At 43.4% G+C, this 72,089-nt stretch overlaps 2 protein-coding genes across 2 annotated transcripts in view; both read right to left on the reverse strand.

Moving 5' to 3' along the window:
• Positions 1 to 31,993: 31,993 nt before the first annotated feature.
• Positions 31,994 to 39,470, reverse strand: LOC308286104 (P2X purinoceptor 5-like; the record flags this gene model as incomplete). The annotated part of the gene is made up of 8 exons (XM_080727061.1): positions 31,994 to 32,137; positions 32,893 to 33,025; positions 33,254 to 33,331; positions 33,571 to 33,667; positions 33,973 to 34,048; positions 37,972 to 38,043; positions 38,486 to 38,636; positions 39,364 to 39,470. 8 exons carry the CDS (start codon positions 39,468 to 39,470, stop codon positions 31,994 to 31,996), a joined length of 858 nt encoding a protein of 285 aa, XP_080583187.1.
• Positions 39,471 to 69,170: 29,700 nt separating this feature from the next.
• LOC308285157 (P2X purinoceptor 5-like) overlaps positions 69,171 to 72,089 on the reverse strand; it is a gene marked incomplete at both ends in the record, with an annotated part of 13,892 nt that continues 10,973 nt past the window's right edge. Inside the window, one exon of the mRNA XM_080725874.1 lies at positions 69,171 to 69,613. Coding sequence (XP_080582000.1) covers positions 69,171 to 69,613 — 443 coding nt within the window. The remainder of the gene's footprint in view (positions 69,614 to 72,089) is intronic.

A 72,089-nucleotide genomic window follows, 5' to 3' on the forward strand; every position in this document is an offset into this window, starting at 1 on the left:
ATATATATATATATATATATATATTTTTTTTTTTTCTTCTTTTTTTAATTATTATTATATTTATATTGATAATATACATATCCTTGTATTTGTTAGAGTTTGGGTGAGTTTGTCAGGGTGGGATCTATCCCTCCATGCTCAGTACACCAGTTAATAGTAGTTTTGGCTCTGTGGGCAGGTGCCAAGTGCTTCTGGCTAAAGGAAATAAGCATCTCTATAAAGCTTGTCAACCTCAGCACCAAGTGCTTTAAAGTCCTGGCTTGATAAAACACAGTGGACCAACATGATATTTTTTGTTTTTTGTCGCATTCCTAAGATATTTGATTACATTACATGTATGGTCCCCATCCGGAATCAATGGGGGTACATTTACTATAATATTTTTTTGGTCTTAGGAATGCAACAAATACAAAACACTAGCCTTTACCTATTCAAAGATATGAGCTCTGAAATTATGTGCAGTGTGTGGGTGTGGGTTATGGGGTGTGCACTGTGCACACAGTATATGAGGGATGGAAAGTAACTTTAACTGGTGCTTACATGATAATATGTAGGAGCATCAATGTAAGAAATACCCGTTTCGTTTAATGGCTACAGAGATACTGTGTACCGATCTGCATGATTTTTGGACAACATCTGTAACAGGGCCAGACTCCCAGCCCCCACCCCACCCCCCCGTCTGCGCGCACACGCACGCACGCACGCACGCACGGACGCACACACGCACACACACACACACACACACAGCTGGTTAAACATGTTGCCTCATGCTAGATGCAGAATAGATAAGCCTCATACTAGATGCAGAATAGATAGTAGATACACCATAAAAATGCTAATATACAGCATACGATTTGTGAAAGTGACAAACAGGCTTCACAGTTATGTTAGGTGTGTTCATATGCTAATGGTGATGCGATTTCAGATCAATTGCTCCAGCCACTGAGGAGAAACGCTGTGACTGACACACTCAGACAGACAGACATTCGGAAAATTATATGTTTGATATTATTAAACTCAAGTCTCCATGGCATGAGTAATCAATAGGAAAACAAAATATTTTATTTTGGGGGTGAACTGCTTTAGTTTAAGTGCACATGCCGGGAGGGAGTTACAGTAGTGGAGTTTTGATATGTCTGGATGAGGAGCTGGGCTGACTCCAGGGTGAGGAAGGGTCTGATTCTACGGATGTTATAGAGTGTGAACCTACAGGATCGAGAAACTAACGGCTGCAGCCTGCGGGAAGTCTGCAGACCCGGGTCTGCAGACCCCATACTACTTGACTTTACTGCCCCCTAGTGATTCGGGGCTTTCTTCTTCATTCAATCAATCAATACACTGTGCAGACATTGTAGTCACATGGACAAGGCGTTTATCGTGGGCTTGCCCAGGCCTTACGGCCTGGGCATAAATATAACGATTGCATTCACCACGGCTTCGTAACTCGCACGGCGCTCCGCCGGCCGCGCGGCCCTGGCCCGCTCTTCGCGGGCACTCGCGCCTGCGGCGCTCGGGCGCGAAGAGCAGGACCAAGGTCCGCTGGCCTTCGTGCCGCTTGCAATGTCGTGGACAATCGAGCGGCTCCGCCTGGAGCTAAGGCTGCCACTGGGAGCAGTAGAGAGGTTGACCTGGGTCTGCAGACCTGTTTGCAGACCCAGGTCTCGCAGACGCCTTCCCGCAGGCTGCAGCCGTTACTACTTGACAGGATCGGGTGACTGATGCAATGTGTGCCTTGAATGATAGCTGGCTGTCCAGGACCACACCAAGGTTCTTTGCTGTTGGAACTGAAATCACCATGGTGTTTGTGTTGTCTATGGAGATAGTGAGATCCTTCATGGGGCAGGACCAGCGGCATAGTTGTGCCGATTTAAAATGAATCCAATACGGAACTAAAACTTCCTATGATTGGCCGCTAGTTGCGCTGTTCCCCCCCCCCCCCCCCCCCCCCCGGCCGGTCGCAAAAAGAATTGTTCTCCATTGGACCCCATTCATTTTCCCCTTTCATTTTCTAACCTTAATTAACATTTTCATAAATACTTTATGGTTCCTATCGCTAGTTAAAAATCACCATGATGTGCGTTTTGTGAAAATACGGTCCCATTTATGTTAAAATTGATGATAAAGTTACGGGGGCCATGGCCAACTTCTGATGAAACTGATATGCGGCCAGCCTGCACACTACAACTAGTTGCCCAGAGCAGATCTACAAGCTAACAACTCGTCGTAATGCGACGCACTGTTAGCTTGTAGATCGGTTTTCTTTGTACAACGGCGTATAAACATTTTTACAATATAAAACTATTATACAAACCCAGGTTACAATGTACAATATAGGCATTTAGCAGACGCTCTTAATCCAGAACTATTAAAATGAGTGAGGACATAAATAAACACACATATATTCTCTATAATTATATAAACTAGTCCTTACCCGTTCAAAGATATGAGCTCTGAAATGATGTGCAGTGTGTGGGTTATGGGATGTGCACTGTGCACACAGTATATGAGGGATGGAAAGTAACTTTAACTGGTGCTTGCATGATAATATGTAGGAGCATCAATGTAAGAAATACCCGTTTCGTTTAATGGCTACAGAGATACTGTGTACCGATCTGCATGATTTTGGAAAAAATCTGTAACAGGGCCAGACAACCCCCCCCCCCCCCAGGAGAAATGCCTCAAGCTAGATGCAGAATAGATATAGATACACCATAAAAATGCTAATATACAGCATATGATTTGTGAAAGTGACAAACGGGCTTCACAGTTATGTCAGGTGTGTTCATATGCTTATGGTGATGCGATTTCAGATGAATTGCTCCAGCCACTGAGGAGAAACGCTGTGACAGACAGACACTCAGACACTCACTCAGACATTCGCAAAATTATAGTATAGATAGGCCTATACTTTATTAACTCTTATAGGCCTATCAGCCAGGAAAAGCCTCATAGAAATACACAACTTGGTATTTATGTATTATGAAGGCTATATGCCTGAATGTGTAACAACTTATGAGAATAGCCTAATGCCACCAGAAAAATGCGTCATTATTATTATTTTTTATCATGATTTGTGCACCAAGTATGGCATGCCATTAAGCTACATAAACACATCGACACCAGTCTACAGGTTATTATCACTGGCCACTCACAGCCCAAATAGCCTATATTCTTATAAGCCAAGGGAAGCCTATATTCTTTTATGAACTCGTCTTTGTTTAACATTGGATAGACTTTCATATGGCATTATTGATAATTTGTCATATGCCTACCTACCACAGGCTTACTTTACATTACTTCAGACCATTTATCAAATATTTCATTTAACATTTTGGACAATTTTGAATCCGTTGGCATACCTCAGACCTGTTGGAGCCAGGAGTCCAGGAGTATGGGAGAGAAGCATCCTTGATGGTCTTTGGAATTTGAAGTTGGCTGTGAGGCAACGTGATGTAATGGCAATTATCTGGCTTTTTCATAATGTATTTACATTGAAGAATCTATTTCCAAGTAACCACTAGTATATAAAGTGGTATATAATAGAATATAAAACTAAACAAAATAAACACTCAACATTTAGCCTCGACTAATGGTATTAACACATTTCAAAATAACACTGAGGCTACAGTATAATTGTCAATAGAATAGTCTGCACATCAAACTAAGTTAAAACTTACATTCACACATACAAATGTCAAAGTGGCCTAAATAAATCGCACACAAATAGGCATAGAGTTGATCTCATATTTTATTTCCAAAATATAAATCATCTGCGAGTTACCCTCACCTCTGATCAATGTCAGTACCCTCACCTCTGATCAATATTACTGTAGGTGCCCTCACCTCTGATCAATGTCAGGTACCTTTGCATCAAACTGTTGTTTGATTGTGACATCAAAATCCTGGCATGCCTTCATTAATCAATGTACTTTTTTGTCTCAAGTTTCATTGTACCAGCTAGTGTTTTCTACTTGACGTTTCCTTGAGAAGGATTATTACAACATTTGCATGCCTCAGACTTTCTCACCAACAGAGAATACCTGATTTAATTAAAGGAAACTTTTTCAGCTACCTTGCCAAACCAAACAAACAGGTCTACAAGCTCACAACAGCAATATGGCGCTGGAGCGATTTGTCAAGGCGGCAAGACACAAAGCCCACAACCATTGGCCAAAGGGTAGAGCATAGAAAGGTAGACGCCTCCTCTGGCTCTGGGGCGGAATTCAGAAGCAGCTTCCGCGTGTGTCACAGAAACAGAAGTTTGAAAGGCGTTAGGCATGTGGATCTGACCGCTGTTACTATCAAAACCTCCACCTGCTTTCAGTCTGTCTGTCACACGCCGCGTCACACTTTTTCGTTACTCATATCTCCGCCACCGTTTCCCCTATCCATGCCAAACTTTGCACACAGCGGTCTGGAGATACACGCACATCCCCACAACTGTGACGAGTGCTGGATCAAAAAAGTAGACTGAAGAAGAGGAGAATGAATCCGCACACTGTCTCACAGCTCCCAATTAATTTGATTACACAGCAGGAAAAAAACTACAAAACAATGTTTCGGGCGGCGGGCCTATCCGGCCTTCGATCATCCTGTGTATACTGAACAGTGACAAAAAGTGCAGGTCTATATAGCCTATATGGAATGCTGGGTAATAGTTCTGCATAACAGAGACCAGATAGGGGACTCCACCCCAGACAGATCAATTTTACGAGGGGATAGCTTTCATCCCACACATTTAATAAGCAGCCTGCCCATTAGTCAATTCCACAGGGCTAGGAGGGTTTGCAGCTCAGATTCTGCCTATGACGCACAGGCTACTGATTTGACCAATCGTTTCATTGAAAGAGGGTATAAACGGGAGTGGGTTGATGGTGCGGCTATCCGTTTTAAGTCTCTAGCACAAGAAGAATGCCTTATACCCAAAATCAGACCTAAAAAAGATAATGCGCCCTTTTGTGTGCTTAGATACTCACCCATGGGTTTTGATTAAAAATAAATAAATAAATAAACAAGAAAAGAACATGTCTACGGAATTTTGAGTGTGGCCTGCAGCTCGCTAAGTGTGTGCATTGTGTAGCATTAGCATTTTTAGCATTAGCATTTATAGCATTTTTAGCATTAGCATTTGCATTTTTTAACATTAGCATTTTATCATTAGCATTAGCATTTATATATATATACATATGCGGTATATATTATATATATATATATATATATATATAATTTTTTTATGTGCTAATACCCCCCCGGCTCAAAGTCCACAGCATGCGAGGGACGGTTACACATCTCCACATTGCCATTCAGAAGGTTGACTTCCATTATTTTAAATGGAGGCGTCACCTAAACCTAACCTTAACCCTCCTCACCCTAACCTCAGTCATTTATGAATGGGGATGTTTCTCCATTACTGAATGGAGGAAAAAAAGGAGAAAAAAAGTATTTCATCTGTTCAGAAGGAGCTGTTTTCTAGAGATAAGAGAGACAAGATAAAAGAGGGCAGAACTGTAAGTAAACATGATTGTCATTAGTTGAGAGAAGTGTTTCAAAGTGTCAAATAATATCAATAACAACAACTATAATAAAACTCTACAATGACCATGTTGGAAACCATCCATCCACAGCCTTGGACCTACTCCAACCTAACAGTAAGGCTCCCTAATCGGGAGATAAGCGACCGTAGGTCACTTATCTCCACAAATAGGGCCAAAATGTGTTTTGCCAAAATCTTCCTGATCCATGTTGATGACATGAGTGTAGACATACTGTGTAGTGATTTTTGTGATTTTAGGGCAAAATCTGTAGGAGCAGTGTCCAAAAATGTGTTTTTAAAAATCGGCCTGGAGGTGGCGCTATATGGGACAGATTCATGTTGATGGGATGAGTGTAGACATACTGTGTACCGATTTGCGTGATTTTAGGGCGAAAATTGTAGGAGCAGTGTCCAAAAATGTGTTTTGCAAGAATCAGCCTCATGGTGGCGCTAGAAGAGGGCCATGTGAGAAATGAGGGGTGGGGTCTCCGCGCCGGCAAGGCGGACGAATAGGTACCGGCCCCGGCTGTCCCGGTCGCTCCTAGCCGGAGTTACGGCATTTTATGTGAGCTGCAGTGTAGGGGGTCCACCACTGGGGGCGCCACCACTTTTGCATCCGTTCTGGAGCACCAGGAGTCGGTGGTCCCCGGGAATTTCCCGTGAGCAGCCCCGTTGGGGTGGTCATTTGGTCATGTTTGCGCATTTGGTCATTTTTTACATCTGGGGGTCCCCCAGGGACCTGGGGGTCCCTGGAGCTCCGGGGGTCCTTGGAGGTTGTAGTTTGGCAGCCAAGGAACGTGTGTGCAAAATTTGGCATGGATCGGGGCAACGGTTGCGGAGATATAAGCAGGGAAAAAGTGTGAGGTGTGACAGACAGACTGACGGACTGACGGACTCACTCACAGTTTATTGTCATACCTCCAGACAAGGTCCCCCTATGGGAAACAGCGCCATCTGGCGGTGCAACAGAGTAAAACTCATGTACTCCCGTACGAGAAATATCATTTGTCGGCAGGGCTGTCAATCACAAACGAGGGCGCCGCCCCCGAGTGTATATAAGCCCTGTGGGCTCACATAACTTCCTCTTCCGCACCTCTGCGCTACAGCAACTAGAGTGTCGCGAACTCAGCCAAAAGTTTTAATTCTGTAAAGTATAGCCTAAAGCGACGGCTAGGAAGTCGGCCACTGGCCTTTATAGATTATCTCCCGTACTTTAGAATCTACTTCTATTTTCTTCCTACAGTTCGGTGTTCTTCGCCTCGCTTTGAGTCTTTTGCTTCTTCTCTGTACCTTCTGCCACGTGTTTCCCTGCCTTAGCTTAGCTTCGCCTAGCTTCGGTTAGCTCACGATGGCGGATCGTCGGCCCACGGTTAGCAACCTGCGAGCCAGGGTACCGAAGAAGTGCGGCCTTCCCAGCTGCAGAGGCCTCATCGCCAATGAAGATACACACTCGTTCTGCATTGTCTGCATGGGGGTAGGACACGCCTTGGCCTCTCTGTCCCCTCCGGCCCCGGCCACGGGGGTGAACTGTGCTCACTGCGTGCAGTACGACGTTCCAGCCCTCGAGGCCCGCCATGAGATCGCCAGCGCTGGTTACGGCCTTCGCTCCACGGTCTCCGCCGGATCCCTCCCAGACACCTCTCCTCGTGTGCCGGACAGCGCTGTACGCCACAGCGCTGCTTCTCGCCACGTGGTCAGGCCTCCAGCGGCCTCACCCTCAGCTAGCTTCGGTAGCCCCGAGGCTAGCGGGTCTGTTGCCCCTGCTATCCCTGCTGTTTCTCCGACGGGCTCGACTGGTGCCGTGCCCAAGAAGAGAACATGCAAGACCGCCCACGTTGTTCCACCGCCAGCTACAACTTGGGCCGTCCCCCCCAAAGAATTCCACCCTCTTGTCGTCAGAGATATTCCGCTCTCCTTCTCCGTCCCCCAGCTCCGGGCTATGCGGCCACCTAGCCCCGTCTCCTGGCATGCTAGCGACGGAGACGAACCGGAGCAAGAGGACTACGACATGGACGAGGTGGATACGGAGGGTGAGTACTCGGAGGAAGACGAGTCCACGCTCCCCTCCGGCCAGGGCGGAGGCGCGGCCAGGGTGGTTCCTCATGCCGAGGCTTCCACCTCCGCCGTGTCCTCCCCAACCCCTTCTGCCTCTCTCCCCCCTTCCATGCCGGCTGGGGCGAGAGGGGCAGCGGCACAAGACCCAGACTCCATCCCCATGGACGAGCTCTCGGTGCTGGAACGTGCTACCATCCGTTGCGGAACGTGTGTGCAAAATTTGGCATGGATCGGGGCAACGGTTGCGGAGATATAAGCAGGGAAAAAGTGTGAGGTGTGACAGACAGACTGACGGACTGACGGACTCACTCACAGTTTATTGTCATACCTCCAGACAAGGTCCCCCTATGGGAAACAGCGCCATCTGGCGGTGCAACAGAGTAAAACTCATGTACTCCCGTACGAGAAATATCATTTGTCGGCAGGGCTGTCAATCACAAACGAGGGCGCCGCCCCCGAGTGTATATAAGCCCTGTGGGCTCACATAACTTCCTCTTCCGCACCTCTGCGCTACAGCAACTAGAGTGTCGCGAACTCAGCCAAAAGTTTTAATTCTGTAAAGTATAGCCTAAAGCGACGGCTAGGAAGTCGGCCACTGGCCTTTATAGATTATCTCCCGTACTTTAGAATCTACTTCTATTTTCTTCCTACAGTTCGGTGTTCTTCGCCTCGCTTTGAGTCTTTTGCTTCTTCTCTGTACCTTCTGCCACGTGTTTCCCTGCCTTAGCTTAGCTTCGCCTAGCTTCGGTTAGCTCACGATGGCGGATCGTCGGCCCACGGTTAGCAACCTGCGAGCCAGGGTACCGAAGAAGTGCGGCCTTCCCAGCTGCAGAGGCCTCATCGCCAATGAAGATACACACTCGTTCTGCATTGTCTGCATGGGGGTAGGACACGCCTTGGCCTCTCTGTCCCCTCCGGCCCCGGCCACGGGGGTGAACTGTGCTCACTGCGTGCAGTACGACGTTCCAGCCCTCGAGGCCCGCCATGAGATCGCCAGCGCTGGTTACGGCCTTCGCTCCACGGTCTCCGCCGGATCCCTCCCAGACACCTCTCCTCGTGTGCCGGACAGCGCTGTACGCCACAGCGCTGCTTCTCGCCACGTGGTCAGGCCTCCAGCGGCCTCACCCTCAGCTAGCTTCGGTAGCCCCGAGGCTAGCGGGTCTGTTGCCCCTGCTATCCCTGCTGTTTCTCCGACGGGCTCGACTGGTGCCGTGCCCAAGAAGAGAACATGCAAGACCGCCCACGTTGTTCCACCGCCAGCTACAACTTGGGCCGTCCCCCCCAAAGAATTCCACCCTCTTGTCGTCGGAGATATTCCGCTCTCCTTCTCCGTCCCCCAGCTCCGGGCTATGCGGCCACCTAGCCCCGTCTCCTGGCATGCTAGCGACGGAGACGAACCGGAGCAAGAGGACTACGACATGGACGAGGTGGATACGGAGGGTGAGTACTCGGAGGAAGACGAGTCCACGCTCCCCTCCGGCCAGGGCGGAGGCGCGGCCAGGGTGGTTCCTCATGCCGAGGCTTCCACCTCCGCCGTGTCCTCCCCAACCCCTTCTGCCTCTCTCCCCCCTTCCATGCCGGCTGGGGCGAGAGGGGCAGCGGCACAAGACCCAGACTCCATCCCCATGGACGAGCTCTCGGTGCTGGAACGTGCTACCATCCGTTGCGGCCTGGAGCTGCCGCTCGGAGACGCGCCACTCGGACCACGGGCTAGAGTTCCCCTCCTAGGCCAGGATGTGGAAGCTTCCCCCCCGCCACGAATGGAAAAGCTCCCAATGGTCCCAGGCTTTGCAGAGGCCCTGCATTCAACCTGGGCCACACACAAGGACCCCCCCAAGCTCCCCTTCTTGGTCGATTGCCACGACGCAGAGAAGGAGGGAATCCCCTTGTGCCCTCCGATGGACAAACTGATGGCTCAGTCCCTCGTCGGGAGCATCAAGCCAGGCCATGAGCGGACCGGTCCTGGAGGCCGCGGTCCCTTCAACTTGTCCGTGGGGAAGAAGCCTCCTGGGTTTGCCATCCCTTACGATGACAAGCAGTCGTCCAGGGTCAGGAACTCGTACAGATCCTTCGCGCTGGCAGCGCGGACGATGAACGCCACCCAGCTGCTGCTCTCCTCCACCAGGCACCTCCTTAGCGAGATGCGGGAGGTGCCTGACGAGACGGTGGAGGAGATGGACAAGTCACTTCGCATGCTGATGGACCTGAATGTCCACGCCATCGAGTGGCTTGGACACGGTATGGATTATTGCATCCAGGCGGAACGTGCCAGGTGGCTTGATAAGGTAAAGTGTCCTGGCACATCCGGAGAGGAGACCGAGAAGGTCCTGCAGGACCTCCCCGGCCACCCTACCTCCCTCATGGGCGGCGGACTGGATCTTCTCCGCCAGGAGGTGGCGGATAAAAAGATCACTCTGGAACTCCTGGAGGCCACAACGGACCCCCAGGCGTTCAAGAAGGATAAGAGACAGGGACGGAGCAAGGCCCCTGGTCAGGCTGACAGGGGGCGCTCTTCTTCCAAGCAGGGGAAACAAAACAATCCCCCTAGGACCCCCTCTTCTTCCTCCGCGGGACCCCCTCGCACTGCAGCGGGGGCTCAGGCCCGCTCTCAATCCCGCCACCCTCCCAGGCACGGGATACCGGCCAGCTCCCACAAAGCCCGTGGGAAGCCGCCGCGAAAGTGACACTGGACTCGGGCGGGGTCCCCCTGAAAATTCAGGGGACCCCCCCTGGCAAGCGCAGACGTTTGGACATTATAAACAAAAATTCTTATGCCAAGAAAGTATTGTTTCTGTCTCCTCTGTGCTCTCCTCCAGTGCCTGTATTAAAAAGTGTGTTGATAAAACAATGCCTGTTTATTTCAAACCCACCTGCCTTAGTACAGACGACCCCATTTTGCATGAATCTAGCCAGCGTAGAGAAGTCCAGGCTGGATTTTCTTTCTACTCAGAAAATATCGCTTTCTCCAGTCACGCAGACAGGGTACAAGCAGAATATTTCTCATTGCAAAATGTTCCCAGACAAGCTAATTCCTATTCACAGTGGTATAGTCTCACGAGTGTGCAATACCCCTCTGTCTCCACCGAGCGGCACAGTTATGCCGGCTCTAGCTCAGGACAGGAGTTTGGTCTTAGCGTCAGGGAAGAAGCCAGCACATATAAACAACACCCAGGGTCGGCCTCGTCTTCCCGTTCGGAAGCATATAAAGGCCTTAGATCAGGTTATAAGCGTAAACACAACTCCCCGAGCCGGGGATTATGTTACTTATGCGATAAACCCTGTCCCCCGGGCTCCACGCTATGTGCCGCCTGTATTATTAACAAGCGAGGCTTCTCGGAGGTCACGTGTCCTTCTCCCACCGGATACGGAAATGAGCGCACCGGAAACGGAAGCGCTCCTTCCGTCGGTGTACCCGCGCCTTCCGGCCCGGCGTCTAGCGGAGACGGATACGTGCCCGGATACGGAACCTCTCGGTCCCGTCCTTCCTCTCCCTCTCGGCCCAGTAGTCCCGCTCAGGCGGTACAACCCCAAGGCTTCTCCGTTGCTCAGCAACACGTTAGCACAGTGTGCAGAGCAATGGAAGCGTTGCAATCCGAATCACTGGGTGTTTCGGACAGTGACACGGGGCTACAGACTACAGTTCGCGGAAATACCCTCCCTATCCAGCAAGGTTATTTACACTCGAGCCCGCGGCTTGAAAGCAGATGCCTTGAGGGAGGAGATAAGCTCACTATTGCGCAAGGGCGCTATAGTGGAGTTATCACGCGACCAGAGCCGTTTAGGCTTCTGGAGCCGTTATTTTCTGGTTCAGAAAAAAGGAGGGGGGCTGCGTCCGATTATGGACTTACGTGCTCTAAACAAGCACTTGAAAAAGTTCAAATTCAGGATGCTGACGTCAGAGTCACTGATGAAATCAGTGAGACAGGGGGATTTCCACTGCTCAGTGGATCTGAGGGACGCTTATCAGCACATCCTCATTTATCCCCCACACAGGAAGTTCCTGCGGTTCGCCTTCGAGGGGCGCCTGTACGAGTACACGGTCCTCCCTTTCGGTCTTTCACTGAGCCCTCGGGTTTTCGTGAAAGTGACCGAGGCAGCCATTGCTCCACTGAGGCATCAGGGAGTCAGACTGGCGAACTACATAGACGATTGGATGATTTCCGCCGCCTCCTGCTCAGAAGCGGCGCGCCATACCAATCTGGTGTTATCACACCTGAAGGCCTTGGGTTTCAACGTCAATTTTGGCAAAAGCATGTTGTCACCCTCCCAGCAGATTTCCTTTATAGGAATATCTCTGGACTCGGCCACAATGACCGCCCGCCTCTCCCCGGAGAGGGTGGACAGGTTTCTGACTTGTCTCAGCTCCTTCCGACTGAACCAGGTGGTCAGGTACAAGGAGTGCATGAAGTTGGCTGGGCTGATGGCGTCAGCGGTACAACTTCTACGTCTGGGCAGGTTTCATATGAGACCTTTCCAGCGGTGGTCACTGGCGCTCAGGATTCCTCCCCTGCAAGGGTACAGGAAGGTGACAGTCAGCCAGGTCTGCATGGACGCTCTGGTCCCATGGAGGGACCAGGCGTTGTTGACGTGTGGGGTCTCCATGGGCGAAGTGGTGTCACGCAAGGTGATCACCACGGACGCCAGCCGCTCGGGGTGGGGCGCCACCCACGAGGGGCGTTCGGCCAGGGGTCTGTGGACCCCGGCCATGTTGGAGCGCCACATCAATTATCTGGAGTTAATGGCGATCTACTTGGCGCTCAAGCATTTCGAGCCATTTCTCCAAGGTTGTCATGTTCTGGTCAGGACGGACAACACGGCGGCCCTGTATTATATCAACAAACAGGGTGGCCTCGCCTCGCGCGTGCTGGATCAGCTGGCGCGCGAGATAACCCTCTGGTGCTTGCCTCGTCTGAGGTCCATCAGAGCCTCCCATGTCCCGGGCCTTCAGAACGGCGGCGCCGATCTGTTGTCCAGGGGGGAGCCTCGTTACGAGGATTGGTCTCTCCACCCTGCGGTGGTGAGACAGATTTTCTCCAGGTTCGGTCAACCTCGAGTCGATCTCTTTGCCTCCCAGGAGAACGCGAAGTGCCCCCTTTACTTCTCAGTGAGGGGGCCTTCTCCTCTGGGGATGGACGCGTTTGCTTACGAATGGCCACGAGGTCTTCTCTACGCGTTTCCACCCCTGGAACTGATCCTTCCCACTCTGGAGAGGATCAGATGTTCCAACCAGGAGGTTCTTCTGGTGACACCATCCAGGGGAGTGTGGAGGTCTCTGATCACCCCACTGCTCTCTCAACCCCCTTGGCGGCTCCCCGTGCACAGGGATCTGCTGCGTCAGGCAGGGGACGAGATCTTCCATCCAGACCCACGGGGCCTAGACCTGTGGGTTTGGCCCGTGAGAGGGAGAACCTGCTCGCAGCAGGCTTCTCACCGACGGTTGTAGCCACTATTCAGAGTGCTAGAGCCCCCTCTACTAGGGCTGTGTATGATGGAAGGTGGAATGCCTTTCTGGACTGGTGTGAGCTACAGGAGCCACCTGTGGTGGCTCATTTAGCTTCGGTCTGTCAGGGTCTTTTCTGTCTGTACACGCCCAGGCCCTGTGGGCCTGGGTCGGATCAGTCTGGAAAGGGGTCACGTCGGTTGACGGGACCTCCTCCCGGGTATGGTCGGTGTGCACAACAGTCTTGTCGGTTCATGGCTTCTCGGGGAGTGTATGAGTCCCATAGGGGGACCTTGTCTGGAGGTATGACAATAAACGATTAGGTTTCGAACGAAACCATGTTTATTTAATACCGGAGGACAAGGTCCCCCGAATAAAGCCCCTCGGTTCGCTAGTTGCGGGCGCAGAGGTGCGGCTTTAGAGGAAGTTATGTGAGCCCACAGGGCTTATATACACTCGGGGGCGGCGCCCTCGTTTGTGATTGACAGCCCTGCCGACAAATGATATTTCTCGTACGGGAGTACATGAGTTTTACTCTGTTGCACCGCCAGATGGCGCTGTTTCCCATAGGGGGACCTTGTCCTCCGGTATTAAATAAACATGGTTTCGTTCGAAACCTAATCGTTTGTGCAGGTTTTGATAGTAAATGCGACCTACGGTCGCAAAAAGTGATCTCACCTCAATGTCAGGTACCTTCACATCAAACTGTTTCCGGCATGCCTTAATTAACCACGCATCGTGTCTCAAGTTTCCTTCCTCCAGTGTTGCCTTCGATGTATTTTTATACTTGACATTTCCTTGAGAAGATTTATTGCATTGTGTGACATTTGCATGCCTCGGACTTTCTCACCAACAGAGAATACCTGATCAAATTAAAGTATACTTTTTCAGCTACCTTGCCAAACCAAACAAACAGCATGTCTACAAGCTCACAACACGTGAGATTGTGCATTATTACATTCCATTCACACACACATTCGTACACCGATGGTGGAGGAAACCATGCAAGGCACCAACGTGCTCACCGGGAGCAACTAGGGGTTCAGAGTCTTGCTCAAGGACTCTCGACGCTAACTCTGGGGTTAGCTTTTCAAATGGGGGTCCGTGGGCTGATAAGTGTCCTTGACATGAAAAGGTTTGAGAACCACAGCTGCTTCACTGTCGCGCAATGAAGGAGAGAGAGAATCTTATCTCTATAGTCCACCTCTCTGTAAGGCTATAGCTATAGCCTTGTAAACAACTAATGTTTACATTTAGGCTATGTTATTCAATATACATTTTAGCAACAAATATACCGTTTCCATTATGTTATGGCATTTTCTGTGAATTAATTATTCTACACAATCTGCGTTTTCTGTGAATTAATTATATTCTACACAATCTACAGTTTAACCTGCAGTGATTCCCTGCCATTTCCTTCTCAAGGACCCCCAATTTGATATAAATTAGCCTAGGTCATTTGATATGATTTTAATCTTTGGGACATCAATCTACATGGTCAAAAGCCAGTGTTAATTAATTGAATATGAGAAACAAATGGTAGGCCTACACCAAATGTTCACATTGTATGCCTGCTTACATTGGCACCGTGGCACATACAGTCTTATATTCAAAACTAGAAAATATTGTTCCTTCGAAACAATTGTGGGCTCGCTTCAAGCCAAAAAATAATGGCTATAAAAGTACAAAATGTCAAGATCGCAGGCAGTGCTATCTTTGACGTTACTGATGCAATTGGACGCTGCATGCGTGATTTGAGGCATTTTGTTCCAAAAATGTGTTATGAAAAAGTTGACCCGCTGGTGGCGCTATAGGCCAATGTGAGAAGGGTGGTATCTGTTCCTTGACCTAGTGGGAATGTGCATGCAAAATTTCAAGCACATCGCAGGCTGTGTTCATGATTTGAGACGTTTTTGGCCACTTTATCGCTGCTTGCAGCTATATTTATTATTATTCATATTATTTAAAACATTGTGCACTGTCAGATGTTTTACAAACTACTCAAAATTATATAGCGCCCCCCTTTGGCCATTAGGGGTAAGATTGGTTTCAGTGATATTTGAACTAACCCTCTACACTATTTCGTCATGAAAATGTGACTTTGCGTGTATGTTTTAGAGGCAGAAGAATAATTTGCATAAAACTGCAATATTCATTGAGTTATAAAAAAAATCAATTATCAGACAGATCTTTAGATATAGATCCAAAGTTCATGTAAAAAAAAGTTCAGTGCACGTGACGCGAAAATCCCAGGATAAAACCGTGTTTAAGCGTTTTACAAACTGCTCAAAATGGCGGAAAATCAAAAGGTGGAGCTTATTTTAATGTGTACCTGAACAAAGTATCGAGTGTTAATTGGTTAAATGTCAAAATATACTCATTAAAATGAATCCAACAAAGTCATAGAAATATAATGTGTAAACAAACAAACAAACAAATAAAAGTTTACACAACACTGATAGTGGTGTCAAACAAGTCTATGAAGCTATCTGTGAAATCTATGAACATGTTTATACAGTGTATTGTGGGGGATCCCTGCTTCATCTGTTTCTCAGCAAAGCTCACTAAAGCAGGGCCGGCGAGCTCTGGACTACTTGTCCTTTCTGCTTGTGAAAGGCCCCTGGTCAACTGGTTGTTGATGGCACATGGTAGGTCACACATTCTCAACATAGAATCAAGTTCTCCTGTAGTATGATAGAACTGTTGTATAGAGACATCTAGTGGTGACATTGTATTATGACACATGGGGACTGCATGAATATTTGTATGAGGAGTTGCTACTAAATAAACCACGTTCACTGTTTCATACATTTTGTAGCCTACTGCCTCATTTCACCACTAGATTTGTATATAAAGTCCAAGATTTGTGGTGACAAATTAATGTAATAATTTATTTACTTGAGCCCAGATAAGCATACCACAAATAATACACAATGTTGGCTACACAGTGACAGTGGTTCTATTCTTCACCTACAGTATGACATGCGCAGCGACACATAAGTTACACTTGTGTCGCGCAGCGACACAACAATAAGTTACAGATGGTGGCAGCGGTTTCTGACCTACAGCAACAATGTTAAAAACAATTGTTTCTTTTAATACCTCAACAAATCAATTAACCACATTATTTTACACTTTGCACAACATGTGATGTGCAAGAACAGTGAAAGTAGTTGATCTGAAAGCCCACAAAAGAGTTGAAATGTGTTGAGCTTATTAATATGCAAACGTGTTAAAACAAATCTATTCACACATAAGGAGCGCAGTGCTGATCCAAGCAAGACCACAGTATAGGTATGATGTTCTTAACTGTCTATATATCTATTTATTATTGTGTTTTTATTTGGTTGTTTGTGTTAGGGAATTTCTAGATAATGCGGTGATATGCAAGATACATATTGTACATTGTGCATTGGTCAGACAGACTAGACTAGAGACTAGTTAGGCTACTGCGTCATCGCTGTCAACTTAAGAATGGTGCAACATCAGGACATATAGGCTATGATAACATAGGCTATGTATGATGATACTGTATCATATAAAATAATTGCGACCGCAGTTAGTATGGAAACGGTCACAGCTTGTCCGTATGTATGTATCTCTGTCACGCCCGACGCTGTGGTTCTATGGGTTTGTCGTTCTGACATCATGCTCATGTCACTGTGTTTTCAGGGGAACCACTCTAACAGAATGGGTTTGCCGCTCTGACATCACACACGCTTTGCGCGTGCGCCAGGAGATCCCCCCTGGTCAAGACTTTTTCCTGCAGGAAACCCTGCACTATGATGTCACACAGAATCCCTTTTATGCCCACATATGGAGTTCCCTGATGTCATCAATATATTAGGGCCTTATCTAACAGGACTTCATATGGGAATGAAGTCCCATGATGACCCCTGGTACCCATATATGGAGATCCATGTAGTGTATATAGAGATATGCTGTGAGAGCCCGAACATGTTATTCGTTATGTGAAAGTCCTATGACGTCTATGACATCTGACATTTATGCCCATATATGGATACAAGTTCACAATTTTCGAACTGATGAAAAGTATTAACAAGAGACTAAAGCCTAACAGATCCCTGTCTGTAGAACCAGCCACACACAGATATGGGCTATCTTGGCCATGTGTCTTGGCCATATATGGATTATGTTAGTGTGGTATGTGGCCAATGTGGCCTCCATATATGGGTAACTGGTCCGATATACTACATCACTGGCCAGATGGCCAAGAATTGGCGTCTTACTAGTGATATATTGTCTCTGTTGGATGGAAAGTTTACCTCAATTGTCCAGATTGTGGTAGATCGATAAGCTTTCGAGCTTGCAGATTTGCCACTTTTAATGCTTTTGTGTGACACTGTAGTATGATCAAGTACAGTGTAAATTTACGAGAAAGAAAAAACTAAAAGTTAAAATATGCAGATAAGAGGTTTCTGGCTTACAGCAATGATATGGTTATGGGTGTGTAAATACTGTGATGATGGTTCTTACATTGAACAGCAGAGCAGGAATGGGTGTGTAACGTTCCATGTGGATTAGACTCAGGCTGTTTAGGAGCTGGCCTTCTCTGGCTCCAACGAAAAACAGTCTGGGGGCACAACGTGGTTCAAACAATCAAGGATGGATTTTAGGAAGAATCAATGATCATCAGTTCATTGTCACCACTTCAGCGCTATATACAGTACATTTCGGCCATTTGAAAATAGCTGATCTACAAGCTCACAGTGAGCTTGTAAATCTGTTATTTTCAAAGCATTTTTATCCACAAGTTTCCAACGTCCCATCGTGCGTTGCGCAGAAGGTGTGCGGCAGTTCCGGCGTTGCAGCCGAGCGTGATCTACAAGCTCGCAATCGTTGCAACTGCCAGGCAACGTGAGCTTGTACGTATGCCAGCTGTTCTCCGGATGTGTTCCACACATAATTCTGCAGTAAATTCCCGCAGAAACAGGTGGATACATTTGGAAACTTGTGAAATGGGACATTCTACTGAATGAATATGTTTACTTTAAGTATATTTGTATGTGAAAACCGGTACTTTTTGTACTTTTACTCAAGTACATTTTGAATACCGGACTTTTATTTGCAACAGAGTATTTCTACATTGTGGTATTGCTGCTTTTACTTAAGGACAAAATGTGAGTACTTTTTTATACCACTGCATAGTGATTGTAATGTGTGTGTACCTTGAGGCAGCGATGATGGAAGCATTGAGTCCACCATAGCAGGACATGGCTACTGATACAGGAATGATCCACTTGGATGGACCCAGCACAGCATTCCCAAACATCTGAGGAGTCAGGAGCACAACACCACTCATTAAGAACTCATTGATCTGTGCTAGGACTGCAACAGATAATCCAACTAAAGCCCGGATCATAGTCGGGTCCGCGGTGGAAGGCTTTACACCGCGGTGTAGTCTTTTTGAGTCATGAAACTACAACGTTACATCATTCCTCACGGTGGAGAGCTTTCCACCGTGAGTCCCAACACATCTCTCTGTTTTTACTATCAGACAGGCAGGCTCTACACCCCGTTCACTGATTGGTCGACCTGAACCGGTCTAGACGGGGTAAAGGACTTCACCGTGGGCCGTGACTATGATGGCCTGCACTTATTTTCTGACTTGAGGTGGAAAGCTTTCCACCTCAAATTTGCGGTGGATAGGTCTCCACCGTAGACTCTGATCCGGGCTTAATTGTTTTAATTAATTATAAGAAATAATTGTTTTGAACTTTAGATATTATAAATACAATACAAGTCTCCCGATTTTCTTCAGAATATGTATGACATATTGGGGCACTACACTTTACTCTAGTACACCGTCTCTGTACATTCTATTGGTTACCAAATAGGGCTGAAGTGGTTAATGTATGTTTTGTAATAACAATCCAAGTTGTGGCAACTGAGAAAAGAATATTTTGTATTACCTATAAAATTCAGTAATAATAAAAATAAAAATAAACAGTGTGTAGGGGGAGTGACATAGGCTTAATGGTTCAACCTGAGCGGGATCGAACCGGGTTCAACGTCATTCATTTGAGCCCATGTGGTTTGTGTCCTTAAACTAACCACTGCGGGTTAGGGTTAGGGTTAACCATCGGCTCAGACCAGGAGACTGCTTCTAATCTTTCAAGCAACGTGTAGCAGTAGCAAGAAGACACCCTCGGTTAATTAAAGAAAGAAAGAGACACTTTGCTGCTGTTTGTCTGGACTCTTCACCTGTGACCAATCCGGTGTAGTTCAACAACCCTGCATGTCCAGAGTTTGAACTCCCACTGGCATAATAGGACCCAGGATCACTGAATCACTCAAGCCTCTCCACCACGGCAAGGTCACAGCAAGAGGAGAGGAAGTGGCCCTTAAAAGGGCTGTTGTTTTAAGAGGACCTACTTTTTTCAGATTTTTTTTTTAATTTTGTTATCTCCATGTTGAGAGAAGCCAATGACAACAAAGGTTGTCACACAAGATGCTTGATGTTCCGTCGCCTGCACAATGTACACTGATACATGTGGCTGTGACCTAACCTGACTGCCGCCAGATAGGTGGCAGCACTGCTGCCACCTATCTGGCGGCAGTCAGGTTAGCTGTGACCTGTGAACTTAAACTTTTCAGTCAGCAGTGCAGATGCTCAGCGCAAATTCCATCAATTCCTCTTTGATGTGATCGAACTGGGAACAGGTCTGCGCCCACTCGGACATGTTGTACGTCATTTCATCATCATCATCATCATCTCGTGGACAGGTGCTCATATCCGTGGGCTCGTCTTCATCTGGACAGCCAGGAAAGGCGCTCACATCCGTGGGTGTGACTTTATCATCATCATCATCTTGTGGACAGGTGGTCACATCCGTGGGCTCGTCTTCATCTGGACAGCCAGGACAGGCGCTCCAATCCGTTGGTGCGACTTCATCATCATCATCATCAACATCATCTCGTGGACAGGCGTTCACATCCGTGGGCATGTCTTCATCATCATTATCTCGTGGACAGGCGCTCACATCCGTGGGCAGGTCTTCATCATCATTTTCTTGTGGACCGGCGCTCACATCCGTGGGCAGGTCTTCATCATCATTATCTCGTGGACAGCCACGTCTTCGCCGTGGGGGTCGCAGTTGAGTGTTGAGACATGACTGAATCAGGGCTTTGCCCGCCTCACCAGAGATCACGGGCTGGAACTTGTCAGAGGCAAACTCGTAGACGAATCCCGTTTCGCTTGCCACCAGCAAGAGGACCTGGGTTCCCGTCAGCATGGAGAGCTCCTTGACCTTTTTCATCATATTGATCCTACGCTTGCAGAAGGTCTGGCGTCGCCTCACCGTGTCCTTGATGAATTCAATGTCTATCTTCACGCGGCCACGTGACTTCTTCTCCTTGGGTTTTTGCAGTGGGACAGTCTTTTTCTGCCCTGCCTCACGCTTCTTCACCCCTCCTCTCATCCTCCTCTTGCTGCTGCCGTCTCCAGGTGAACCCATGGAGTCATATTCATCTGCTGTACAGGTGGATTTGTTGTCTGATTCGCTGCATGAAGGTCTATCTCTGAGTCTGGACATCTTGACTGTGTTCCTTTGCGTAGGGTCAGGGTTAAAGCCCGCTCACAGCCATGGTGGAATTCGGAAATCTGTGAATCAATGAAACTCAGAGACAAAAAATACTCTGAGAAACGCAAATATAATCACAAACTCAAAAAAGGCCCCAATAAACACCTTGAAGCCAAATTAGAAAGAGTCAGTTTAGAGGCTAATAAACTGAGAAATCGGACAACCTCCTTAATCCTTTCTGCCAAAAAAAACTACTTGGATGAGAAAGTTGAGGAAAACATCCACAAACCACGAGACCTATGGAAGCTATTTAAAACCCAGCTAGGCTGTGGTGCTAAACTCAGATCCATAGCCAGCAACATATCCATCCAAACTCCCATAACCCTCCTCACTGATAGTCTTGATGTAGCCAAAAATCTCAACATCTACTTCACCTCCATGGCCAAAAATCTGGTCAATAAACTGCCCGCTCCATCTGGGCTGTTTGGTGTTAGGCACATTTTGAAATTCTACAGGAACCTTGGGGTATGCAAAGACAACTTTAAACTTGCCACGGTGACAACTGATGAAGTGTTTAAAAAACTGCGCACCCTACCTCAATTCAAGGCCGCTGGCCATGATAAAATCGCCCCCAAATTTCTCATAGACTCAGCTGCCACCATTGCCCCAATCATTACCCATATTATTAATCTATCTATCAAGCAGGGTTATGTCCCCCAGGACTTCAAATTAGCCAAGGTAACCCCCCTGCACAAAAAAGGCAGTAAACTTGACCCTGGCAACTACAGGCCAATCTCAATCCTTAGTTCCACTCTAAGGTAATGGAAAAAATTGTCTATGAACAGGTGGCTAAATATCTTGAAGAGAATAAACTGATCTACGAGTTCCAGTCTGGCTTCAGAGAGTCCCATTCCACAGATACATGCCTCATCTATTTGAATGATTACATCAAACGTGAAATTCACGATGGCAAATATTGCGGCATGGTCATGCTGGACCTCCAGAAGGCATTTGACACCGTCGATCATTCTATTCTGATTGAAAAACTCAAAGCTATTGGTCTTGATAGCACAGCAGTGAGATGGATGCACTCTTACTTGGTGGGGAGGGAACAGATGGTGGAAGTCAACGGAACCCTGTCCCCCCCCCTCCCAGTAAACTGTGGAGTACCTCAAGGGAGTATACTAGGACCACTGTTGTTCTTAATATACGTAAACGACATGTCATCTGCTTGTGACTGCAATCTGTTTCTGTTCGCGGATGACTCGGCTCTCCTAGTCTCAGGCAGAGACATATTGCAGGTTGAAAAGGCCCTTAACTGTGAACTTAACAAGATCTGCACCTGGCTCAATGACAACAGACTCTCAATTCACCTAGGGAAAACTGAATGTATCCTCTTTGGATCTAGTCAGAAACTTAGCCTAGTTGAGAACTTCACAATTAAAGTAGGTGACACTGTGATAGAGAGAAAAAATCACATCTGCTACCTGGGTTGCATCCTGGAGGCTAACCTATCCAGTGAAAAAATGACCACCAAGGTAATCAATAAAGTCAATCAACGAATTCGCTTCTTGCAAAGAGTTGCCCCGCTGATCAATATTAAATCCCGAAAGACACTAGGAGGTGCTCTTATTGGGCCCCTCATTGATTACGGAGTCCTTGTCTGGTATCGCGACGCCCCAGCTGCCTTAAAGCTAAAGCTCCAAACAGCCCAAAACAAACTAATTAGGGTTGTGCTTGGTCTCCCTCCTCTGACCCACCTTACCGAGCATCACCACGAAAGCGTGGGGTGGCTCAAAGTAGCTGACAGAGTACAGCATCTTGCAATGGGCCTGGTGTACAAGATACACTACACCTCCAAGATTCCCATGTACCTGACAAACTACTTCATAAAGGTCAAGGATGTTCACGATCATAACACCAGAGGCAGCTCCACTAATCATCATCAGCGTAGATTTAACACTAAACAAGGCGCTAACTCGTTCTCCTGCTATACCATCAACATGTGGAACGCCCTTCCACAAGCCCTAAAGGAGAGCAAAACCCTAGCCTCCTTCAAAATTGGTATGAAAAATCACCTTCAGACAGCAGCTACCCGTGACTTGTAAATAGACTAAGCCCCCATGCTCCCCCCCCCCTTTTCTTTGTATTCTGCCTTTTGTATTTGATGTTATGCTTTTGAAACTGATATTATCCTAGATAAAGTACTATGTTCTATCCGTCTGTCTTTCAATGTTATATGAGATACTTAAAGTGTGGTTCCTGTGGAAATAAGCCTCGTCTTTCTAGGATCTCCTTTTAGTTGACCTTGTACCAGTGATTTGTACTGTCATGAAACTGTACTTTTTTCTATTGCAAACTTCTAATAAATTCTTCAATCAATCAATCAATTCATAAGAAACGCACAAAGACACACCAATGTGACACAAGTGATCACTGTTACCTGTGTGGCTGTGATCTCCTTTTATAGGGCCGAATTCTGCCACATCACAATCTGTGACAAGTTCTGATTGTTGATGATGACCATACATGGTGTTTGGTTACACGCGTAGCCATAGCAACCGTAGTAACGCGCAGCGCGACGCAACGAAACAGCAGTTTCCGAGTCCAAAACGAATGTAAACAAACGACATGTGAGGTGGCAGCTGCGATCCCAACATAGGCCTACACGGATACACCACTAGTAGTTACAAATGACAAATGTCAACAACTTGGCTACTCATCATTACTCAATAGAAGGTGAAAAAATTGATTACATTCTGAAATTACCTGTATTTATCCCACGATGCAATGCGGTTGCTATGACAACAACAACTTACACAAACCTCTGGCGTAACCATAGAGGGCGTAACGTGTTGTTTTAAACACGTCTAGAATAGCTATGTGTTGAATTACACTGACATGTCCAGTTTACCGTTTGCCTGGCTCCAGCCAATAGACCCGCCCACTCTCTGAGTGGACTACTTGCCTTCAAGCTCCAGCGCAGAGTCTAAAATCAGGCTAGTTTACTGTACACTGTGGTGTGTGTAATAACTCTGTTTTGCCACAAGATGGGGCACTTACCTAAGGTTCCGTGTTATTTGTGTGACCTAAAACTATTTAAATGTTTTCATCTTTTTATTTATATTTTACGATTTTTTTTAGAGAAAAATAGGGGGGTTAATACATGTAACCTGATTTCTTCAGGAAAGACTCTTGAACAAGGCTATCTTGTTACCAACTGCATGAATGTAATTCTACCAATCCTGTAGTTTTGAAAGTGTCTTTGAGTCTTTGTGCTAGCATGCAAGGTCAAATGATGAACTGCTGAATTTTATTCAACAGCATAGAAGCTAGGATTGTGCTAGCATGCAAGGTCATGCAAGGTCATGTTCTTTTGTTTCTTTATTCATGCTTACTTGGTATTTTATTTAGTTTGGCCTTTAATTGTTGCACGTTTAATGCTTTGTAATTCATGAAACGAATTATGATAATCATGGATCATATTTAGTCATTTAAAATTCAATAAAAGAATGTAATGAATTGTATCCTGTCAAAAACAGAACATTAAAGTTTAAATTGCTTTGAGCCCTTTTCACTTGTTGTCTTCTTTAGCAGAATGTCCCATTTCACAAGTTATCATGTCTATAGAAATATTCATTCAATATTTATGAAGATCTTTTGAAAATAGCAGAAACTCAAAACAAGATGTGAGCTTGTAGATCTGCTATTTTCAAATGTCCACATTTAAATAGTAGCCTACCATTACAGGGCTGAAGTGGTTACTGTATGTTTTGTAATAATAATTCAAATCAAAGTTTTCAAATAATTGTAGTGGAGTAAAAAGTACAATATTCTTCTCAGGTGTAGTGGAGTATAAGTAAGATATAGAAAATTGGACATAATGTACTTTAGTAAAGTAAATGTACCTCAAAAAGGTCACACTCTCAATGTCACTATTCCACCACATGACTCTGCACCCTGTGTCCTAAACACAAATGAATTGCACTGGCTTTGCATAAGGCCAAGCAAGTTGATTTTGAGTACAAGCTTATTTGCATACAGTAAGTGTGATCCTTCACATATTATTGAGACAACAAGGGTTCATATTTTAGATTGCAATTAGAAAAAAGTAAAGGTTAGTGTTGAAATGTTTTAATTTACTTTGTTCTATATCACGTTAGCATGTTTAGAAATTTTGATTCCAGTGCATGCAAGTGTTTAGACAAAATAAGCCAGTGATTTCTTTATTACTATTTACAGTAACACTACTAGTCACATCTGCCCATGAAAGATTGTTGTGCATCTTGGGAATGGGCATATTGGGCCAGATTCATCAAGCACTTTATGGCCATATTATGCTCATATTTTGATCGTACCAGCATTTGCGACAATTCCCACGTTAGTGGTCAGATTCAGCAATGTTAATTTGTCAGGGATTTATGCTGGGAATATATCAGGAAATATACCAGCTCAGAGACTGACTTAACAGGGCGCAAAGCTTGCTTATGTCATTATGTTTCATGCAAAATCAATTTCTCTTTTCAAATCTTTTTATTCATTTTTAAAGAGAAATTACCCCAGAGGTGGGTAAACAGTCTCAGGTGCATACATCTTGTCATAAACATATCAATGCATGTATTATGTGAGTGGGAAAAAAAAACACCCCCTATCCCCCCTCCCCCACCCTCAATCCCCAGGATGGTTGCACAACAGTTTCATTAAAAAAAAATATATCTATATCTGCAAGCAGCGATAAAGTGGCCAAGCCAGAAAAAGTAGGAAAGGAAAAAAAGCAGGAAAAGCAAGAAAAGTGGGAAAATAAATCAAAGAAAAACTAGAAGCAGTGTTCTTCCGAGAACAGGTCTCCGGCAGGTCAGGTAGGTTTTTTTGGCTCTATAATAGGCCAAAGTGAAAAGGGTGCCACGCGTTCTTTGGCCTTTCACGGCAATCAGACGCTGCATGCAGGATTTGAGGCATTTTGTTCCAAAAATGTGTATGGCAAAAGTTGACCCGCTGGTGGCGCTATAACAGGCCAATGTGAGAAGGGTGGAATCTGCTCCTTGGCCTAGTGGGAATGTGCGTGCAAAATGTCACAAACATAGCAGGCTGCATTCATGATTTGAAGCATTTTGTTAAAAAAGGAGCAATCCTGCAAACTTTGGAATCCAATGTTAGCCAATTATATAGAATATGACATATCGGATAAATCCGTCATGATTACATCACTGTAGAGATACCGTGTACTGAATTGTGTGATTTTTGGATCAAATCTGAAGGAGTAGTATTGAAGAATGTGTTTTACATACTGTAAGTCGGCCTTCTGGTGGCGCTATAAAAGGCAGATGTGAAAAATGCAGGGCATAGGTTTTTCCTTGGCCTCTGGTAAGTGTGCACAGAATGTTTTACTCGGTGGAGTTATAGGTAAAAACACAAATTGGCCTCTACACAACATGTATGCAAAAGACTGTATATGCAACATACATAAAATACTGTGATACTATTCACCTGGACAGTTTATGATGCTGTACATGATATCATTGTAATCCTTTGTAGACATCACATTGTAGACATCACATAGTTTCTATTATCATGCTTGGTTCATGAGTTATGAAGAAAAACCTTCTATGTAAAGTGCCACAGTATTTTATAGTTTTTTTCTTTCATATTTTGGAGGCTTGGGGTAAAAGTAATCGGAGTATTTCTGAAATTTTTGAGTGACCGTATTTTCTTTCACTCAGAACAGAAAAATTACAACCAGGGTCAGTGCAATCAATTGCACAACGGCCAGTAGAGAAAGGCTTGTTTTAAACCAGAACATGATCTGGAGTTAGATTACGAGATGAATACATTTTTGTGACAGATAGCGGCAGATAGCAGATCTACAAGCTTGCAGAGCAGCACTCGGTGCCGCGCTGTGAGCTTGTAGATCTGCTATCTGCCGCAGATAGTAGATCGCTAAAGTATACTTTAGCTATAGATAGCTAAAGTATATAATAATTAAGGCCCCTCCACCTTGGGCCCTAGTAACTCAGTCCCACTTTTCCCACCCTTGTGATGCCCCTGATGGTGCATCTTATTTGGCGGTTGTTGTAGGCCACTGATCAGTGTCCATGGTGATTAATTCTCTGGTGATAGGTCTGTCAGCTGCTGCTGTCTTCTGTAACATTGTGTTGAGATGCATCCTTTCGTTTCTTCTGTAACATTGTGTTGAGATGCACCTTTATTTCTGTGGAAAGAAGGCAAGAGTGACAGAACTTTAGGGAGATTTGAAAATCGCCCCCACTTTGTCATTATGGTTGTGTGTGACAAGTAATATGACATATATACTGTACAGTACTTGCCAAAGTCTGATTTCCTCAAATGTTTTTAAGAAACTTTAATAACATTTGTAATTTGCAACGTTAATTGTGGCTGTTGCAGGCCTATAATTACCCAATTCATAAATGTTATACTTTTATGTTGATTAGCTTAGTATAATGATATCACAGGAATCCTTGAAATCTACTTTCAGTTAGTTTGTCCGTTTAGCTGATGTCACATTACAAAACCAAATGGCACAAAAACAACAACATTTGTTATATTGACATACATTTTCTCAAATTTGCTTTCCTGATATAAAGTCCTTTTCTTCGTCAGATGGAGTAGGACCATGTCACAGATGAATACTGCCTGTTGAAATTAAAAATTGTACAAATTGAGGCATGTCATTTCATATGGAGCAGATACATATCGGGTGCCCACGTGGTGTCTACACGCCAATCTCTTTAGCCCCTTTTCGACTGCAGTTTTAGCACCACACCACACCACACTACACCACACCACACCGCACCACATAAAAATATCTACATTTTCCATTACAAAAAAGTACCCCTATCGGTAAGAAACAAATTGACCCTTTTAACTGTGATTATAATACAATATAAATTTCTATTACAACTAGTCCTAATTATAATGCACTGTAATGGATTATAACTGTGATTATAATACATTATAAAGTATTAATGTATTACTATGATAATTAAAATACACTATAATAGATTATAATAGTGGTTACAACACAATAGAATCTATTATCATGTATTACAACTATTAGTCCATGGGCCCGACGGGTTGTCGGTATCAAAAAGGTGGCAAAGGTTACCATGCATTTTTGAAAAGCTCTATATCTGTAGATTATATTTTGGTATGATAACCCTTTCTTAGACCCAGCTAAATTGGTGTTATCAGCCTCTAGAGTTGGTGTCCCATTAACATTACATTACAGGACAAAAGGTAAAAATATTAATCTGCTTTTAGTAGATGTAGCCCAGGGGCTACATCTGTGCAAAATTTGGCGCTTTTAGACTGATTAACACGAGAAATAAAACCCTAAGGCCTCTGACTAACATGAATGCACACCCATACATGCATTGTCTTCTGAGGCCATTTATAGCCCAAGGAATGTTTTTTGTGCAAAACAGATGCTTGCAATGGATTCGGCATCATGAAAACCCCCTAGTTTGACCCCTCTTATGCTACTAAAAGCAGATTAATATTTTTACCTTTTGTCCTGTAATGTAATGTTAATGGGACACCAACTTTAGAGGCTGATAACACCAATTTAGCTGGGTCTAAGAAAGGGTTATCATACCAAAATATAATCTACAGATATAGAGCTTTTCAAAAATGCATGGTAACCTTTGCCACCTTTTTGATACCGACAACCCGTCGGGCCCATGGACTATATATCCTGGTGGTCTAAATGAAAAGTCACTGAGTGATCAGTCATTATGAAGTGTTTGGCCCTGTTTGGCCTAGCTCAGACCTACTCTAGAGTGGATACTTTTTAGTACCCTGTTTAGTACCACTTTCACACCACTCTACCCAGGTCCTTGTAGTGGAAAACCTGGCACAAGTGGGCGGTGTGGTGTGGAGTGGTGTGGAGTTGGGCCAGTGGAAAATGGGCTTTTGATGTCTCTGGAGGCCCAGCCCCAGTGCCCACGACGCGTTTGACGCGTTTTACAATACTGTAGTTACTGTACATTGCTACCGCAATGAAGGCTCTACCACGGTGATCAAACGCCAACAATATGGGAAAAACACTACATTTCCCAAAATGCAGCGCGGTACATGTGACCAGGATGTGCAGTCTCCCTGCAGCCAATCACAAGCTTCTGTTCCTATCCTGCACTGCACTCTATCGTCCCCTCGCAGGCTAGCACGACTCGTATCGTATGTATCATGGATACTAGTATTTTCCCAGTAACGGAGTCTCGGCGGAGATACACGTAACATGGCGGATTCTTCTCCTACCCAGTAAACACTAGCGTCATTTAGCCCAATGGTTATGTTTAGCCCTCATTTGAACCGTCTATCGTCAGTCTGTCTATAGACCGATTGTAGCTGATTACATTTAATCCATTATTCCATACTTGTTGATTAAAAAAACAGCTTTAATATCCACACCTGGTTTTCAAATATTGGACTAAAGTAATATTAAGAGCCAATTTCACTATATAGTCGAGTTGAGTTGTAGCCGTCATCTGAACGCTAGCCATGTAACGATATATTACCGTTTCAGGACAAACGTGTGTTAGACCATCTTTTTTTTTAAATACATTTTTATCAAGTTGTTCATTATCGGATGCTAACAGTATCTCCCGGTTCTACCTTAATAGTTGATTGCATCCACTGAGCAGTTTCTGGTCATTGCACGTCTAAAAGACGTGCTGGTCAATACCTTTGAAACATTCTAAAAGTGTAATAAATAATTGCATAATGCCGTGGTACGCTGCTCATGACAGCATACCATTACTTCTCTGAGTTACATAATTCATTCTGACACCAACAGCCACAAACACACAAGACTGCATGTCTCCCACCCCCACCATACGATAATGATTGATTAAATACAATCGTTTTATAGCTATGCATCAATATAAAGTAGTTTGTGTTGTCAAACAAATGCACCGACCTCAAACGAACAGCGGGAGGGATATGTCAACTACTAATAGCTGCTGGAATACACACAAGTAACAAGCCGTGCCGTGGTCTAGGGGTAGGGCACAGGTTTCATAAGTAGAAGGTCTGGAGTTCGAACCCCAGCGACTCCCAGTGTCAAATAAGAACAGTGTAAGAAATCATTACAAATACGTTCAGCTGCGGTGGTTCGAGTAGCAGACGGCGCTCAGAACGAAGGAATAATGATTTTAAACCTTGCTGGCTGCCATCAATTTCACTACATTTTCACTACTTTCGGCGGCCGCTAGGGGCCGCTAAAGGCGTTTAAATGGCGGTTATGTATAACCGTCATTTAAACTTTAAATTCTAAACTCGTCACAGACCGGATCTAGCTATACGTCTGGTTAGGGCGAAGACGTCATATGAACGTGTTCTAACCACCAAATTGCTTAGTGGGTAGTCTAGCTTTTTCAATCACCATGTTCAATGCGCGGTCCTTTCTACCTACCGTGACACAAACGCTGTGGCCCAGGTTTGATAAAAAGATGTCCTGACTGAAAGAAAACTTTATCGTAAAAATAAACAGGACATCCGTGGATTACATTTACTCGTATCATGGATACTATTTTCCCAGTGACGCTGCGGAGGTAACGTAACATGGCGGATTCCTCTCCTGGTCTAGTTTTTTCAATCACCATGTTCAAAACGCGACCCTTTCTACCGCCCGTGATACACACACTGTGGCCCAAGATTGGTAAAAAGCTGTCCTGACTGAAAGAAAAGATCGTGAAAATAAACTGGACATACTTGGATTACATTTACTCAACGTATTACGGATACTTTTTCCACGACGCGAAGGTACGTAAATGACGTGTTGCCATGGAGACGATGGGCCCCTGTGAGGGTAAACCCTGAATTAACGTGGGCATCCGATGTGTTAAAGAAAATAAATGTTCAAATTTGTGTTGTTTAGAATAGTCATCATGGCATCATAGATTGCATAACATTATATCCAAAAACTATAGATCTGTCATTTTTAAGTTAATTCTTAGCAAAGTGTTCAAAATGAATTACACTTACAAGACCCAACAACCCCAGTCCGGAGCCTATAGTGATGCATGTTGGGATTATATCGAACTTTACAGCCTAAGAAAGACAGTGGAAATTACAAGTAGGTTAGTTAAAAAATAATCACACATAGTGTGTCACTTGCACACACAAAAAGCCTGGGTTGCCATCGTCCAAAATAATCTCCATATCCAAGAATAAATGACAGTTGTTACACGTTTTCTTGAACATTTCAATTGACATGTTTCTGTCTGGTGTTGTATTTCCCATACCTTTCCAAGTACCGTGATGTCAAAGCGCACGCCGTAGACTTTCAATAACGTTCGGTAGCTTTCCCCTGCAGCATTTTTGTAATAGTGAGCGTATCTGTTAAAATAACATATTACTGTTCAGTATTTATGTCCATTTAACTATGTATCAATCCACACACACACACACACACACACACACACACACACACACACACACACACACACACACACACACACACACACACACACACACACACACACACACACAAATTATTAAGTGAAGCACATAATCAACCAGTAAATGAAATAAAATGTGTTAAAATGGCGAGAGGTAGTGCTATATAAAGGTTTGGTTAAAATAAAAAATATATATTTTGATCGATTACTACAGAGCCAGGGAAATCGCCACTGTCAGGTGAAAAGAAGCAACTTGGACTCCTCATGCATAGAAGGTCAGTCCGTTGCCTCCCCAGGCGCAGCAGAGGGAGAGCAGAGCCCAGGATTACATAGGCAATTGGCACTGGGTGAAAAAATGGGTTACAAAATTGTGGGATAAAAATTTAGAATTAAAAGACAATACCGGTAAGTCATTTTGGGGGTGAACTAGTCCTTTAAATGTCTGGAGAGAGTGAACAAACGAACACTATTATACAGCGGTCTCAATGTCTCCAACATTTTTGTATCACCAATTTCATATTTATTCTGTATCTTGTATGAGTTCTTTCTCCTGATTTGATGAAATTAGTATCCCGGCCTGAAAATGTATTTTCTGTTTATTAAAGAATTGCAGAGATGGTTAGACCTTTGTTACTGAGCTTGTCACTTACTTTAACAAATAATATCACTTACACCTTACAATTGATTCCAGAAGACACAGTGAGACAAGGCCCTATTTTGATTGCCTTAAGTACCAGCTGTTATGCATTAAACTTAAAGGCCTGTCCATACTTTCTCCGACTACCGAACTTTTCGTCAGAAAGGGCCGGTTCAACTACAAAATGACGTCAATGCATTTTCTGAAAAGCATTACCCCGAATTAGAATTTGGAAAGCTGCACGTCGGAAAGTTCAAGGTTCGGTGGTCGGAGACAGTATGGACAGGCCTTTAAGTTAAGGTATAAGAAAGAGCTGTTACTTAAGACAATCAAAATACAGTATTGTCTAACTGGCTGAAGTGCAAATCACCTGAAGTTAAAACCTGACTGCGACGTTATATTGTTGGAGGCATTGATGTCGAGACAAGTGAAGTTATAACGTGGATGACAATGAGAATCTCCCTTGTCAAGGTCACAGTTCCACTCTATTAGAATGGCAATCAACCCTCCCTTGAAAAAAGAAGAGAGCACAGTTTACAATCAATCAATCATTACAAATGTGAAGAAATACCAAATACTGTAAATTCAAAGCCAGTGTATATTCAAAGCCAGTGTTATGATTTATAGTATGCTAACTCAAATCTTCCACATATATATACATGTATAATCTCAAGCTAAATCTTCTTCCTTGACGTTTTTGGAATAGTTTTTTCATCAACAAGATCTCAACATGAAACCTTTTGATAGGACAAGTGACACAATTCCAGTTGTACTGATACGAGGTCAATTAACTCTAGTCTCACATATAACAGCGTTTTGAACCGGAAATACACATATGACTTCACTTGTTTCCAGTTAAAACCTCAAATGGAGCCAAATGGAGTTATGGGAGAATGAAAATGATATGCCAAATTCTGGAAATCTGGGATTACTGTTATGCACAGAGTTTATAGACCCTGTAAGCCAATTTCTGCTGGTTCTCATATTAGCCATGTATGCCATGTTACTGCACCAGGCGCCAATTGTTTAGACACACAGCAGGTGTAAACATTTCCTGACCTGGCAGAGACCTGTGCCCCAAAGCACTTTTTCAAGTTCTGAATCAATTTTCTGTAGCAAGTTAGGTGACATGACATCAGATGGTGCATGAAGAACCATTAATGGTTGAACTTCACCCCCTAACCCTAACCCACTTAACAAATATAATAAATGTTAAAATACTGGGACAAATGAAACTAAAAACAATACAAATCTGTAAAACTAACTGAAGTGGCCATGTCCTGGAAATTGTGTCCTGATTGGTTAGCAATGTATCCAAGGCGAAAGATGGGGCAGTAGGGATTGTCCTCATCATACCGACAACTCTTCAGATAAGATTCATTCCCTGCGACATTGGACCTGAGTTTTGAAGAACAAATAGGCACACACGCGCGCACACACACACACACACACACACACACACACACACACACACACACACACACACACACACACACACACACACACACACACACACACACACACACACACACACACTTTTCATTGCATAGTGGTAGGATAATGATGGAAGGTATTTAGTAAATACAACTTTTAAAGGAATCCGGGTCATTGTTTCAAATTGCTTACTTTGAAAAGCCAAATTTGGGGAAACGAATGAAGTTTTTGATGTAGATGGTGAAGTTTTCTGCCTTCAACAGATGTCCTCTGTAAAAGAGTAGGGTTCGTTATTCCATTACACAGGTTGTTAATGTGTGTGGATTACTTATGTCTTATTTGTTTTAATAGCAAAAAAATCAGTTCTCAGACATACACTTCCTGTGTGTGTCATGATGTGAGTTGCAAGAAACAAACCCACAAACGTGGAACAGAGTTCCAAAGTCAGGTTTCAGGTATTAGGTAAACCGTTACAATAAAAAAACACATGTACTAGTGCTGTTCCTTACTGTGGTTTGACATGTCCCTCAACAGGACACCAGCCATATATTTCACAGGTACCAGTGGAGTTGTTATCCTTTTTCAAACACCGACCAGTCATAACTCCTTCAGAGAGCATCATAAAAATGAATTAGTCCATGGGAGAGATGTATAAAGTACAGAGGGGGAAAAAGATTTAAAAAAAAAAAAATGGTTCAAATAAAACCTCAGCGTTCCCCATTATCCTCAGTTAGTATTTCTGGTTTAACTTATTAGTATTAATAGAACAGTGAACTAATTAGTCTTTCAACAATACCAAGCCAAGCTATCCAGTCTGTCAACACTAAAACACAATCTCATTTCAAATAGATAACAGTGCATGCAAAAGAGAGAAAAAAGGAATAAGTAAACAACACTGGAGTACATCCCACCATGTCCAGCCTCGACAGTCTCTCCCTCCTTACAGCCCTCGTTGCCTCTACAGCGGCCACCGAACACCCTGAAACTCTGCAGACAAACATAACACAATATAGCTGCAGTTCAATAAACTGACACTTATGAGCAGAGCTTCATTGGCTTCAGTTCATTGGGTGTACTATTGTGGGTGGCAGACACCATTGATTGATTGATTTATTGAAGAATTTATTAGAAGTTTGCAATACAAAAGGGTACAGTTTCATGACAGTACAAATCACTGGTACAAGGTCAACTAAAAGGAGATCCTATAAAGCCGAGGCTTATTTCCACAGGAACCACACTTTAAGTATTGACCAACAATCTAGACAACCCCCTTGAACGTAGTTTGTTTGTAAAATAATTAAAGCACTGATACAGCATGTGTCAGAGTGAACACCTTTTCAGCAGATGAAAACTTAACTACAAAGTGGGCCTACAGTACCCGTGTTTGACAGCGAGAAAGTCATTGTCAAATGAGTCTCACAGGTCACTTTAAATATTGACCTGCCAAATATGGGCCAAACACTAGTGTTGTTGTGCTGCTTTAAATGTGTTCCCTAGCCTAGCTACTAGCTAGGTTTTAGGTTGTTAACTAGCTTGCAACCATTATGCTGGAAATGCAAGCTCCACCTTATAACGACAACGGCCGGGTTTCCCAAAGCGCAGTCGTACAAGCCCGTCGTAGGACACTCCGGTACGACGACAAAGCTGTTTCCCAAACGCGCCTCTCTCAAAACAGGCTACGCATGCCCTTAGAGTTCTGCCAACTCTGCCCCCATGTGAACGGAGATGATGCAACTCTGCACCGACTCTCCTTGAATGGCTCTGGGTCCTGATTGATCCCCACAACCAGCTGCACTCGCAAATGAATTTCAGCTTTTGTGTGCCCCCAGAACGGCTTGTAAACATTGAAGCGGCTGCCCTACTGGCCAAAGCTGGAATTTCAGGCGGGGTGAAACATACATGCACGAGCATAAGAGCGCGGCGCTGGGGTCTACAATAGGGTTCAATGGACGTCGACGTCGTTCGTGACGTCAATCGTGGCGTTTTGGAACCAGAGCTGGTTCCAATTTCCCCCAGAATGCACCTGGATTAGCTACATGCTAGCACGTAGCCGTTGCTTCAAAACGCCACTGAGCACTTGCATTGAAATGATAGTGGGGGCGGGGCCCGCTGCACAAAATAGCCTAGTTGTTTTAATTTTAAACTACGACTTAACTGTTCGTCTAAATCATCTCAAATATTTATATAAGCTACCATGAGACTATATTATAGAGCTTTGATTTTCAAAGTGGGTCCAGGGACCCCAAGAGGTCCTTGACATGTGGCGATGCACTTAAACGGGAGTCGAACCCGAGGCTTTGACTCATCAGTCTAACATACAGTCCGCCAAGCCAACAGCGGTGGCAACAAGGTTGAAGTAGGAACCAAATTAACCCTCATCATGGGTGTAACTCAGAGAGTGCACTGTACAATTAAATGGTCCCATTTGTACATGCACGTAGCAGGCTACATACCCAAGATGAGGGTCCATTTGGTTCATATAACTTCCTAACTATAAATACAACAGCCCTGCCAATAAAATTCAGCGCTGGATTGGAGTGATGGCTTGTGTGTTGGACTGACAAGTGGAAACTCCGGGTTCTATCCCCGCTTCCATGCAGTATTATATATCATTTACCACACTTTGAGAACGAATGGGGAGCTCTTCATTTTTATGTAAGTATTTTGTGTTGTGGTGCGCTCTCTCAAGCAACCCAACAGACGCATAACATATAACAAATATATAGTTCATCTTTTTTTTGTTTCTTTTTTTCCCCTCACTATATTAGTTATTTTTGAGCGGTGGTTACACCGTCTCCTATACATGGCCGTGTGTGTATGCGTGCGTGTGTGTGTGCTTGTGTCCGTGTCTGTATGTAGCCTGCAGAGCCTGCAGTACCTTTTCTGACCACACATGTTAAGGGAGGGGTGCTGTTGTTCAGGCCAGACACACACACACACACACACACACACACACACACACACACACACACACACACACACACACACACACACACACACACACACACACACACGCACACACACACACACACACACACACACACAACACACCGACCACCGCTCAGTTCACACGGGTGTGATTTTATAGCAGGTGTGTAGCCTAAGCTAACTACTCTGCCATCCACTTGACTTTTTTATATACTTTTATAGTTATACTTATAGTGATCAGCTTCACTACAAAGGGTTTAAGGGCGCCCCAGGCCACCTTTAAAAAACACTTTGTAAGACAGGTCTGAGTGATTGACAGGAGCCTTCACAAAGACAGACTTAACCACATGGAATGCCTATATTTTGGGCATGTCATCATAGGATTTTTTTTTCTTTTTTTTTTAAATCAGCGAAAAAGTGTTGCATCGTGACACATTGTGAGTTTGTAGATCAGCAACGTTTTGGTGCAATACTGTCATAAAAATTGCAATTTGTCTTGTGTTCACAACCTTTCTTAAAGGGCCTACACCATGCTTTTAAAACTATATTTTTTGTATAAATATATGCTCAAAATTGAGTCTTAGACAGGTTTTAACCCTCAACAAACACTCTGATCATTCTTTTTGTTTGTTCTAGCTCTACTATAATGAGGCTCTCCAGCTGCAATACCAAAACGGCCTCTGTTTGCTCAGGGGCGCATCTAGTGGGGGTTTTCCAGAAAAAAAAGAAGTTTTTTGAAAAAGAAAAAGTTTTTTGAAAAAGAAAAAGTTTTTTGAAAAAAAAAAAAGTTTGAAAAAAAAGTTTTTGAAAAAAAAGTTTTTTGAAAAAAGTTTTTTGAAAAAAGAAAGTTTTGAAAAAAAAATTTTTTGAAAAAAAAAAGTTTTTTGAAAAAAAGATTTTTTTGAAGTTTTGAAAAAAAAAAATTGAATTTTTTTTTCTTTACTCTGCATTTCATTTTTTTTGAAAAAAAAAGTTTTGAAAAAAAAAATTTTTTTTGATTTTTTTTTTTTTTTGACTCTGAAAAAAAAAAAACGGGAAACGAGAGTGACGTCACTCTCGTCAACTCTCAGAACAGCACTGTTCTGAGAACCTGTGGAAAGCTTCTCATCTCTGTCTGCCCAAAACCAGAGAAAGACACAACGGTCAGAAATAGGACTTTGTGAGGATAGAAGGTGCCAGTGGGACCCCAAAAAAAGGTTTTAAAATAGAAAAAGTGAAAATTCATGGTACACTAGCATAAGTGAAGGGGACAAGGTCACGATTGAATGGGGTAGCAGAAGTCAGAGAAAATAATCTACCCTTAAATTGTTGACAGGTATGTTGAAGAAAACAATAATGTCAACATTTATTCACCAAAATATATCCTTTGTGTGGAAAATATGACATACTGCTCAGTCTTGCCCAGCATTATACTGTAGCATCACAACAAACACACAGATTGTACTGTCTGTGATCTGATGAATCAATCAATAGGATCTAAATATAAATTGCAGACTCAGAGCTACCGTATAGTAGACAGGGCAATGTTTATACATTGTAGGGCATTAACGAAAAAGTCGACAAGTCGACTCAGTCGACTTCATTACACAAGTCGACTCCCACCAGAGAAAGTCGAAAGTCGAAGTTGAAAAACGTAACTTTCTATTGTGAAAATAGCAGAACGCCTCGCCTCGCCTGAGCTCATAACTTGGTCCAGATTATCATTAGAAGACAGTACAACTTTTTTGCAACTCAAGCATTGTACAAAGTACAATAGTTCTGACTCTACAGTAGGTCACAGCTAGTATGAAAACGGCCAGCTCAGGTCAGTGTGTCACGCCTCATGTCAAGCTCCATTGTATCCCATATATGGAGATCTGATGTCATCAATATATGCCCATATATGGATATTTTATGCCCATATATGGAGATCGCTACCTCACCCTCAGGGCAAGGTCGCATCTCGCCCTTAGGGCGTCTTTCTAGTAATAAAATGCCCTTACCTCAGCACAGTGACCCTGCTTTTGATTTGGGGTCTCTATGAAATTGGTGACAATGAACAGAACGGATTCCCCCTGTAAAAACAAAAACAAAAAAAAAACAACAACAACACAATGTTACAATCATGGTATAACAGGATTGATCTTTGAACTGAGAGCAGATTCTGAATTGTCCCATTAGCCCTTATGGTAATAATACGTATAGACTATGTCCTGTTGTATAGTCAGAGCTTGACAGGAATAGCCAACAGGCATTATGCCACACTAGCCTAAAGAATTATGTCCTTGATTGACAATGAATAAATGAATAAATAAATTAGGCTACATGGCAAATTAGGTGACTGAATCGCAATTACAGTGACCAAATCTGAAGTAGCATTTGTAACAGGTATTATTGTTGTTATTATAATGTATTAAATATGCATTAATAACAATAATAATAATAAGAATACAGATGTACTCTTATTATTGTGATTATTCTTATTTTTATGATGATGATGATTATTATTATTACTACCTGTGGTGGGATGACATAGTCCTCTGGACCCCACACCAGCAGTCCAGACCCGGTGGTGTTTGTAACCGAAACTCCCTTAAGTTTGGTTGTAACAGAGCTCTGGACTGCCTCATCTACGCCCTGGTAACCTTTCTTGTAAACAAGAACCCACCTGCATGAAGAAGGGAAACTTTAAAACAGTGTTTCTCAACCAGGGTCTTCTGACAAGGACTGTGTGTGGCCAGCTTGAATAGACCAAAAACAGAATGTGTTGATTTAACACTCAAAAGCTAAATTAAATCTAATAATGAACAGAACAGTGTAGGCAGGCTATGTGTGGCTTTAATGTGTTGATGCAATTAATCTCTTAAGACATTAAGGGCTCTATTATGATCCAGGTCTTATGCCTTAACTTCTTTGCCTTTTTTTACTATATATACACATTCTTTTAAAATATTTCAAATAGCTGATCTGCAAGCTCAGAACGTGCAGATGTAGATCAGTATTTGAAGTATTTAAAAATGATTTTCAAAATCGTAAAAAAAAGGCAAAGAAGTTAAGGCATAAGGCATAAGACCTGGATCATAATAGAGCCCTAAATGTCAATCCTCTTAAGAGAAGAATACGGTCTATTAGTCTAACTCTTAAGAAGAGACTGCAGTGCAGTCTGTGAAAGTATAAGAAGACATACGTTATGACATAATAATATATATATAATAATTAATAATAATTATCATTGCTGAAATGTATCAATTCTGAATCAAAATGCCTACAAGATAATGTTTAGTGGCTGTATTATCCTGCAGCTACAACCTTTCTAAATGTCAACATGATATGTATCAGCCTGCTGCACAATAACGACAATACAATAAAATTAAAAGATGATATTGATCCCTTACCCAATAAGGTAACCGATAAGGAACAATTGTATACATCTATACAGGATTCCAACTTTCTTGTTTTTGGTGACAATGTACTTTGTTGTCTCGTAGTCAAAAAAAGCCATCTTGCGAAGTGATTTCAGATATGCGGACATTAGGAACTCAGACACCAACACCCCCTGTCCCACGCTGACTGCCGCAGTCGCCGGCCGCAGATCAGTGTCTGTCAGCAGCGCCAAATGAAGACAATGACACCCTTTGTCAAGTCCCGCCCATTGTCCTGCCCCTCTCCACACCCATTGGTTGCTGTGTCTTGGTGGGACATTCAGTGGGACATTCCATCCACAGCCATGTTAATTCAGTTGCTTCATATTGTTATTCTGTGTGCTCAATTCTTATTTCAAACTTTGTTTCAGTCAATTGGAGCTGCTCAGTGGCAGCATGGTGAATCAGCATGTTTTTAAATGTTTTTATTTCTCCAAAAATTATGTTTTAGCTAATTCAACATAAAAAAGGCGGAACCAGGGCGGGACAAGGCAGATAGAGCCTGCTGGTTGGTCAGTCAGGGACCAACCAGGAGGCTAACAAAGGGTGAATTACCAGTCGAACAGCACATTACAGATCCTTCAATGGTGTTGTGATCAGACACAATGCAATCTCACTTTGATAGTTCATTCTAACCCTTGCTTTATTCCTGTGACCTCCAGCGATCTCTGTGGCCGCTGTCTGAGACATCTACTATCTGGTGCGGCATCGTTCAGGCGGTGTTTCTAAAGTTTCCATATGTTTTCTAATGTTTCTCAGAAAGACTGATGCTTGTTGAGTGAGATGCCTGCGACAGTATAGCTTGTGACCCAGATAATGAGCCGCGACCCAATGTTTCCTGCACTGTAGTTGCACATACTGAATTTCCCCCTTGGGATAATAAAGGTATCTATCTATCTACGTCGCTCCATCTCCTATTCAACTTATACAGCAAGCATTTACACAGAAAGTTTAAAGGACAACTTTGTTTTTTTTACAACAAGGGTTCATATTTTTAGTAGTGAGTGTTAAAATGTTTTAATTTGCTTCGTTCCATTGTTTTATCGCGTTTACCGTGCAAAAATGTGGGGCATGCGTACGCATGGGGGCATGCGTACAAGTGGCTAAATATGTCTTTTTAGACACAATAAGCCAGCAGTTTCTTTATTGCTATTTACAGTAACACTTCTAGCGCCCATAAGTCACATCCAACCATGAGGTTGCGTTGTATCTTGGGAATGGGCTTATTCTGTGTAAAAGGACATATTTAGCCACTTGAACGCATGCCCCCAACCACTGAAATAAGAATCTTTTATAATTATGTCAACAAATCGATTACCCACTTACAGTAAGCATTATTTTATACATTGTTGTACAATGCTGTAGTGTAGAGCATAAATAGTGAAGCTGATCTGCAAGTTCCTCTTTCCCTGGTGTTTTGCCCAGGTGGGGGTGGTAACCCTAAGCTCTTAACCTAACCTTAAGCCTAACATTAATCTCTCAGAAACTATGCCTAAACCTTCAAACCTCGCCCACCTGGGAAGATCACCTTAAAAAGAGTTCACAAAGCATTGTGTCAATTAGAGGGTCAGATTTAGTCACTGTCGTCCAGTCAAAAAGTCTGTCTGGACGACAGTGACTATAGAGGAGAGAGATAGAGATATCAAAGGTGCTGTTGGGAGTGGAGGGGGGGAGAAAGACACAGAAGGTAGGCAGCCGTCTCTCTCTTGCCTCGAAGCACTGTCCTTTGTGCTTCACCAGCGAGCCTCACTCTCCTCAAGATAACCGGGGGGGAGCGTGTGTCACCATGAATGACGTATGTGACTCCAAAACACATACTGAATTTCCCCCTTGGGATAATAAAGGTATCTCTCTATCTACGTCGCTCCATCTCCTATTCAACTTATACAGCAAGCATTTACACAGAATAGGCTGTATTGCGTGGCTGGTATCGTTCGGTTTCGTTCCCGCCCCATGGGCACTACATAAACTTTGCTCCATTAGAAAGATCTAAGAAACAAAAAGTTCTCTGCGTATCACTTGCACAATCTTTGTCACCAGCCAGAAATGTATTTAATGGGAATAAGAAAAAAAAGAAAATCTTGTGCTGCTGTTTTTGCTTGTAAAATTAGCTATGTTGATTTTGGCAACACATCTTTCTCAAATATCATAAATACATCTACCTAACATCTGAAACAAGTATTGGTGCCTTAGTATACTCATATGCAAATTTAGATCATGTAATGTAGCAAATTTGTTGAAAGAAACGCTTCAATGTAAGTGATTGTCAGTGACTGCAATTTTGTTATTGCGACCGTAGGTCGCATTTACTACCAAAACCTCCACAGGCTGTCCGTGAGTGAGTCAGTCAGTCAGTCCGTCAGTCACACGTCACACGTCACACTCTTGCCCTGCTCATATCTCCGCAACCGTTGCCCCGATCCATGCCAAATTTTGCACACACACTCCTTACCTGCCAAACTACAACCTCCAATGACCCCCGGAGCTCCAGGGACCCCCAGGTCCCTGGGGGACCCCCAGATGTAAAAAATGACCAAATGTGCTAAACTGACCAAATGACCACCCCAACGGGGCTGCTCACGGGGAATTCCCGGGGACCACCGACTCCTGGTGCTCCAGAACGGATGCAAAAGTGGTGGCGCCCCCAGTGGAGGACCCCCTACACTGCAGCTCGCATAAAATGCCGTAACTCCGGCTAGGAGCGACCGGGACAGCCGGGGCCGGTACCTATTCGTCCGCCTTGGCGGCGCGGAGACCCCACCCCTCATTTCTCACATGGCCCTCTTCTAGCGCCACCATGAGGCCGATTCTTGCAAAACACATTTTTGGACACTGCTCCTACAATTTTTGCCCTAAAATCACGCAAATCGGTACACAGTATGTCTACACTCATCCCATCAACATGAATCTCTCCCATATAGCGCCACCTCCAGGCCGATTTTTAAAAACACATTTTTGGACACTGCTCCTACAGATTTTGCCCTAAAATCACGAAAATCACTACACAGTATGTCTACACTCATGTCATCAACATGGATCAGGAAGATTTTGGCAAAACAAATTTTTGCCCTATTTGTGGAGATAAGTGACCTACGGTCGCTTATCTCCCGATTAGGGAGTCTTACTGGTAATGACAAGTAAACTTGTCATTACCAGTAAGACTCCCTAATCGGGAGACAAGTGTCTATTTCATGGTTTCACATCAAGAGAAGCTCAATGGAATACTTTTCTTCATGATTGGGTGTGTCTGGATCTTTAATTTACATATTTCCAAGATGGACACCACCCAAAAATGAGCTTTACTATGACTTTTACAGTGACAGCTGGCTGTCATGACAAAAGCAATATGAACACATTTTGGTCAGTTTTACCTCAGATTCCTCAGAAGACCTCAGAAGAGTTGTGGGGATGATTGCAGAGAAAGATCTGAGAAAACGTACATACAGCTAAATGTATCTTAAAGATGAAATTTTTAATTCATCACATTGCTGAACCACCTACTCCCAAATGTTTCTTGTCAGGAAGCAAAGACAGACAGAAGTCCAGGTCTCCTGAGCTCATTGGGAAGTTGGAGATTCTATACAGACTTCATCAGATGGCCTGGCTGAAGACCTTTTACTTGTGTGGCACCTACTGTAGGTAGAATAGCTTCCAACATCACAGTTGCTGAATTCTCAGATGCAGAAGCTGGTTTACGTGGCTTTTCAGCATTTTGTGTAAACTTTCACCCACAGGCTAGCATTATTGGCTACCTTCCACTCATCCCAGCATCGCCAACTGATCCTTCTGTCCTCAGAAAAGAGATGAAACGACTCTTCACTACACACGTACACCATTATCACTGGAGAACAGGATGAGTTTGGCAATGTAGTCCTGTTGCTGGGAGGCTTCCACCAAGCTCACAACTACTGAACATGAAGGCTATTTGCAAGATTATCAGGGATGCAGTGGCAGATGATCTGCTTGTTGCAGCAAGTCTTTGTCGAGAAGGAACTGTTAAGAAGATGTCCTGTTTGAAAAAGAGATAACTGGCAGATGTTGGAAATGACAAGGCATCCAGTCGATCCAGAGATGGCAGTCCTAGGAGATCAGCTGCTGCTTTTCAGGAATCATTCAATGGGCAATCAACTGCAGTCCTCTGGGCAACCTTCCTGGAGATGTCAGATATTCTCCAAAGGTTTATCTACTACGAGCCGGAAGGTGACTGGACAGGAGGACATCTCTGTGAATCAGCAAGAATGCTACCCTACCTCACTTTTGTAAGTACGGGCAGCAATCTTTACCTTTGTATTTGCCTTAGAATGGAAACAGCTTCAGAGGTACATGAAGCACTGATGGCAGGGGTATTTGTTTGACTGACGAGCAGATGGCAGCGACAACAGTAGTGTTTCTTTTGACATGCTACTGGAACAGACATATAATGCTGATGCCAAGGAAGCAAGCGGTCTGGATGGCATTACACTCAGCCCTGTCTCTGCAGAGCTCAAGTCTATGCTCCACCTCCACCCCTCCAACCCACACCATGTCAGCAGTGGACACTAACCCATCTACAGTGACTACATCATCCTTGCTCAACATATCTACAGGACAATGTGCTGATTCCACAGTCAAGTGTTTTGCATGTTGAAGGCAAGGAAACCTGTACAGTATGTCTGCAAGACTGTCTTGTACTGATTTATTTCAGTGCCAGAACAGGTCGGAAACAGAGTGCCAGAACTGTGAGAATGTTTCTAAAGAAACAAGCTTTATGGGATGCTGACTCTGATTAAGCAAGGGTCATTCATCACCATGCTGGCTTTTGGTGGAGATTTATGTTGAAATATATTTTTTGCCACAGACATACTAAATAAGTGGACAATAATATATACCAGAAACGCATATAAGAGCAAGCCCTGAATTACCATAACATGTGTGTAACTCTGAGAACCTTTTGGTTCCATTTGTACAATCTCAGTGTTAAGGGCGTACTAGTACTGGTTGGACTCCTAATATGCCAAAATGTCACAATGTCCATAGATATTCTGAAGAAAACCTGTCGACTTCGAATTCAGTAATTGGGTCCTATGATCAAAAACAAGACATTATAAGATCAGCCACTGACACATTTTGTCCGTAGTACAGACATATTGATGACCCCTGGATGAAAGTGATAGGGATGAGTAATATACGCACCATGTCAGCATGTAAAATTAGCTAAATACTCGTTTTATTTCAAGATTTGCTTTTATCACATTTAAATGATCAACCCCTACACCCCCAACCGTTCACTTAGATCAGCCAACACAGGGATGCTGACAGAACCCAGGCTAAAAGCCCCAGGGCAAAAATCCACTCGTCCGAGACAGTTTGCCCTCCTGGCCCCCAAGCTGTGGAATAAACTCCCTGTCGAACTTAGAACAACGGACTCACTTGCTAGCTTTCGCCGTGGACTGAAGACTCCTTTTCAGACTCCACCTAAACCCATAGCACTACTGAAACACTCAATGACCATTTATGAAGCTAGTTAGCATTTTTTGTAGTTTTCTTTTTTAGAATCTTTTTCTTTACTGATTATATTGTTTTTTAGATTGATATTCATATGCATTTGCCATATTGTTGTTGATATTCTGACATGTTATCTTGTTTATTATAGTGATGTATTATCTGCTTTTGTAAGTCACTTTGGATTAAAAGCGTCTGCTAAATGCCTAAACTTTAACTGTTAACTGTAATGCAATACATACATGTGGGAGGAAAAAGCTTAACATTTGCTGTATTTTGTCACAGCACAGCCTTATGTTTACTTAAGCTGCCAACATTTGTATGTGTTTTTGTTTCTTGTCTTGATGTAGCCTACAAATGACAGATGTTGGGACACTCTGTGGTACTTAAATACATATTTTATACCTGACATGACCTTTTGTGCATTTATTATAGTCTTGTCCATTTTGGGAATTTTTCCAATTTAGGGGGGTGTGATAGCAGTTTGATTTATTTTCATCCATTTCTGGCCAAGGTACCTTTCATTACACAGTTGGCTGTGAGATGTGTTATGTATGAGACTTTTAGCTAAATTTACTATGTGTATGTTTCATTTTGCTGGGTGCCAATCACATACATTGAGGTGTTTTCTTCAACAAATTTGCTATATTTCACAATCTAAATTCACATATGAGAATACTAAGGCACATATGTTAAGTAGATGTATTTATGACATTTGAGAAAGATTTTGTGTTTTTTTTTTTTGTTATTCACTTTTATATACAATTCTGGCTGGTGACATAAGTCGTGCAGGTTTCGTGCGGAGAACTTTTAACCCAAAGTCCGCAGGGGTATTGTCTATGCAAAAATGCATTGAATGAGTAGTGCCCAGACGTGGGAACGAAATTAATTTTCTAAGCACTTTTCCTTATAACGCAATACCACCTAGAAAGTTTAAAGGACAACTTTGTTTTTTTACAACAAGGGTTCATATTTTAGATTGTAATTAGAGAAAAGAAAAAGTGAGTGTTAAAATGTTTTCATTTGCTTCGTTCCATTGTTTTATCGCGTTTACCGTGCTAAAATGTGGGGCATGCGTACGCATGGGGGCATGCGTACACCGTACAAGTGGCTAAATATGTCTTTTTAGACACAATAAGCCAGCAGTTTCTTTATTGCTATTTACAGTAACACTTCTAGCCCCCATAAGTCACATCCAACCATGAGGTTGCGTTGTATCTTGGGAATGGGCTTATTCTGTGTAAAAGGACATATTTAGCCACTTGAACGCATTCCCCCAACCACTGAAATAAGAATCTCTAAAACAATAGAAAGTAAATGAAATAGTTTTAACACTCATCTTTTATATTCTTTAATGACAATCTAAAATATGAACCCTTGTTGTAAAAAAACTAAAGTTGTCCTTTAACCAATGTACCCTTTATGATGTTTCATAATATGTAACCTCCTTTTTAACCTTAACCCACGTCAATTAGGCGATCTCTGCCTTAAGGCCATTTTAACCTACTCCTTCCATTTAACTTAATTGCTTGTACTAAGGACACATTACATCAATACAAAACGCACATGCAGGAGAAGAAATGATGTCTGATTCTCTTTGTTCTTCCACATTCAGATAAGGAACTAACACATAATCTGATAAGAAAGCGTGTATTTAGCTTGATCCTTTTTATGACCTAAATTAAAACATGTTAATTTGAGACAAATGTTCAAAATAGAATCTCCCACGTCTCTTATGCAGACTTAAACAGTTATGACAGTCATAAACCTAGGCCTGTCTGCCTATAGACACATTCGCACATAGGCACGCGTGCATGCACATACGCGCACGCACGCACGCACGCACGCACGCACACACACACACACACACACACACACACACACACACACACACACACACACACACACACACACACACACACACACACACACACACACACACACACACACACACACACAGAGGCAGTTGTGCACACTTAATACAAGATGCTCGCCCCAAAACACGCTCGCCACGGGTAAAATCCAGCAACCTTGGAAGGGTCGCAACCAGGTATTCCTAAACGTAACTCTACAGATGTTATTGCTTCTTGGATTGTAAAAAAGCCCACTGTAAATGTCCAATTCACGGATGCTGTATTAATGGCACCGTACTTCGCCATTGCTCCCAATAGTTAAGATAGGTTAAATGAATTTCACGTAAGAAGTGCAAAATACTGTGACGAATACACCCCAAAACAACTGTCAAAGTGTATTATGAATTTATGATCATCATCATCGTCATCTTCATTCTTCTTCTTCATCATCATTATATCATTATTATCTTCACCATCATATTATCATCATTATTGTCTCCACCAGCCGAAGGCATGGGGGAGAGTATGTTTTCCCCTCCGTCCGTCCGTCCGTCCGTCCGTCCGTGTGTCCGTGTGTCCGTGCGTGCGTCCTCGCAGTTTGTGTGCAGCTAATCTCAGTCGCCGTTGGCCCGGTTGCTGCCAAAGTGAGCACACACATTCCCTGGATGCCAATCTATAACCTCTGCCCTAATTTTTCAAATGGGCCTTTTCTAGCGCCACCTAGTGGCCGATGTTCGCAAAACACATTTCTGTGCACTACTCTTACAGATTTTGTCCAAAAATCCTACAAATCGGTAGGCAGTATCTCGACAGTCATGTGATCGACACGGATCTGTCCGATTTTGTATATTCCATCCTGATTGGCTAAGATTGGCTTCCAAAGTTTGTAGGATTGAGCTGTTTTGGACAAAATGCCTCAAATTAAACGCAAAGTGCAATTATCATGAAATCGCGCACACACGTTCCCACTAGACCGAGGAAGAAATACCACTTAAATCTTTTTTAATCAGCCTCATGGTGGATCTACTGTATAACAGGCCGATTTGTGGTTTTACCTATAACTCCACCGCTCAGTTTCAAACTTTGTAAGCGCACTCCCTAGAGGCTAAGGATAAACCTTTACCCTGCATTTTTCACATCAGCCTTTTATAGCGCCACCTTTGGGCCGACTTATGTAAAACACATTTTTGGATATTACTCCTTTATCCAAAAATCACGCAAATCAGTACACAGTATCTCTATAGTCATGTGATCAAGTCCGATCCGTCTGTATTTCATATTCCATCCTGATTGGCTAATATTGGCTTCCAAAGCTTGCAGGATTGCTCCGTTTTTGAACAAAATGCCTCAAATCATCAACGCAGCTTGTGATTACCGTGAAATTTGCCACACATATTCCCACTAGGTCAAGGAACAAATGCTACCTTTTTCACATTGGCCTGTTATAGCGCCACCAGCAGGTAGACTTTAGCAAAACTCATTTTTGGAACACAATGCTTCAAATCATGCATGCAGCATCAGATTGCCATGAAAGATCTAAAGGCCTCTCCACACCAAAAAGTCTGCAAAGGACTGCAAAGAACTTGCAAAGGACTGCAAAGAACTGCAAAGAACTTGCAAAGGACTGCAAAGAACTGCACAGAACTTCGTCTGCCGACTGTATGCCGACTGTACTTACTGTACGCAATTGTGCGCATGCGCGGGGAGATCGCATGAAATACCATTCCAAACCAGGAGGTGGCAGTAGTCTGAAAGGCTATTTTCACTCCATAGTTGATCGTCCCTGCATGCCGTCGCTGTCGGAAAATGCTGTTATTAAGCCTATTATTTATATTATTATTTGGATAAAGTAGAACAACCTTTAAAACCAATCATAATCCTTTAAAATTGTATCATGATCTGACACTTTCACAACAGCTTGTTGCTGCTTCAGCGTTCTGCCTCCTTTGCTGTGTGCGGTTGTATAGAAAGTGAGCGTAAGGCGGAGTTTCGCTCCAGATGACGTATTTCCCGTCGCCATCCTCGAGGGACGTCACTTATAATAATAATAATAAGTGCACTATAAACGTTTACACAACCTCCATGACGATCCTATTACTGTATGTATTGAGATAGATTGTTGTAGGCTACAACAGTTATCATCAAAATAAACCATATCAAAGTGTGCAGGACATTTCTCTCTCAAAATAACAACTTTTCTAGTGTTATTTCTTATCCTGGTAAACATCATGGGTCTGTCCCTTGTTCAGCCATGTCAGATATATTTTCTCTTTAAACAAAACCGTTTGCTCAATCTCATTGTAGGCTTACTAGGCTATATCCTATAATATATTCAATAGATATACTGTATTTTTATGACAGATTTACTGGCCTCAACCTCCCGTGTAATATGTATTAGCCTAGACACTTCAGTCAACTCTGCCACTTTACGCAGATCATCTGAGAGAGAACATTGTGGTCAAGCAAGGATCACTTTGTATTGAGAGAGAGAGGTGCGCTTTCTCTAATTATCCAACAGAAGAGAGAGAGAGAGAGAGAAATGGTCAAGCCTATAATAAATAGAAATATATTTGTTATGCCAAATTACAAAACCAAACCCGAGTGGCCCCGTAATGGTCTTGTCCAGTTCCGTCCCGTTCTGATTCCCTTTTTTTTTTTTTTTTTTTGAGACCTGTGACATTGTCCTGAAATCCGTTCATTTCCGAGGTTCAGAGAGACCCGAGCATTTAGCTTATTATTAGGCTATTTCCATGCGTGCCTCTGCCTTTCATGTGGTGAGGTCTACTCAATCTAACTAACTAACTGTCTGCAGCTGTGTTAACTGATCGACAGACTGGCACTGTCAGAAGTCAGAGCGGTGTAAACTTTATCATGTAATGTAGACTTATTATTGTCCAATGCTGCTGGTTGGTTGCCTAGGAATCTATAATATTAACATTGAAACAAAAGCCAGGGAGAAAGGAATGCTTTTAGGCTATTTTCTATCTACAGAAGTCATTTTCCGTTTGTTTGTAATAGTAGGCTAGAAAGAGAGAGAGAAAGAGAGAGAGAGAAATGGTTGAGTGAGCTTCACTTTAAGACGGGACCTGTGTTGCATTGCCGATTAATATATAATCTCTTTAGGCCTAATTAAGCCTATTTATTAAATCACAATCGAATGTTGTTTACTTACACTTTTTTTAATTCTAGGCTATTTTATATTTAGTCACTGGAAAATGTTTCAACATCTGATCTCTCAGTAGGCTACTGTTGCTTCAAGTTTTTTTTTTTTTTTTTTTTTTTTTTGACTGGTCCCCCTCAGCAATGGCGCTGGTTTTGTAGGCCGATAACTCCAAATCGGCCTACAAAACGTCATTCGCACGTTCCCTATTATTTTGTCATACGATACGATGGTGTGACGTCGCGCATTGAAAATATCAGAGCTACAAGCTCACAACATGTCGGAACTTGAAGCGTTGTGAGCTTGTATGTCTGCTATGCTCGACACGCACCGTCATACGCTGAAGCACACATCCAGCTTTTCACAGCTGAAAGAGGAGGTAACCACTAGTAGGCACGGAGGCAGTCTGGACGTGCAGAGGAGAAGAAAAAAACAACAACAACACGGGCAGCTGCTGCACTATTACTAGCCCACTTTATTCTGTTGTGTTTAGTGTGTTGTCTCGGTGTCCTCTGTGACTGTGTGGAAACAGTATGTATGCCAACTGTAACCAAACTGGACCCAGTTGAAACGTGGACGTGGATATTATACAATCAAGCACCTTTCTCGCAGTTCACTCGCGCCCACTTTATTCAGTTCAGTTGTGTGTAGTGTGTTGTCTCGGTGTCCTCTGTGACTGTGTGGAAACAGTGTATGCCAAACAGATAGCTACCAGCGGATTGTGTGTTGTCTTTTATCCGCTCTCGTTGGCTCATTTCACTGCCGTCGGGCAAGGGACCGACTCAACAAAACCGAGCAAGTCCAGTTTCCCAGTTCTCGGTCGATAACGCTCCCGACCCGCTGCCGAAAACCTGACGATGAGCTCCCATTCGGCAACCGACGCTATCCGCAGCCTTCCGCCGCCGAATCGTCGACGAATCTGTGCGGTTAAGAGTGGCCTTAAGGTGAAGAACATATGCCACCCTTTTTACATTGGCCTATTATACAGTAGCACCACCAGGACGCACAGCCTGGTGGAGACCTGTGCTCGGAAGAGCACTGCTTCTAGTTACTATATGACATTTACCTACAGTACACAGAGAGCAGCACCTGCACATTACACCAATATATTTAATAGGGCTGCATTATCATTTAAGTTGTTAGCAACTATTGTATCGATTACTAATCTAATAATTTAGAAGTGTGTTTTTTTACATTCTTTTTTTTATAATTATGTCAACAAATCGATTACCCACTTACAGTAAGCATTATTTTATACATTGTTGTGCAATGCTGTAGTGTAGTGCATCAATAGTGAAGCTGATCTGCAAGTTCCTCTTTCCCTGGTGTTTTGCCCAGGTGGGGGTGGTAACCCTAAGCTCTTAACCTAACCTTAAGCCTAACATTAACCTCACAGAAACTATGCCTAAACCTTCAAACCTCGCCCACCTGGGAAGATCACCTTAAAAAGAGTTCACAAAGCATTGTGTCAATTAGAGGGTCAGATTTAGTCACTGTCGTCCAGTCAAAAAGTCTGACTCGACGACAGTGACTATAGAGGAGAGAGATAGAGATATCAAAGGTGCTGTTGGGAGTGGAGGGGTGCACACACACACACACACACACACACACACACACACACACACACACACACACACACACACACACACACACACACACACACACACACACACACACACACACACACACACACAGAGGGGGAGAACGACACAGAAGCTAGGCAGCCGTCTCTCTCTTGCCTCCAAGCACTGTCCTTTGTGCTTCACCAGCGAGCCTCACTCTCCTCAAGATAACCGGGGGGGAGCGTTTGTCACCATGAATGACGTATGTGACTCCAACACACATACTGAATTTCCCCCTTGGGATAATAAAGGTATCTCTCTATCTACGTCACTCCATCTCCTATTCAACTTACTAGAAAAAAGCCCCCTGCGGGGGCCTGGTCCCTTTCCTATGTGAAAGTCCCCTGTACCCAGAGATGTCTACAGTCCAGAGGGCAGCTAAGCAATACAAATTTAGGATAGCTCAATATTAAATATGCATTTTCTTTCCAAAATGCAAAATAGTGTGAAATGGGGGGGGGGGGGGGTTAAAATAAAAAATAAATAAATTCATTTCGGTAACTGTAGAGAACAAACAGCATATTTGTTGTAGGCAATTTTATTTCAGTTCTAAAAAGGTGTAAGTTGTGAGTGACATGGACATGAACAGTAATTAGGCACACACACACACACACACACACACACACACACACACACACACACACACACACACACACACACACACACACACACACACACACACACACACACACACACACACACACACACAAATAAATAGTGCAACGTCAAGACATAATAAGGCATATGGTGCTATTGAAATCTTTTAGGTGTTTTGATTAGCAATAAATAATGTTCTGCTATTCCCCCTCCCCCTTAAATGCTTGCTTAAATGATAATGTAATTAAAGGAGTTCGGTATAAACAATGTTGTCAGTTGTTCCGTCGTCATCACTTCCAATGACAGGGTGTGGCTGTTTCCCGGCTGACTGGTCCGATCAGGGTTATCTGAGAATTATATAGCAGGATTTTAGAAAAGAAAGGTAAATTAGAATGTAGAAAAAGAAGTGTTTGGGAAAATATGTCATTTGATTTTCTCTTCCGACTTTCCATACAATGCACAACTGAAAGATTTGTATATTGTAAACAATATACTATATATGTAATATATAGAATTAAGTATTTGTGACACATTTTACTACATGACTGAAACGTGGATGCAAGCAGAGCAGGTCAGACATAATATTAGTGTTTGCATGTGATGGGAGGATGCAATGACTTGCGCTGTACTTGTGACTGTAACTGAACAATCACTGACATTGGGTACACACACACACATACAGTTATTACAACCCTTTTTTATTAAATATAGAATGTAATATTCAGGCCTATTGTATACAGGCTATTTGAAAATAGGCAATATGGGACGTGTTGTGAGCTTTCAAACATTTTAGTACTTTTACTCCCCAAACGGGGTCTGGAGGTCCTCCCCCCAAAAACCTTTTGTAGATCTGTGTTCTGGTGAATGTTTTATTTTTATAATTTTATTATGCTTGCTTTACTCGCATTGGAAAAGGGTGGGTACAATATCAGCAATTAAAATGCAAAAAGTAGGTGTACAGAATTTGATTTGATAAATTAGGAATATATCTGAATATATCTGTGAGATTCCATGCACTGCCCAAACCCCTGCGCACGTAGTAGGTGTAATGTCCTGTGTTCTGGTGAATTTTTGGAGTTTGATACAAACACTGGGTGTACAGGAGTGTTGGCAAGCCTGTACACAATGCAGGGGCAAAGAGCTGCATTATTCACTTTTGTTCCCTTTTAAGTGTATTTTGATGGTAATACTTTTGTACTTTTACTCAAGTAACACATTCGAACACACACATTTTACTTGTAACAGAGTACTGTTTTACCGAAGTAGAAATATTTCAGTACTTTTCCACTCGCAGCATCAACGGGTTGCTGTTGGTGTTATACACCGAATCGTGACCTATAGAAAACGGTGACTGCGATGTTTTGTTGTTTTAAATAATGTTTATGTAATTTCTACACAGATGTTGTTTGTTTTAGGTCATTTCTACAAACGTTGTTGTTCATAGCTTAGGAGGATAGGATCGAGTAGGCCATGGGAAGGAGAGTAGCCTACTTGTACCTAAGTAAAAACATACTTTTTCAACTCTGTATCCGCGGATGTTGCTGTTATACTCCGAATCGTGACCTATAGAAAACGGTGCCCACAACGTTTTGTTGTTTCTCGCACACACGTGTGGTCGGCGCGCATGTGTGCGTGCACATACAAATGAGAGTGAATAAAGCAAAAATAAACAGCACAATATGTCAGCAAGTGTTGAAAGAAAGTGAACAAAAGTAAGTAAATAATCACCTGTTGTTGTTGCTGCTGCTTCTGCTGCTGCTGTTGCTTTAACCACGCGTAAATAGTAGTTGCGTTTCTGACGGCCAAGGGATTGATTGATTGATTGATTGAAGGCTTTATTAGAAGTTTGCATAGGAAAATGTACAGATTCATGACGGTACAATTCACTGGTACAAGGTCTACTAAAAGGAGATCCATGAAAAGACTAAGCTTATTTCAACAGGAAACCATTTAAGTATCTCATATAACATTGAATGACAGACAAATAGAACACAGTACTATGCAGTAGATATGTAAAGAAAAAGGGGGAAAAAAAGAAAAGAAAACAGTACATCTAAACAAACAGTAAGTATATACAAGGAATATACAGTAAATCTAAACAGACAGTAAGTATATACAAGGAATATACAAGTGTACAAGTATATACAAGGAAGGGGCAGGGAGGGTAGGGTTGGGCTAGGTTTTTTACCAGTTGCGAACGGCTGCTGCCTGTAAGTGGTTTTTCAGGGCAATTTTAAAGGATGCTAGTGATCCACACTCCTTTATGGCCTTCGGTAAGGCATTCCACATTTTTGTGGTATAGCAGAAGAACGAGTTCGACCCCTTCTTTGAGTTGACTCTGGGTTGAACGTGATCTGTGGCACTGCCTCTGGTGTTGTAATTATGGACATCCTTAACGTTAATAAAGTATTTTGACAGGTACTTGGGTATCATAGTGGTGTAGTGTATCTTGTACACCAGGCCCATTGCAAGTTGCTGTACTCTGTCATCTACTCTGAGCCACCCCACTCTTAACTGGTGAGTAGCGGTGAGGTGAGTCTGATAGGGAAGGTTAAGCAGGACCCTAATTAGTTTATTTTGGGCTGTTTGGAGTTTAGTTTTAAGGGCCTGTGGGGCGTCACGATACCATACGTGGACTCCGTAGTCAAAGAGGGGCTGGATTATTGCACCAGCTATGGTCTTCAGTGTATTGAAGTTGACCATTGGGGCGATCCTCTGTAGGAAACGAGTTCGTTGGTTGATTTTTTGTATTACTTTTGAAGTCATCTTTTCGCTGGAAAGATTAGCTTCAAGGATACATCCTAAGTAAGAGATTTCGTTTTTTCGTGTTATGACCTTGTCACCCACTTTGATTGTGAAGTCATCTACCTTTTTGAGGTTATGATTTGATCCAAAGAGGATGGACTCGGTTTTTCCCAGGTGAATTGATAATTTGTTGTCGTTAAGCCATGTGCAGATCTTACCCAGTTCAGAGTTGAGTGTCTTTTCAACCTGCAAGTGGTCCTTGCCCGAGACTAGGAGAGCCGAGTCATCCGCGAACAGGAACAGTTTGCAGTCGCAAGCAGATGCCATGTCGTTCACGTATATTAGGAACAACAGAGGTCCCAGTATGCTACCTCAGTATGAGTGGATGTCTTTTTTTCGTCCCATGTTTTTACACGGGAGGTGTAAAAGGAAGATCTGTCCCAACGATGTCGTTTCTTGAATTTGACTTGGAAAGATTGCATCGCCGACTACTGAGCAAACGTGTTTAATTTTAAATGGATTTACAGTCCTGTTTGCTGGAGTTGTGTCTGTGTGATAACTCTGCACCAGCAGTACGTGCAATGAGTACGTGACGCGAAAAGCTGTTGGCACATGCGCAGTTGGGTGGGCCTATCGGGCATTGGGCAAAATAGCTGGCTAAAAAGTGCCTGAATAATTTCGTTTTATATTAACTGTACGCCAATGTAAGTACATTGATGGTGGCAAATGTGCCTATAACGTTGGCAGAGTACTGATCAGTACATATGCCAAGTGTGGAACCTCTAGGATTAGTGGTTTGCTGGGAATAGGGAGCATACGCCATTTGGCACTCCATGGACCATTTGTGGGCACTCCAGCTATATCTATATGTAAGATGTAATATGTAAGATACAGCAAGCATTTACACAGAAAGTTTAAAGGACAACTTTGTTTTTTTACAACAAGGGTTCATATTTTAGATTGTAATTAGAGAAAAGAAAAAGTGAGTGTTAAAATGTTTTCATTTGCTTCGTTCCATTGTTGCTAAAATGTGGGGCATGCGTACGCATGGGGGCATGCGTACAAGTGGCTAAATATGTCTTCTTAGACACAATAAGCCAGCAGTTTCTTTATTGCTATTTACAGTAACACTTCTAGCCCCCATAAGTCACATCCAACCATGAGGTTGCGTTGTATCTTGGGAATGGGCTTATTCTGTGTAAAAGGACATATTTAGCCACTTGAACGCATGCCCCCAACCACTGAAATAAGAATCTCTAAAACAATAGAAAGAAGTAAATGAAATAGTTTTAACACTCATCTTTTATATTCTTTAATGACACTCTAAAATATGAACCCTTGTTGTAAAAAAACTAAAGTTGTCCTTTAACCAATGTACCCTTTATGATGTTTCATAATATGTAACCTCCTTTTTAACCTTAACCCACGTCAATTAGGCTATCTCTGCCTTAAGGCCATTTTAACCTACTCCTTCCATTTAACTTAATTGCTTGTACGTAAGGCCACATTACATCAATACAAAACGCACATGCAGGAGAAGATATGATGTCTGATTCTCTTTGTTCTTCCACATTCAGATAAGGAACAAACACATAATCTGATAAGATAGCGTGTATTTAGCTTGACCTAAATTAAAACATGTTAATTTGAGACAAATGTTCAAAATAGAATCTCCCACGTCTCTTATGCAGACTTAAACAGTTATGACAGTCATAAACCTAGGCCTGTCTGCCTATAGACACATTCGCACATAGGCACGCGTGCATGCACATACGCGCACGCACACACACACACACACACACACACACACACACACACACACACACACACACACACACACACACACACACACACACACACACACACACACACACACACACACACACACACACACACACACACAGAGGCAGTTGTGCACACTTAATACAAGAATGCTCGCCCCAAAACACGCTCGCCACGGGTAAAATCCAGCAACCTTGGAAGGGTCGCAACCAGGTATTCCTAAACGTAACTCTACAGATGTTATTGCTTCTTGGATTGTAAAAAAGCCCACTGTAAATGTCCAATTCACAGATGCTGTATTAATGGCACCGCACTTCGCCATTGCTCCCAATAGTTAAGATAGGTTAAATGAATTTCACGTAAGAAGTGCAAAATACTGTGACGAATACACCCCAAAACAACTGTCAAAGTGTATTATGAATTTATGATCATCATCATCGTCATCTTCATTCTTCTTCTTCATCATCATTATATAATTATTATCTTCACCATCATATTATTATCATTATTGTCTCCACCAGCCGAAGGCATGGGGGAGAGTATGTTTTCCCCTCCGTCCGTCCGTGTGTCCGTGTGTCCGTGCGTGCGTCCTCGCAGTTTGTGTGCAGCTAATCTCAGTCGCCGTTGGCCCGGTCGCTGCCAAAGTGAGCACACACATTCCCTGGATGCCAATCTAGAACCTCTACCCTAAATTTTTCAAATGGGCCTTTTCTAGCGCCACCTAGTGGCCGATGTTCGCAAAACACATTTCTGTGCACTACTCTTACAGATTTTGTCCAAAAATACTACAAATCGGTAGGCAGTATCTCGACAGTCATGTGATCGACACGGATCTGTCCGATTTTGTATATTCCATCCTGATTGGCTAAGATTGGCTTCCAAAGTTTGTAGGATTGAGCCGTTTTGGACAAAATGCCTCAAATCACAAACGCAAAGTGCAATTATCATGAAATCGCGCACACACGTTCCCACTAGGCCGAGGAAGAAATACCACTTAAATCTTTTTTAATCAGCCTCATGGTGGCGCTATAACAGGCCGATTTGTGGTTTTACCTACCAGTAAGACTCCCTAATCGGGAGATAAGCGACCGTAGGTGGCTTATCTCCACAAATAGGGCTAAAATTTGTTTTTCCAAAATCTTCCTGATCCATGTTGATGACATGAGTGTAGACATGCTGTGTAGTGATATTCGTGATTTTAGGGCAAAAACTGTAGGAGCAGTGTCCAAAAATGTGGCGCTAGAATAGAGCCATGTGAGAAATGAGGGGTGGGGTCTCCGCGTTGCCTTGGCGGACGAATAGGTACTGGCCCCGGCTCTCCCGGACGCTCCTAGCCCGAGTTACGGCATTTTATGTGCGCTGCAGTGGCAGGGGGTCCTCCACTGGGGGCACCACCACTTTTGCATCCGTTCTGGAGCACCAGGAGTCGGTGGTCCCCGGGAACTCCCCGTGAGCAGCCCCGTTGGGGTGGTCATTTTTGCACATTTGGTCATTTTTTACATCTGGGGGTCCCCCAGGGTCCTGGGGCTCCGGGGGTCCTTGGAGGTTGTAGTTTGGCAGGCAAGGAGTGTGTGTGTAAAATGTGGCATGGATGGGGCAACGGTTGTGGAGATGTGAGCAGGGCAAAAGTGTGACGGACTGACTGACTGACTCACTCACTCACAGACAGCCGGTGGAGGTTTTGGTAGTAAATGCGACCTACGGTCGCAATAACTCCACCGCTCAGTTTCAAACTTTGTAAGCGCACTCCCTAGAGGCTAAGGATAAACCTTTACCCTGCATTTTTCACATCAGCCTTTTATAGCGCCACCTTTGGGCCGACTTATGTAAAACACATTTTTGGATATTACTCCTTGAGATTTTATCCAAAAATCACGCAAATCGGTACACAGTATCTCTATAGTCATGTGATCAAGTCCGATCCGTCTGTATTTCATATTCCATCCTGATTGGCTAATATTGGCTTCCAAAGCTTGCAGGATTGCTCCGTTTTTGAACAAAATGCCTCAAATCATCAACGCAGCTTGCGATTACCGTGAAATTTGCCACACATATTCCCACTAGGTCAAGGAACAAATGCTACCTTTTTCACATTGGCCTGTTATAGCGCCACCAGCAGGTAGACTTTAGCAAAACTCATTTTTGGAACACAATGCTTCAAATCATGCATGCAGCATCAGATTGCCATGAAAGATCTAAGGTGAAGAACATATGCCACCCTTTTTACATTGGCCTATTATACAGTAGCACCACCAGGACGCACAGCCTGGTGGAGACCTGTGCTCGGAAGAGCACTGCTTCTAGTTACTATATGACATTTACCTACAGTACACAGAGAGCAGCACCTGCACATTACACCAATATATTTAATAGGGCTGCATTATCATTTAAGTTGTTAGCAACTATTGTATCGATTACTTATCTAATAATTTAGAAGTGTGTTTTTTTACATTCTTTTTTTATAACCAGTAAGACTCCCTAATCGGGAGATAAGCGACCGTAGGTCTCGCTAGAAGAGGGCCATGTGAGAAATGAGGGGTGGGGTCTCCGCGTTGCCTTGGCGGACGAATAGGTACCGGCCCCGGCTCTCCCGGACGCTCCTAGGCCGAGTTAGGGCATTTAATGTGAGCTGCAGTGGAGGGGGTCCTCCACTGGGGGCGCCACCACTTTTGCATCCGTTCTGGAGTACCAGGAGTGGGTGGTCCCCGGGAATTCCCCGTCAGCAGCCCCATGGGGGTGGTCATTTGGTCATTTTTGCACATCTGGTATTTTTTTTTACACCTGGGGGTCCCCCAGGGACCTGGGGGTCCCCCTGGAACTCCGGGGGTCCTTGGAGGTTGTAGTTTGGCAGGCAAGGAGTTTGTGTGGAAATTTTGGCATGGATCGGGCCAACGGTGGCCGAGATATGAGTAGGGGGAAAGTGTGACGTGTATGTGGTAATGTTTTTACACCTGGGGGTCCCCCAGGGACCTGGGGGTCCCTGGAACTCCGGGGGTCCTTGGAGGTTGTAGTTTGGCAGGCAAGGAGTTTGTGTGGAAATTTTGGCATGGATCGGGGCAACGGTTGTGGAGATATGAGCAGGGCAAAAGTGTGACTCACTGACTCACTGACGGACTGACAGACAGCCCGTGGAGCTTTTGATAGTAAATGCGACCTACGGTCGCAATTATGTCAACAAATCGATTACCCACTTACAGTAAGCATTATTTTATACATTGTTGTACAATGCTGTAGTGTAGTGCATCAATAGTGAAGCTGATCTGCAAGTTCCTCTTTCCCTGGTGTTTTGCCCAGGTGGGGGTGGTAACCCTAAGCTCTTAACCTAACCTTAAGCCTAACCTCACAGAAACTATGCCTAAACCTTCAAACCTCGCCCACCTGGGAAGATCACCTTAAAAAGAGTTCACAAAGCATTGTGTCAATTAGAGGGTCAGATTTAGTCACTGTCGTCCAGTCAAAAAGTCTGACTGGACGACAGTGACTATAGAGGAGAGAGATAGAGATATCAAAGGTGCTGTTGGGAGTGGAGGGGTGCACACACACACACACACACACACACACACACACACACACACAGAGGGGGAGAACGACACAGAAGCTAGGCAGCCGTCTCTCTCTTGCCTCCAAGCACTGTCCTTTGTGCTTCACCAGCGAGCCTCACTCTCCTCAAGATAACCGGGGGGGAGCGTTTGTCACCATGAATGACGTATGTGACTCCAACACACATACTGAATTTCCCCCTTGGGATAATAAAGGTATCTCTCTATCTACGTCGCTCCATCTCCTATTCAACTTATACAGCAAGCATTTACACAGAAAGTTTAAAGGACAACTTTGTTTTTTTACAACAAGGGTTCATATTTTAGATTGTAATTAGAGAAAAGAAAAAGTGAGTGTTAAAATGTTTTCATTGCTTCGTTCGATTGTTTTATCGCGTTTACCGTGCTAAAATGTGGGGCATGCGTACAAGTGGCTAAATAACTTAACCCACGTCAATTAAGCTATCTCTGCCTTAACCCTTAGATGCATAAGTGGGGTCAAACATGACCCCAGGGGTTGTTATTCTTCAAAATCTTTAAAAGTAAAAGTGTTAATATCTTCATATTCCAGGTATTCCTCATAAAACATGTTTGTGACATGAGGCCATTTGCATTTTTATTTATTCTTTCGTTAATTTTAAGAAATTGCAGTTTTTGTATCACTACCCCACTCTTCCATGAGTGGGGTAAAAAATGACCCCAATTAAAATCAATGCCTTTTTGCAATAAACTACTTTGCTCTCACACCCATAGAAACCAGGACTACTGCATGTTTTTGTGTGAGGGCCAATGCCCAAGGAGACACGGGGAGAACATGCAAACTCACCACAGAGAGGCCCCATCGCCAACCCCACCTAGGGTGTGGGGGCGCTGATGACGCGGGTGGAGGAACACGCCCCCAGCGCCCACAGCTTCCCCCGGTGGGAATCGAACCCAGGACCTTCCAACTGTGAGGCGAAGTGCTAACCACTGTTCATTTGATGTTTATTTAGCTAGTTAATAAACAAATGTTTTAAACAATGTCTTACGTTTTGTGTAGTACACACATTATTTATGTTTAATGTCCAAAGTGCGTCAGTGCATTTTGTAATAAGATCCTCTGAATAGTTTTCCAGAGCATGATCCTTCCTCCCTAAAATGCCTGCAATTATAGTGTTTATTGTATTACTTGACCTTAAAGCTGGTTGCACAATGCTGTGTATTTTCGTTGCGAAATGCGTTTTTCAGGGCAAGGAGAGAGAGAGAGAGAGAGAGAGAGAGAGAGAGAGAGAGAGAGAGAGCAAGGGACCCAGTGGTCTGAAATTAAATACTAAACGGGTGGCAGTGTGCAAACGTGATTGACATAACGTGAGGTTGATTTCTTTATTTACGTGCTCCGAAATTCGCGCCAAAATAACGCAAGAGTGTGCAACAACCTTAATAGGCTACTTAAATTCAAAGACTGGGGGATTCTTTTAAAACTCCACTATATCTGGGTATTCTTTTTCTGTAATCTTTATATTATGGGTAAATATATGTTTATGTAATTTATTTGTATCTTATACTCTGCTGTCATTGGTCATGACAATTTCCTAACTTTTCTCTGCTTCTCCCAAACCTCTTATTTGGGCATATATTTACAGACTAATAAATGGACCTGCAACATGGTAATAGCTGAATTTCCAAACACAATGTAAAGTAAGCAGCATGAGTACATGAAACTGCGCAGACATCACATACAGTAGCAGAGTTTGCTCCATTCCTAATCTGCTCTGCTTCCTTGAAATCACTATAAATCTCACCCTAAAATAACCTACCTCCTCCACTATCAACCTCCTCACTGAGGACAGGGATGAGTTTTTCTTTTGAGATATACGAAAATGAAATTATATGAAATGGAATTCAGTGTTTTGCTAACTAGAATTTGTGATAACTAGCCCTTACCCGTTCAAAGATATGAGCTCCGAAATGATATGCAGTGTGTGGGTTATGAGATGTGCACTGTGCACACAGTATATGAGGGATGGAAATTAACTTTAACTGGTGTTTGCATGATAATATGTAGGCGCATCAATGTAAGAAATACCCGTTTTGTTTAATGGCTACAGAGATACTGTGTTCCAGATTGAGGGATGTCTAACTTTAGCTGGTTCTAGCTAACTAGCTTGCAAAGCATCCATATGTCTATATTTCTTAAATTCAAATTGTGTGTATCACTTTTCATCACATTTTATTTTGTCATGTTTGAAAAGGCTCTGATAATCACTTAAGCCACTCACTATTTAGGCCTGACCTAGGTTTTCTGGAAAACATCTAATATTACAAAAACATATGTTGCTGCATATACTGTACATGTACTGTACTACACTAAAAAGTGTTCCCGGCCTGAAATTAAGTGGTAACCTCCAGCTCCTCCAGCAGTGATGCTTGGAAAATAATTGAGTCCTATGCCTTCCAGATATTTGACCAAACAGACCATACATTTAAGTATGGGAAGTAAAGAGTTAAAGTAAAAGTGCACAATAAACTAGAATACAGCTACTGGATCAGCAACTGGATCCCTAAATGTGCATGCCTGGCCAGGGGCACAACGGTCATACAGTATAATGTGTTCTGCCTGATCCACATAGAGAGATACAGTACAGTATAATGTAACTAGAAACTACCTCTGGGCTGGGAGCAATAAGAGGCCCAAACTGTTAAACTGTAGAACACAATTCATTCATAGAAAATGAGTCAACAAAAATAGAAAGTGAATGATTAGACGTCCATCTCCAGAGGAAGAATTGCAGTTTATACCTGCTACGAGGCGTCGTGAGCTTGTAGAATGTCGTCAAAGACGTTTGGTGTAGATGAAAAAAGAGAAGACCAAGTGCATAGCCAATAATGGTCAACTTAACCCATTTAGGCCTAAGTCCGATTTGAATAAAGCCTTAATAAAGACCTAAGTCCGATTTGAAAATGTCCCGCTGTTTTTCTGGAAAACGTATTACTCAGCCTCTGTAGCAGTTAGAAACTAAATACCAAAACTATTTGATAGCTTACACCTTTGGCTTTCATACTGTACATACTGTAATACACAAAAAAGTGTTCCCGGCCTGAAGGAGTAATACATTTTACTGTGTACCCGAACAAAGTATCGAGTGTTAAGTGGTTAAATGTCAAAATATACTCATTAAAATGAATCCAACAAAGTCATAGAAATATAATGTGTAAACAAACAAACAAATAAAAGTTTACACAACACTGATAGTGGTGTCAAACAAGTCTATGAAGCTATCTGTGAAATCTATGAACATGTTTATACAGTGTATTGTGGGGGATCCCTGCTTCATCTCTTTCTCAGCAAAGGCGTCCTTGGCCTGAAAGACGTAGGACACATGGTCTAAAACATTGCCTCTGCTCTCTAAAGCAGGGCCGGCGAGCTCTGGACTACTTGTCCTTTCTGCTTGTGAAAGGCCCCTGGTCAACTGGTTGTTGATGGCACATGGTAGGTCACACATTCTCAACATAGAACCAAGTTCTCCTGTAGTATGATAGAACTGTTGTATAGAGACATCTAGTGGTGACATTGTATTATGACACATGGGGACTGCATGAATATTTGTATGAGGAGTTGCTACTAAATAAACCACGTTCACTGTCTCATACATTTTGTAGCCTACTGCCTAATTTCACCACTAGATGTGTATATTCTGATATTTTTATCATTTTTTTCCAAGCAAAGTCCAAGATTTGTGGTGACACATTAATGTAATAATTTATTTACTTGAGCCCAGATAAGCAAACCACAAATAATACACTATGTTGGCTACACAGTGACAGTTATGACGTGCGAAGCGGCACGTTTTGAACTTTTGTGTGACGCTGTTGTAGTATGATCAAGTAGGGTGTTAAGTTACAAAAAAAAACAATAAGTTAGAATATGGAGTAGATAGGTTTCTGACCTACAGCAACAATGTTCTTGCACAACATTATGCAAGAACACTAGAACAGTGAAAGTAGTTGATCTTCAAGCCCACAAAAGAGTTGAAATGTGTTGAGCTTATTAATATGCAAACGCGTTAAAACAAATCTATTCACACACAAGGAGTGCAATGCTGATCCAAGCAAGAACGCAGGCGTTGTGTCGCTACCCGTCTGAAAAGACTACAGTATACTGTAGGTATGATGTTCTTAACTGTCTATATTACTATTTATTATTGTGTTTTTATTTGGTTGTTTGTGTTAGGGAATTTCTAGATAATGCAGTGATACGCAAGATACATATTGTACATTGTATGCATTGGTCAGACAGACTAGAGACTAGTTAGGCTGTGATGTCACACTAACAGAATCCCTTTTATGCCCATATACAGTATGGAGTTTCCTGATGTCATCAATATTAAGGCCATATCTAACAGGACTTCATGGGAAAGTCCTATGATGACCCCTGGTACCCATATATGGAGATCCATGACCTGTATATGGAGATATGCTGTGAGAGCCCAAACATGCTTACTCAGTTATTCGTTATGTGAAAGTCCTATGACGTCTATGACATCTGACATCATACCCTTTTATGCCCATACGTGGAGATCCCTGCCTGTAGAACCAGCCACACAGATATGGATTATCTTGGCCATCTGTCTTGGCCATATATGGATTCTGTTAGTGTGGTATGTGGATAATGTGACCTCCATACTATATATGGGTAACTGGTCCGATATACATCACTGGCCAGATGGCCAAGAATTGGCGTCTTACTAGTGATATATTTCTCTGTTGGATGGAAACCTCAAATGTCCAGAATGTGGCAGATCGATAAGCTTTTGAGCTTGCAGATTTGCCACTTTTAATGCTTTTGTGTGACACTGTAGTATGATCAAGTACGGTGTAAATTTACGAGAAAGAAAAAACTAAAAGTTAAAATATGCAGATAAAAGGTTTCTGGCTGACAGCAATGATATGGTTATGGGTGTGTTAATACTGTGATGATGGTTCTTACATTGAACAGCAGAGCAGGAAAGGGTGTGTAACGTTCCAAGTGGATTAGACTCAGGCTGTTTGGGAGCTGGCCTTCTCTGGCTCCAACGAAAAACAGTCTGGGGGCACAACGTGGTTCAAACAATCAAGGATGGATTTTAGGAAGGCCATTTGAAAATAGCCAATCTACAAGCTCACAGTGAGCTTGTAGATCTGTTATTTTCAAAGCATTTTTATCCACACGTTTCCAACGGTTACAAGCCCACAATCGTTGCAACTGCGACGCAACGTGAGCTTGTATGTCAGCTGTTCTCCGGATGTGTTCCACACATAATTCTGCAGTAAATTCCTGCGGAAACAGGTGGATACACTTGGAAACTTGTGAAATGGGACATTCTGTTGAATGAATACGTTTACTTGAAGTATATTTTTATGTGAATACCGGTACTTTTTGTACTCAAGTACATTTTAAATACTGGACTTTTATTTGCAATAGACTAGAGTATTTCTACCTTGTGGTATTGCTGCTTTTACTTAAAGGGGAAGACCACCCATTTTCAATATTGAACTGTGTCATTAATATACCTTAGAGGAGTTGTATATTAATGACATATTTCAATATTGCAAGTTGCATATAATGATGCTATGAGAAAATGTGTGTGTACCTTGAGGCAGCGATGATGGAAGCATTGAGTCCACCATAGCAGGACATGGCTACTGATACAGGAATGATCCACTTGAATGGACCCAGCACAGCATTCCCAAATGTCTGAGGCCGGCTACAGACCTAAAGGCACAAAAACGAGTGCGTGTCGTGTGGGGGAGGCGGGGGGCAGACACAGCACAATGCATTCCGGATGGGAGTCGAGTGGTTTGAAGTCGAGTGCGAGTCGTGTGGTGTTGTGTGGTTGGGTCCAACTTGCTCACGACTCGCACTAGACTTCAAACCACTCGACTTCCATCCGCAATGCATTGTGCTGTCTCTGCCCCCCGCCTCCCCCACACAACTCTCACTCAACTTGTGCGTTCCAGTCTGATTGCAGCCTGAGGAGTCAGGAGCACAACCCCACTCATTAAGAACTCATTGATCTAAGCTAGGGCTGCGACAGATAATCCAACTAATTGTTTTAATTAATTATAAGAAATAATTGTTTAGAACTTTAGATATAATAATACAATACAAATCTGCCGATTTTCTTCAGAATATGTATGATATATTGGGGCACTACACTTTATTGCGACCGTAGGTCGCATTTACTATCAAACCCTGCACAAAGTGTAAGTAACTCCGTCAGTCTGTCTGTCACACCTCACACGTCACACTCTTGCCCTGCTCATATCTCCGCAACCGTTGCCCCGATCCATGCCAAATTTTGCACACACACTCCTTGGCTGCCAAACTACAAACTACACCCGGAGCTCCAGGGACCCCCAGGTCCCTGGGGGACCCCCAGATGTAAAACATGACCAAATGTGCTAAACTGACCAAATGACCACCCCAACGGGGCTGCTCACGGGGAATTCCCGGGGACCACCGACTCCTGGTGCTCCAGAACGGATGCAAAAGTGGTGGCGCCCCCAGTGGAGGACCCCCTACACTGCAGCTCACATAAAATGCCGTAACTCCGGCTAGGAGCGACCGGGACAGCCGGGGCCGGTACCTATTCGTCCGCCTTGCCGGCGCGGAGACCCCACCCCTCATTTCTCACATGGCCCTCTTCTAGCGCCACCATGAGGCCGATTCTTGCAAAACACATTTTTGGACACTGCTCCTACAATTTTCGCCCTAAAATCACGCAAATCGGTACACAGTATGTCCACACTCATCCCATCAACATGGATCAGGAAGATTTTGGCAAAACACATTTTTGCCCTATTTGTGGAGATAAGTGACCTACGGTCGCTTATCTCCCGATTAGGGAGCCTTACTGGTTTACTCTATAGAGTACAACGTCTCTGTACATTCTATTGGTTACCAAATAGGGCTGAAGTGGTTAATGTATGTTTTGTAATAACAATCCAAGTTGTGGCAACTGAGAAAATAATATTTTGTATTAGGCTATAAAATTAAGTAATACAAATAAACAGTGTGTAGGGGGAGTGACATAGGCTTAATGGTTCAGCCTGAACGGGATCGAACCGGGTTCAATGTCATTCATTTGAACCCATGTGGTTTGTGTCCTTAAACTAACCACTGCGGGTTAGGGTTAACCATCGGCTCTGCTTCTAATCTTTCAAGCAACGTGTAGCAGTCGGTTAATTAAAGAAAGAAAGAGACACTTTGCTGATGTTTGTCTGGACTCTTCACCTGTGACCAATCCGGTGTAGTTCAACAACCCTGCATGTCCAGAGCTTGAACTCCCACTGGCATAATAGGACCCAGGATCACTGAATCACTCAAGCCTCTCCACCACGGCAAGGTCACAGCAAGAGGAGAGGAAGTGGCCCTTAAAAGGGCAGTTGGTTTAAGAGGACCTCTTTTTTTCTTTTTCTTTTCTTTTTTTTTCGTCGCTTGCACAATGCACACTGATATATGTGGCTGTGACCAGTGAACTTAAACTTTTCAATCAGCAGCGCAGATGCTCAGAGCAAATTCCATCAATTCCTCTTTGAAGTGATCGAATTGGGAACAGGCCTGCGCCCACTCGGACATGTTGTACATCATTTCATCATCTCGTGGACAGGTGCTCATATCCGTGGGCTCTTCTGCATCTGGACAGCCAGGAAAGGCGCTCCAATCCGTTGGTGCGTCTTCAGCATCATTATCTTGGGGAAAGGCGCTCACATCCGTGGGTGTGACTTTATCATCATCATCATCTTGTGGACAGGTGGTCACATCCGTGGGTGTGACTTTATTGCGACCGTTAGGTCGCACTTACTATCAAAACCTCCACAAACTGTGAGTCAAGTCAGTCAGTCAGTCAGTCAGTCAGTCAGTCAGTCAGTCCGTCAGTCCGTCCGTCCGTCCGTCCGTCCGTCCGTCCGTCCGTCCGTCCGTCCGTCCGTCCGTCCGTCCGTCTGTCACACCTCACACGTCACACTATTGCCCTGCTCATATCTCCGCAACCGTTGCCCCCGATCCATGCCACACACACTCCATGCCTGCCAAACTACAACCTCCAAGGACCCCCGGAGCTCCAGGGACCCCCAGGTCCCTGAGGGACCCCCAGATGTAAAAAATGACCAAATGTGCAAAAATGACCAAATGACCACCCCAACGGGGCTGCTCACGGGGAATTCCCGGGGACCACCGACTCCTGGTGCTCCAGAACGGATGCCAAAGTGGTGGCGCCCCCCAGTGGAGGACACTCCACTGCAGCTCACATAAAATGCCGTAACTCGGGCTAGGAGCGTCCGGGAGAGCCGGGGCCGGTACCTATTCGTCCGCCAAGGCAACGCGGAGACCCCACCCCTCATTTCTCACATGGCCCTCTTCTAGCGCCACCATGAGGCCGATTCTTGCAAAACACATTTTTGGACACTGCTCCTACAGATTTTGCCCTAAAATCACACAAATCGGTACACACTATGTCTACACTCATGTCATCAACATGGATCTGTCCCATATAGCGCCACCATCAGGCCGATTTTTTCAAACACATTTTTGGACACTGCTCCTACAGATTTTGTCCTAAAATCACGCAAATCGGTACACAGTATGTCTACACTCATCTCATCAATATGGATGTCCCATATAGCGCCACCATCAGGCCGATTTTTTGAACCACATTTTTGGACACTGCTCCTACACATTTTGCCCTAAAATCACGCTGCAACCTGACGGTCGCTTATCTCCCGATTAGGGAGTCTTACTGGTCATCATCATCATCATCATCATCTCGTGGACAGGTGGTCATATCCGTGGGCTCGTCTTCATCTGGACAGCCAGGACAGGCGCTCCAATCCGTTGGTGCGACTTCATCAACATCATCTCGTGGACCGGCGCTCAAATCCGTGGGCAGGTCTTCATCATCATTATCTCGTGGACAGCCACGTCTTCGCCGTGGGGGTCGCAGTTGAGTGTTGAGGCATAGAAAGCCTGGTGATGCGAGCAAGGTTAGTTGAGGCATGACTGAATCAGGGCTTTGACCGCCTCACCAGAGATCACGGGCTGGAACTTGTCAGAGGCAAACTCGCAGACGAATCCCGTTTCGCTGGCCACCAGCAAGAGGACCTGGGTTCCCGTCAGCATGGAGAGCTCCTTGACCTTTTTCATCATATTGATCCTACGCTTGCTGAAGGTCTGGTGTCGCCTCACCGTGTCCTTGATGAATTCAATGTCTATCTTCACGCGGCCACGTGACTTCTTCTCCTTGGGTTTTTGCAGTGGGACAGTCTTCTTCTTCTGCCCTGCCTCACGCTTCTTCACCCCTCCTCTCATCCTCCTCTTGCTGCTGCCGTCTCCAGGTGAACCCATGGAGTCATATTCATCTGCTGTACAGGTGGATATGTTGTCTGAGTCGCTGCATGAAGGTCTATCTCTGAGTCGGTACATGTTGACTGAGTTCATAAGAAATGCACAAAGTCACACCAATGTGACACAAGTGATCACTGTTACCTGTGTGGCTGTGATCTCCTTGTATAGCGCCGAATTCTGCCACGTCACAATCTGTGACAAGTTCTGATTGTTGATGATGACCATACATGGTGGCCACGTCACAATCTGTGACAAGTTCTGATTGTTGATGATGACCATGCATGTTGTTTGGTTACACGCGTAGCCATAGCAACCGTAGTAGCAACGCGCAGCGCGACGAAACAGCTGTTTCTGAGTCCAAAACGAATGTAAACAAACTACACGTGTGAGGTGGCATCTGCGATCCCAACATAGGCCTAACACGGATACACCTCACTTCATGGGGCTGCGAGTTTAGAAACTCGCTAAGGGAAGGAGCGCTCGTTTTCAGTTAGTTTTCAGAACCACCGGTTCAGCCAATCACAAGCTTCAAAAATGAGTGCGGGGCGTGGTTTCCCTTAGCAAGCCTAGAGTTTCTAAACTCGCTGACCAGCGCTGTTTCTGACCCCGCAGTGGCAGGACTCTCTGATTAGACGGCTCTGGTAGTTACAAATGACAAATGTCAGCAATTTGGCTACTCGTCATTACTCAATAGAAGGTGAAAAAAAAGATTACATTCTGAAATTACCTGTAGGCCTATATATTTATCCCACGAATCACGATGCAATGCGGTTGCTATGACAACAACAACTTACACAAAACTCTGGCGTAACGTAAATTACTACCAACACATCTAGAATGTTAAACAATATAGGCATATCTCTCGTTGTTTTAAACACGTCTAGAATGTAGCTATGTGTTGAATTAAACTGATAACATATATGTCCAGTTTACCGTAGGCCTACTGCTGTACACTGCGGTGTGTGTAATAGCTCTGTTTTGCCACAAGATGGGGCACTTACCTAAGGTTCCGTGTTGTTTGTGTGACCTAAAACTATTTAAATATTTATATTTAAGAGAAAAATAGGGGGATTAATAAATGTAACCTGATTTCTTCAGGAAAGGCTCTTGAACAAGGCTATCTTGTTACCAACTGCATGAATGTAGGCCTAATTCTACCAATCCCGTAGTTTTGAAAGTGTCTTTGAGTCTTTATGCTAGCATGCAAGGTCAAATGATGAAAGGGAGAAGAAAAGGAGGGCAGGATTGTGCTAGCATGCAAGGTCAAATGATGATCATGTTCTTTTGTTTCTTTATTCATGCTTACTTGGTATTTTATTTAGTTTGGCCTTTAATTGTTGCACATTTAATGCTTTGTAATTCATGAAACGAATTATGATAATCATGGATCATATTTAGTCATTTAAAATTCAATAAAAGAATGTAATGAATTGTACCCTGTCAAAAACAGAACATTAAAGTTTAAATTGCTTTGAGCCCTTTTCACTTTTTGTTATCATGTCTATAGAAATATTCATTCAATATTTATGAAGATCTTTTGAAAATAGCAGAAACTCAAAACAAGATGTGAGCTTGTAGATCTAGTATTTTCAAATGTCCACATTTAAATAGTAGCCTACCATTACAGGGCTGAAGTGGTTACTGTATGTTTTGTAATAATAATTCAAATCAAAGTTTTCAAATAATTGTAGTGGAGTAAAAAGTACAATATTCTTCTCAGGTGTAGAGGAGTATAAGTAAGATATAGAAAATTGGACATAATGTACTTTAGTAAAGTAAATGTACCTCAAAAAGGTCACACTCTCAATGTCACTATTCCACCACATGACTCTGCACCCTGTGTCCTAAACACAAATGAATTGCACTGGCTTTGCATAAGGCCAAGCAAGTTGATTTTTATTACAAGCTTATTTGCATACAGTAAGTATGATCCTTCACATATTCTTGAGACAACAAGGGTTCATATTTTAGATTGCAATTAGAAAAAAGTAAAGGTTAGTGTTGAAATGTTTTAATTTACTTTGTTCTATATCACTTTAGCATGTTTAGAAATGTTGATTCCAGTGCATGCAAGTGTTTAGACAAAATAAGCCAGTGATTTCTTTATTACTATTTACAGTAACACTACTAGTCACATCTGCCCATGAAAGATTGTTGTGCATCTTGGGAATGGGCATATTGGGCCAGATTCATCAAGCACTTTATGGCCATATTATGCTCATATTTTGATCGTACCAGCATTTCTGACAATTCCCACGTTGGTGGTCAGATTCAGCAATGTTAATTTGTCAGGGATTTATGCTGGGAATATATCAGGAAATATACCAGCTCAGAGACTGACTTAACAGGGCGCAAAGCTTGCTTATGTCATTATGTTTCATGCAAAATCAATTTCTCTTTTCAAATCTTTTTATTCATTTTTAAAGAGAAATTACCCCAGAGGTGGGTAAACAGTCTCAGGTGCATACATCTTGTCATAAACATATCAATGCATGTATTATGTATGTGAGTGAGAAAAAAAAAATCCCCTATTCCCCCTCCCCCACCCTCAATCCCCAG

The sequence above is a fragment of the Nannobrachium achirus genome, assembly GCF_963921795.1.
Source record: "Nannobrachium achirus genome assembly, chromosome: 5".
In the NCBI taxonomy this organism is placed as follows: Eukaryota; Metazoa; Chordata; class Actinopteri; order Myctophiformes; family Myctophidae; genus Nannobrachium; species Nannobrachium achirus.